Genomic DNA, 72089 nt, shown 5'->3' on the forward strand with positions numbered 1-72089 from the left:
TTTAAAAACCATACAACAAAACACCAATAAATCATTACAACTTTCATTAAAATCTAAGTCTATTAGTTTGTTGTCAATTACAAGTATGACATTACTATTTTAGTTCATTGATTACACATAATTAATGGTCCGAATCCACGGTCCGCCTACTGGAGAGCTGTGTTTGTGGGGACGGTTTAGTATACGAGTAGTCAACAATAGGTTAGTGAACATCGTTGGTTACCGCCGATCATGGGCAGAAACACACCAACGAGGCAAGTAAATGAAAAAAAGTAGATAAAGGATGTGCCGGAATTTTTTCTAATTTGTAGCTAGGGTAGAATATGGAGACAAGGTTTGAGACTCATGAGGAAGATGGGTTAATTTATAAGGGTTATTTTTGTACCTATTGCTGGGATCATATTGAAAATTAATCATTGAAATATTAAACAACTGTTCTAAACCTTTAAATGAATTCGATACACTTTAATTGAATTCATATTTATGAATCATCTAGTATTATCAGAACTAATATAACGGAAAGTAAAACAAATAAGCTTTTGAAGGATTCATATAGAAAAACAACTTTGACAAATTGAATCAAAATATTACTATTAGATTGCTCCTATCACCCTTAGCTTATCATCTTCTCTTGAATTTTTAGGACACGGTACAATACACATAGAAGTGTGTGAAAAAGTGTTGACGAAAAAGAGACGTTTTTTTCATTATATACAAAGCGAAACTGCCGATGATCGAGGCTATGTCTGATAGCGATATCTAACAAAATTTATTACAAACAATTGATAAAATAAAAGCTACTAAAAATTGCTAAAAATAATGTTGAAACTTGCAAAGAATTGATGATCAAATACCAAACAACGGATGACCCAAACATCGGTTGTTTTTCATTATGAAGTTTTGACAAACTATTGCTCCAAACAGCTGACATAACAAAACTGTAGAAGTGAAAGAACTGAAGACACAACAACTGATTTATCAAATGAAGATCCATACAACTGAAGTCTAACAACTGATGGGTTAAACATCAGTTGTTTAGCAAATATAAGTAGTTAACATAAGATTATCTTTTAGTCAGTTGTTTGTAATTTATTCATCAATAGTTGTAACCGTTTTTTATTTCAAATCAATTCCAAAGAGGACAAATTGATAAAACTTTGTTTCTCAAAAGGGACAAATTGGTGACGTCATATTTGGATCCTCAAATCCAAAGTTATGTGATGATTTTATAAAACTCAAGAAATCTGAATTTGAAATGAGTAATATGGATGAATTATAATACTTTTTGGGCTTGCAAATCAAACAAACTAAAATAAGAATTTTTCTACATCAATCAAAATATGTTAAAAATCTCATTGAAATGTTTAAAATGACTAATTGCAAAGCAAGTTCCACCCCCATGAGTAAAATTAATCCATTATCACAAGATGAAACTGGTGAGTATATTGATCAAACCTTGTATAGATGCATGATTGGGTCTTTAATGTATCTAACTGCATCTAGGCCATAAATAATGCATGCAACATTTGTGTATGCAAGATATCAAGCTTCATCAAGGTAATATCACTTAAGTGTTGTCAAAAGGATATTTAAATATCTCAAAGGTGCTTCTACATTGGGAATCTGGTATCCATCCAACATAAAAACCCACCTTGTTTGTTTCGTAGATAGTGATTATAGGTTGTCAAATGACAAAAAAATCAACATCTAGAGGACGTTAGTTCTTTGGTGATGCATTGGTGTCTTGTCAGAGCAAGAAGCAAATTACTGTTTCAAATTCAACTAATGAAGCTGATATGACACCCGACTAATTTGAGCCTAATTAGTGCTAATGCAATATATGCTTATGTAAATAAAATATTATAAGAAATAAAATAATGCTATTTTAGGTCCAAAAACTCCAAAATATATATACTTTACTTTATTGAGTTTGAAAAAGTTCAAGTTTCTCGCATAGCGAACACTACGCGAAATAAACAACGGTAACGACTTAAATTCGGATAAATGTCCAAACTTGCTAGGAATAACTCGAAAAAAATTATATAATTATAATAACAACATTAGTAATAAGTGATAAAATTATTTTTAGAAGTTTCGTTTCGAAAAATTAAGAAAGTTTACGGTTCAAGAGTCGGTGTCCGACACCGGACGAGCCCAAACTCAAGTATCACCAAATTTTAGTTTCTTTAGTCCATACTGTCAGGAATTTAATCGGATAAAACCTGATAAAAATTATTAGAAGCGGAGTTCGTTTGGTTAATTAAAATTCGAAAAACGTAAACCGAAAAAGTTAGAACTTTGTTAAAACCCACTAAAATTAACCAACCTTTCTCATCCCCACTATTCAAACCGTCTCCCACCATCCTCCATACCAACCCATTGTTTTGCATGTATCCTAATCATAAGTCTAGTTAATGATGTGTGTACTTGCATCTTTAAACAAATCAAGCTACAACTTCATAAAGCTTCCACCTCTCAAACCTATTAACCAACTCATCACACTATCATACTTCTGTCTTTTTCTTAAAAACTGATTTGCCACCACCCTCCTCTCATCATCTTCATCACCCAAAAACTCCATTAAATAATCTCAAGATGCAAGAAACTCAAGAACATCAAAACCCTACACCATAAACCCACCGTATAAAGAAAAACACCACCAATCCCTCACCACCCCCAAACCGTCAGCCACCACCATCTCATCCACCATCATCACATTTTATCTCACCACAATTAGACAAGGAATTCAAGAAAGAGCAAAGATCTAGAGTTTAATAGGAGCAAAGGTAGGAGTTGAAGCACCCACTTAGGAGCATTATCATCTTCTTCATCTCAAAACCCAAAACCCAAGGTAACCATTTTATGGGTTTTTTTCCATCTTAGATGCTTAAAGATTGTTCTTGCAAGCTTGAGATCATTCACACAAAACAAACAAATCTTAAGAAAATGGAACTTGGGGTTGAATGTGGGTGTGTGCATATATGCCGTAGAAATGTGTGTATGTCTAGGCATACCATACACATATACATAAATACGTACATATGCATGTATATTATAACTCCATTGTTGCTAGTATATTAGAAATACCTTGAATGATTGTTTCCTTTGATTTAATCTTAAACTTTAAGCTTGATTGATGAAAGAGATGAAGTGGATTTTGTAAATCTAGGGAGATGTATGCATGTGCATTGATGTTTAAAATTCTGGCTTCCATAGCAGTAATTTTGAATATCTTGTTGATAATCTATGGTTGATTAGTTGGAATTAGTATAGCTTTTGATGATTTTTTTTATGATATTGGAAATTGGTTTTCAAATTTTAGAGAAAGAGAGAGAGAGAGCCGTAAGAGAGAGAGAGAGAGAGAGAGAGAGAGAATTTATGGGTTTTATGTTTTATTAAATGCTTAATTGTTAGTCTTGATTTTGTTGACCATTAATTTCTATGATTGATGTTGTTACCATGAAACTTGCTGTAAAATGAGTTTACAGAAGTTAAAAGAAAAAGTAGAGAGAGAGGGAGAGAGAAAGAAACCGTGAGGTCGAGGGAGAGAATGGAGTAATGGGCATTTAATAAGTTGGTTAGTTACGCGTGCATACTTGAAAGTTGGATTTTTAAGCTTTGCTACATATATTATTTAGTAATGAATGTCTATTCTTGTTGATAAATGATCATGAAATATTTTGTCTATAATTGAAGATACACTACTTGTTTAATATAAAATTATTTGATGTTGATTAAGACTTAGAGATTGTTAATGAAGTTATGTTAGTTGATTAACACCAAGATAGATGATAAAACTTCTATAAGTTAGGTTAAGTATACATGAAAACCAGCATGAGCATATGAAAAATGTACAACTTGTATTGCATAAAGCACTTATTGTTATGCTATTAAAAGATGCATAAATTTCTTGTTAGAGATCTTGGTTAAGAACTAAGTGTTTGAGACTTGTTATAGGGACATGGAATCTGATTTTAAGTGTTATAAAAGTCACATAATAACTACCAAACACTTTGTCAAATCGTTGTTTACTACATGAAACTTGAACATGATGAACACGCTTAATTACTTTTAGTTAATTGAAAACATGATTATATTATACACTGTCAAATTCTGAAATATTTGGTGTTTTGTAAGGATGAGGTGATCATATTAAGTGCATAATGTGTTCAACATGTTTAGTTTGACTTAGTTTGCTTGTCGGTAGCTTAAACTGTCGAAAAGTTCGACTTTCATACGCAAACCGACACAGTTTTTGAGATTGTTTGAGAACATCTCCTAAAAGCTAAAATAAATATACATTACTCAAAATAAAGTATATTACGAAGACAAGTTGGTAAAATCTTGGTCCTCAACGATTCGTATCGTGAAAACCGACACGAGAACGTTAAAATTATATAATCCGGGTTAAACTACAAGTCGCCAACGAGTCATTTGAACATGAACTAATAGAAATAAACATTTTAAGAAAACTAAAACATCTGTGTGAAATATTTTAAGTTGCACGAACAACTTAAAATTTATAGATTATTAAAAACGTATACTATATTAATAGGACACGATGTGTTTGGACATATCTGACGTTGTACGTACCGAATGTGAGTTTCTCTAAACACCCGTCGTTTTTAATGAACATCTGTTTTATAAATGTTTTTGGGGGGAAAGCATATTCTTGTTATTTATTTTATAAAAGTTTTAAATGCATTTTATTTTACAAACTGTGTTAATGTGAGATGAGTCGATTTGATTAAATAATTGTTAACCGAATTAATAAGGGCATAGGAACCTTTGAACAAACAGTTTTGCAAAATCAAAACAGTTGCTTACAACTGAGTTTTGATAATAAAATGTTTCAAAACTACTGCTTATACTTCACTTGATGTATAATGCAATGGAAACTGTTGTTTTCAAAAGTACTGATCGATTTTTATTCAAACTATTGATCAATGTTGTTAAAAATACTGTTTTGCTAAACTACTATTGTGAAAAATAATGACAACAACTATTCAAAACATTTGTTTTTCAAACTACCGATGGCAATTTGAATTTTCAAAAATACTAATCAATTTTATTCAAAACAACTTATCAAAGACAAGCAATAGTTGTTTCATTTTTCAACAGTTGTTTGGATTTACTAGCCATTTTTGCAATAGAAACAATGATCTCAACAGAAATTTTAACCATCCACTTGCTTAAACCGTCTAAACCTTCGCTAATCACAATTTACCTTCCATAATCATCTTTCTTAATTCTAAAGAAATCTTTTGCCTATATTACATCATCTCTTCTCCTTGCCAACTCACACAACTTGCTTTCTACATTCATCATATCATCTCTTCATAAACTGTAATCATGGCACAAAACCTTAGAAACCTGTAATTCAAGTATTCTCATAACTTGCTGTCATATCTCATCACAAGCCCTACATATCTGGAGTATGATAACATCATCGGGACACTCACTAGAAGAAGATTTTTCAATCTACTAATGATTGATCCTGATGTGTATCCCCAAACCCTCAATGACTTTTGGAAGAATGCTTCTATCCAATATGCAGAGGACGATAAAATGCCATTGTTTATCAAAACAAAGGTAGGCAAAACAGATTTATTTGTATCATCTTCACTCCTTTCACAACATTTGGAGTTGAATGATGATGATTTTCCTACTAAAATTGTTGCATAGACACTGAAGTTTGAACTCATTGAGAAAGCTCATTTGGGTTCCACCCAAAAGGCTGCACTTTTTTAAAATCCTTTTCCCTCTTCGATGAAGTTCCTTTTTTCATACTCTACTTCAGTGTATGTCATGCAAAACCACCGGTTGGAATGAATTGCCATTAAATGTTCAATATTTGACATATTCTATTTTAATATGTGAGAATTACTATTTTTCACAATCACTTTTTAATGATTTGGTATCAAATGTGAAAGCAATGACTTCAACAAAAGGAAAACTCTTTTTAATGTTTCCAATGTTTTTAATGACATATCTCATGAAGATATCGTGTAAATCAAATTTTATTCAAGGAACTCCTATTTAAAGTCAAAGTCTCAGCAATGAGATCTTTGCGAGAATGAAGGATTCCAAATCATCGGCTCTGGTTGATCAGGAGGAACCTGAAATGAAAAAACTACTGATGCTTCGACACCATCAGTTACAGATGAGCCCACTGCTCGAGGTGATCAAGGTAATCAACCTAGTACTTGAAACCCACACATACCACCAAAAAGAAAACTTCCAAGAAATCCACAAAACCCAAATCATAAAGAAAACCAAAAAAGTAGTTTAGGATGATGAGGTGCCTGAATCTCACATGTGGCAACACCAAAGCCACAAAGACAATTAATTGTTGTGACTTCCTCACAGCATGTCACACCTTCACCCAAACCAACTCCTCAGCTTCCTCACAAAAGGAAGTTGTTCTAAGCACATGAGACCCATATCAATGAGTTGAAGGGCTTATCAGCACTCCAACCCCAACCCCCTCTCCAAGGGCTATTTCTCATTCACCTCCATTGGAACATCATATCATCACCACAGAATAAGTTGCTCAAGTAATTACCAAAGTATCCAACATCACTGAAAGCAGTCTTTTCTTTACCTCATCAATTAAATATGAAACCATTTCTCAAACTGCTGATGTTGTGATAGATATTACTAACCTAGAGCAAGAGGAGACTAATATCCTTTTCACTTCCGATGACTTAGATATGGCATTAGGAGCATCTACTACAACTGCAGAAACAATTGTTTATGGACGTTTATGGAATTTAAGGGACGAGTTTGTAAGGGACGTTTATGAAATTTAAGAAAAATGGGGGACAATTTAAGAAACCTCTCTCCTCAAAGAAGACATAGGAATTTTCTCTAATAATAAACCCATATAGATAATATTGTTGGGATTTTTATGCCCTTTTCGAATTAGTTACCTGGGTAAAGAATCAATTATAAATTAACCGCCGTTAATATATAAGGGGTTAACGGCGGTGGTCGGCAAAATCTAGTTTTAGTTTTAGTTGATAATTCAAACTATTTTAATAAAAAAAAAAATAGGCTAATGTTTTTTTTTTCAAATCAAATAAATAAGGGTTGTTAGACTTATTTACCTGGCTAAAAAATCGCGACGGCAGAAGCAAAGCGAAGACTAAGATCCTCCGGTGGATTTATGGGGTTTTAGTTGAGTTCGATCGGGCTTTGTACTTCGTAGGTTTAAGTATAGAATATGGAAACATATCTCATGGGATCTAGGATTAATAAACTTAAGTATTAAGTAATTTATTTAACACTATGTTTTATCCCCAGTAGTACGGGTTGTTTCCAATTTTATGTTTATTATATTTATATATTTTAGGTTTGCCGAAGTCAAATGACTACACATACGTCGAAGCAAATGGTGGCTTGAATTAGCAAGGACGTCGGTAAATAAGCACTATTTACGTTAATTTACTTTCTAACTTAAATTTGTAACACATATTAGCTTTGTATCTCTAGATATGCAATGCAGTTGCTCTGTGACCAGCTATCTTAACGCGAAATTATTCATTCCCAATTTTCATTTTCATTGCATATGTAGAGATCCTAGGTATGCAAGCATGAGATCTTCAACTATACCATAAATAATTTATTATTTTTATTTTGTAAAATTTTGAATTAGTTGCTTTGTTATTGCAGCAAATTTAAAGATATCTGATGAAGAATTCTTAATTTGTTAAAACCTTGGAAAATGATATGCATGTGGTTGACTCAGTACCTGGATACCTAATGGAAAGGTTTGACTACAATTTGACCCATGTATTCAAATTTAGAATAAAGGCTTTGCAAACTCTCACACTACACTCCAACTAACATAAGCAATAAAAATAGATAAAGCAATTCCTAGCAGATTATAGATCCCAAAGCATAAACGATTTTTAAAGTGTAGACATGCATTATTACAAACCACCAGAGTTAAAAATGACTTTTTGAATAACAAAACAACATTTAACAAAGTGCACTAGCCTGTATGACTCTTTTTAATTTTTATTCTAACTTACAATACTCTTCACAATTTTACTTCACTTGGCTTAATTTCTATATCTAGTAAAAATCTATTAGTATGTATTTACGTGTATCGCTCATCGTCTAACAATGAAACATCGCTATTATATGCTTGTAAGAGGATCAAATCTACACCAACTTACATTAAAAATCGCATAAATCAAGAGGCTTTTAACTGGGTTGTAATAGGGCTATGGTATATAAAATGGCTAAGGTGGCAACAACCCAGCATAGCCAGGCTAAAACGATGTACTAATATTAAAACTGTAAACTTCTATTAATTAATATTTGCTTACTCATTTGAAACTTAATAAACTCATTGGTGTATATTGCAATATAGCCCCAGTTCTCTTATGAGAGGTCTAATGCGCCGCGTATTCTTATCTTAGAACCAACCATATTCAATCCATGTATGAGGGCCACAAGGATGACTAGTCCCGTGTAAATTGACACCGAAACTTTCTTGGATAATTTTGTTATCAAATGTGTGATACCTGCATGTCTCGAGAGAATAGAACACCTGCGACTCGCGTAATAAACTTGGAAAGTAGATCTTGTTCCTCATTTGTGGTAATTTGGCTTCGAGGCAGATGCATGATGATTCAGAAATACAAATCATGTGTGTTCCTAAATTATCTATTTTCTCCCATTCTTTTGTAGAGTCGTTTAGTTTGAACACCTCAACGGATTCTCCAAATTCACTCACAATAACAAGTAAAAGATGTTGATCACATTTTGATAGATATAACTTTGACCGAGGTTTGCAACTGATAGGAGCTTTGTCTTGAACAACCTCCCAAGAGTAATCTTCTTTACCAATGTCTCTAAAAATAGCAATCCTTCACAATGCATAAATATCCCGGCCACTGAATGTAGGAAGGTGAAAAGAATATGGATCGTTAGTGCCAAAATCCAAACGATACGCATGCCATGATGGCAGTTCTCGAGACACAAAGTGAATGTAGACATGAAAGGGCCCGGGCCCGTGTGTTGCGAATCCAACAACCATGCAATCGGGGGAAGTAGGTGGTGCTGAAAAACAGATGCTTCTAAAATCGAAGATGCTTCTACAAGAACTACGCATCTTCGGAAGCTTACGGATTTTACCTATAAATGGGTTAAAGAACACTAGCTCCCATCCATGAAATATAGATATCAACAGCCAACCATACATGGAACATAATATCTCGCACTGGCAACCACTCTGGAGTTCTAGAGGCACGTTTTTAACACACTCCTTACCGCAGATTGGATCTATGAAAGTGAGAGTGCCTCGATAATCGTTTAACACCAAAAACCATGGTGAATACATCCGTGGTCTCCATAATGGTGTTGCAAAATAACAACATTTGCATGTAGCACGGAAACTCTGGATCTCGGCGCGAGAACAACGCTTCGAAATCATTTGCAAAATATGAAATGGAACATTGAGCAGGTGTGACTCACTTGTTGTGTTATCAAATTCAGTCTCATCAGTGTCCTCCTGTTTAGCTTCATGACAGTTAGCTTCTAACAACCTACGCAAAACATGAGGATAAGTAAACACATTCTAGCTACAATTTGTTTAAGAAATGTACCTAAAATAATAAAAGCAATATATACCTGCATTCAAGCATAGCCCATAATAACACCTGGCTTTCTCGTGCCATATAGGGCGTTGGAGATCGAGACATGGCTCTATCTTTGACATGGAAAGAGATTATTTTGTTCTCCCAACCAAGAACATGAACGCAATCTCCGATCCGTGAGCCAACTGCAGACTTGTAGAATGCCGAGTATGAAGATAATTCCAGGAAAAACGAAGCATCTTTGAGGTCTTCCAATTCCTCCCACATCATACCAGTCATATCTAGTTTAAACAAACGCGCCTCAACAATCGTCGTTTCATCTTTAAAACTTATTTCAATGTAGAACATTTCTGCACCATATCCTTTCAAAAAAGAATACATGGTGTGAAAACTAAAATCGGGAGCGTCGGGAACTCTCACAACCGATTTTAGTCTTATCAAAACTTCTCTATCTTTAACCACAATGTCAACCAATATAACAAACCTATAATTAGGCCCCAAGGTCATGGCATATACTTTGCCATTGCAACAAGTTGGGCATTTTAGGATACCCTTTTTATATGTTTAGCATATGACATCTTAGTCCATTTTAGCCCCCTTTTTATACGGTCTAGCCGACAGAAAACAATGTGAGGAGTTGCTTCTGAGAACAACAGAAAAACCGATCCTGGCCGATCACCAGGAGGAGATGACAAACAGCAAGCATGATCAGAAGTACCAAACCAAGGTGGGAGAGCAATCAACTTAGAGGTGAGGGGGTTCCAGAGAAACCACAGGACATTGTCTGGATGGTCGGAGAGAATAACCCAGCCATGGAAACATGCTCGGATTCGTGTTCCCTGAAGCTCATTGATTCCACACTTATAATAAGATTTCAGCATGTCACCTATAAACAACTTGTAACAACTTGCAGACCGATCATTACTAGAAATCTGCTTTAGCTCCATCTACCATAACAATTATCAAACTATGTTAATCAACAACAAAAAAAAAATGGGCTTATTTAATCAAGAAAAAAAAAACCCTACCAGTTTCTGAATCGGACTCGTGTTTTTTTTTTTTTTCAAATCAAATAATAGTACGAAATAATATATGGGTGATTCGAATTAGTTACCTGGGTAAAGAATCAATTATAAATTAACCGCCGTTAATATATAAGGGGTTAACGGCGGTGGTCGGCAAAATCTAGTTTTAGTTTTAGTTGATAATTCAAACTATTTTAATAAAAAAAAATAGGCTAATGTTTTTTTTTTCAAATCAAATAAATAAGGGTTGTTAGACTTATTTACCTGGGTAAAAAATCGCGACGGCAGAAGCAAAGCGAAGACTAAGATCCTCCGGTGGATTTATGGGGTTTTAGTTGAGTTTGATCGGGCTTTGTACTTCGTAGGTTTAAGTATAGAATATGGAAACATATTTCATGGGATCTAGGATTAATAAACTTAAGTATTAAGTAATTTATTTAACACTATGTTTTATCCCCACAGGTTGTTTCCAATTTTATGTTTATTATATTTATATATTTTTTTGAAGTAATTTTATATGTTGCAAGTATGTTAATAGTACAATTAGGGTTAACGATAAAAGAGTTTTATAAATAAATGAGATCGCATAGCTCATTTAAAAGTTATCTAGGTTTGGTGAGATGTACACATACTTATTTTATATACCATCAAGTTGTTTCTTAAATAATATCCTTAAAAACACAAATATTAATTTTTAGTATATTCTTAATTTAAAAAAATTTCATATTAAATATTTGGTGAGATTAATTTTTAATATAATAAGATGTTATAACTCGTTTAAGGGTTTTCTAGGTTTGGTGAGACTCATACATGTGAATTCGGGTCAAATGCATAATAAGTCTCTATTTACAAATAAAGCAATCTAGTGACTTGAGAGGATGTTGGAAGCAACCAGAGAGGTTTCAAAGGTTCGTTTATATATATATATATTTAAAGATCTGGAAAATCAGTTTTTATTGGTCCAAATTATCGTCTTTTGGTCACTGCCAGTCCCAAATCACGAATTGGTTGCTGACGGTCCCAACTTTTAACATATATGTTCATAACGGTCCGCGACTAATAAAATTTTAACGTCGTTAGTTTCAGGTCGCCGGAAAAACGTTTTTGGCCGGGAAAATCAGTTTTTTTGCCGGAAAACACCACATGAACACCGCTACCACCACCAATTGACTCACCACCAACCAACCACCATCACTTAAGCACCATAAACCGATTCCGATGATGGTTATAGGGTTCCGGCGACCTCAATTATGGGGCTTTTACTAGAAAAAAGTTCATAAAGGCACGATACAAAGTTACCATGATGTTTGGGACAAAATTGTTGAGTTTTCGGAAAAAAAATGTGTGTTTTTCGGCCAAAAACGTTTTCCTGGGGACCTGAAACTAACGACGTTAGAATTCTGTTAGTTGCGGACCGTTATGAACATATATTAGAAATTTGAGCAAATAAATTAGCCAAGAATGAATATGAGATTGATATATCATTCTCATTATTTTCTTTAATTAAAATAAGTAAATTTTAATATTTTATTTGCCCAAAATATCTTAGATTTGCTTTCCTATTTTATACATTAATTTAACTGGGTTAGTGTTCCGTGTAACACGATGTAAAATATAAAAAAACGTTAAATATACATATATGAATTAATTGTAAAGTATTACATGATAAATCTTAATGAATGAGTAATTACATATTTTCTAAAATACATAGATTAGTAAAAACAATTTGTATTTATATTAAAAAAATAATAAAATGTTGTAAATCTATACATATTAAGGAAAAGAGAATGTTAGCGTGAAATCATATTAGTTGAGTTAGTAAGTCACAAACATTTTAAAAGCAAAATAGATAATGAAGTTGAATTTTTTAAATTGAAACTTATACATTTGGCATCACCATTGAATGTCATGTAGACAATGTCTTCTTTTAATAGTATAGTTAGATATATTTTTCCGTGTGATCACACTTCAGATGAAAATTTTCAACAGTGTCTGAAGAAAAAACATACAATTTTAAATGGGTTCTGTTAAATATACCAAAAAATATACCAAAGTCAAAGACCAAAAGTTGTCAGCATTAAACCAAAAGTTGTCAGCATTTAGTTGTCAGCATTTAATGATACACATTTATTATTAGGTGTATCATTTATTCTTTTTTATTAACTTATATATACACATTTTTTATTAACTTTTTATTATTAAGTGTATTATCTATTCTTTTTATTAACTTTTTATTAATTTTTAGGTGTTCGGGTCCCATGAAGAATTGATGAATTGGGTACAAAACTTGGCACGCTCTCTTGGTGTTGTCGTCGTCACTAAAAGATCGAACAAATATCCTAATGGGTTCGTGTATAAAGTTGTAATCATGTGTGATCGTGGCGGAAAATATAAAGTTAAGGATTCAAGTAAAGTTTCTGGCACAAAAAAAACTGACTGCCCATTCGAATTAGAAGGGAAATATTCAATAGAATATAATTCCTGGACGTTAACGATGATATGTGATGAACATAACCATCAGCCTGTACAGCATATGGAAGGCACGTTAATGAATGCATGCAAAGAAGTTTTCCCGAATGCTACTCAATTACTTTGTAGATGGCACATTAGTCGCAACATATTCAAGAACTGTAGGCAATCTATCAGGTCAGCACGTGATTGGGACAACTTTCTAAAATATTTATAAAGATATGTTTGTCAGGGATGTAAATTCATTGTATCATGACTTGTGTTTTTTTGGGTCACCTTGTTCAGAAGAACACTGGATGAAAATGCCTGAGGCAGGTGTTCTGATTGCCAATAGGTTTGGTGTTATCATCCATTCTTTAAGCATGTCAGGCAGTACCACTATTTTCCCATTTTGAAGTGGTCCAGAAGAAAGTCAACATCACAGAGCTCTTACAATTGCTTTAGTATTTGGTGAGACCCATTATGTCATGGTAGAGTTACAAGGAGAATCCCCAATGCCTGTTATCACGCCTTATTGGAATCTTAACAATATTAGCCGGTCTGCAGTTAGGTGGGAAACAATGTATAAGTCGCGTCTAGAACTGTACAGCCAACTTTATCGTCCTGAAAGTGGGTTTGTGGATTTAAATGATTAATTATTTTAGTGTTTTTACATTCATAATGAACTTGTATTTTCGTATTTATATATTTGAGTACTTTTTAGAAGACTAGTAATATTCATAATTGTATAATAAAATATTTAATATACTATTATTCATACTAGTATTGCAAAAAACTAATTACAATAGCCTTTAAAAAAACCTAATTAAAAAATAGATATTAGTAGTTTAAATAATTATTATGTAATGATTAGTAGTTATATTTAAATAAAATAGAATAAAAATGATTAGTAGTAGATTAATAGGGTTGACTTGGTATACCAAATAAAAACTTTTGGTATATTTAAAGCCCCCCTTTTAAATTAGTTTTGCATTAAATTAGTTACGTTACATTCATAGGACTCGAAATGACAAATAAATTTTCAAATAAATATGTTGGAAACAACAAACATTAATACTTTTTTTAGTAATTTTGATCATTCAACACCCCTAAATGGTAAAAACAAACTTCCCGATAAGAAAAAGTTTCAAACTTGCAAAATCCAAAAGAAAATATCAATCGCATGGGTTTGAGAAAGTATGAATTATCTAGTTTACAAGAAACAACGTGTTTCTCTTTCCCATGTTTATTGCCATCATGGTTACAGGTTACTTGACGTCACTTATTTCGGGTTCTACACGATACACATGCTCTTGTTACATTAGTTACATTACATTCATAGGACTCAAATGCACAAAGATATGTTCAGATTAACATGCTTGAAACAGATAGAGGTTAAAACTTTTTAAGCAATTTTGATCATTTATGTTGAACGTAATTTCGGACTCCAAGTCACAAGTCGATAAACTTGAGGGACCAAGAATGATAAATCGGTCATAGTTGGTTATGCTTCCTAATTACAATATGTTTTCTAATTATTTTGTAATTATAATTGGTATCATGAGTAGCAAGTTAGGTTATTATATATAAACCGAGTTATGGTTAGATATTAGACATACACGTGATGTAACAATATGGTTTATAAAAACATGAGATGTAACCGAGTTAGGGTTCATCAAGAGTCAAACCAATTTAGGGTTTGAGAGAATTGTAATCAGTATTTTGAGTTGTATGTTCTGATTAATATAAACGAATGTTAGTCGTTTACGTCGCGTTTGATTATCGATCGGGACTTAAATTGGTATCAAAGGGTGCTCATCATCTTGGTCTTGACCTTCCGTAACTCCTCTTGATCCATGACTATGCTCTTTCGGCAACTTGACTTCCATCGTGACCATGTTCCCCGACCATTCATTCGGCCGTATGAACTTGCATATCCACTCCTCTGGTTGTGATCCTTGTCAAGTGTTTGGGAGTTAGTCAAATGTGTGTTCGTTTTGGTGAGTTATATCAATTGGGACTTGAATTCATGGGTGGAAGAGAGCATAAATTAATAAAAATTTAAAACATATATGCAAAACATGGCACACCCCCTCTTTCAATAAACACCAAATTTTGGTGGCGGAGAAAGAATTGAGCACACGCGGGGAATCCATTGCAAACAATGAAGCTATGCATAAACGTCCAGTAATAAGTTATATCGCACTGTACTAAAATAAAATAAATAAATAACAATTTAGAAATTTAATGGAAAATATCTGAATATACATTTCTCATATGTGTCTGTTTTATTAATTTATGGCCATGCAAAAGGAACACATCCAAAAAGGTTTTAGTGAATATGCATCTATCCTCATGTCAAATCAGTTATTATAGTGTATATATATGTGTATATTCCTTGGTGATTCCTTGTATATGAACTTATACTTAAAGCAAATATCAATCTATTAGAATATTGATTGAGCGAAAATATAATGGGAAATATGGTTATGTGACGAGAATATTGAGAGAGTAACATCAGAGTAAAAAACAAATGTTCGTACTATATTGATAGCGGTCCCTAGAGGGGACCATTTTGCATCGCTATCTAGATGATCCTCATGGTATAATTTTGGGGGTTCACACGATAATGGTCGTTATATGTTCCTTTTTGGAACCACATTTTGTCTTTACTTTGGTAGATGTGATTCATCTTGTTATTGGACTGTTATCTCGAGGTTTTACCCTTACACTTTGTGTAGGGATTCCTTGTATATGTACGCATAGCCATTAAAATCAATCAAATTAATAGGGAGTTTACAATGTCATTAGGTTTCTTTAGTATGTTCTTTGATTTTAAAAAAGTTTTGAAGATGCGATCTCTTAGGTTTTTCTCAATGTAGTATTATGCATCTAGTGAAATTGTTCAATCTCTATTCACTAATCAAGTCATGTGGAAATGATTCAAACTTTTGTAATACATTGTTTAATGTCTTACATGATAGTAATGAAGTTTAGCTAGATTTGTGTATATTAATGATGCCATGATTCAACATGGGCTTTTGATTTATGTGTTTACAACTTAACATGGCCTATTATGTAAAAAAAATATTAATAATAAATAAAAATCCACAAACATGGGAAGGTCAAGTGAAAAGTATTGAATGAGGATGAGACGAGAAAAAAAAGCCAGTTGTTGGGGGTTACTGTAACCCAGGAATGGACGTCGCCTGTCGACGAAGAGATGAAAGGGACTAACACGAAAAGGATTTGGGGGGGGGGGTGTCGGATAAGGTAAACGAGTATAATGGTTATTTTACATTGAGGTAACATATTTTCAACATCAATCAACGAAGATAATGTAGCATGTTTAAATTTATGAATAATTAGAAGTATATACGTAATTTTTAAAAAAGAAAAGAGAGCTTTCACTACATACATAGTTGGTGATTTCCATCTATCTTGACTTACTATAATAAAATATATTCGATACCTTTTCTTGAATGATGTTTAAGTATTTACATTTTAGTGTAAGGAAAACGCCATCTTTAGTACGTTATTAAGTTATCAAGCAAGTACAGAAGTACTCATATTAATATACACGCGAACAGAGAATGCGATAACTTATAACACAGTAGATACTGCGACTTAACACGACCATGCTACTTTCAACACGTACAACAACTAATCCAAAACTTGTGACGTAAAGTTTATAAACTTACTTGAAACACTAGAACAGGAGGAAATAATAGTTTTTCTCTTTATCATTTGAGTTAAGCTCATCAATCAACTTCTGGTCAAGAAGTATGTTTTCAGTCACTGCATTTTTGTGATTTTTGTTCATGCGTGGAATCCAAACACGAAGAATCTGCATAAGCAAAACATAACCAAGTAACCAACAACCTAAGATGAATGTGCAAAGATAATGAATAAGCATATGGCAAAATGGTGGTATGAGCAAGAGCACCAGTAATGGGGCTTCACCCATGCCTATTTTGTGTCAAAAAAGAAAATGCCCCCACACCGCTGCGTTTTCGTCCTAAAATCAACCCCCCACCCACCCACCCCAAGTGTTTTTTAGTGATGGTCTTTCGTGGTTTATTTTAATAAAAATATTGATCGTTGGATCAATTGAAAAATAAGTAATTATTATAAGGGCTTTCATAATACTACGTGCTACGTCTAATATTGAAAAAACCCTCAATGTATGGCAGCGATGTGGCATGAAAATAGGTGTTCTTAACCCCACCATTACGGATGCCTTTATAGTCGAAACAAGTTGGGTTGGATTGGCCTAAAAGTGTAAAACACTTGAATCGATAATAGTCGAGTGTTGGGGGTTTTATGCATTAATGTTTTTGCGTGAACTTCAACCACATGGCAACTTCTATATATGCCTAGTTGATACAAAACACAACCTGGATCGACAACCATAATACCATATCATCTAAGGTATAGTCTGGCCGGATAGAGCAAACCATCTTCTATAATTCTCGCTCAAAGTATATCACAAAAAAAGGTATAACATTTGAATCTGCTACCTGCCCATTTTTAGATGTGTTGGCATGGTCAATAAAAAGATCACTTTAACTTTACAATTAAAAAACAATGCGTTTGCCGGGAGTCGAACCCGGGTCTATTGCTTGGAAGGCAATTATCCTAACCGTTGGACTACAAACGCAACTGTGTCTCTTTATGGAAATATCTAATCTCTAAAGAATATATATGTTCGAGAATTTATTTGTTTCATAGATCAGGATTTTATATTTTAATACTTATAAAAAAAACAAGAAGGTTGACCATAAAGGTTTCTGCTAAATTGTGTTTTATTTTTACAAACTAGTGAACTCGTTAAAAACCATGCAACTTTAGCAAGACTGTTAGTTTGTTTAATTATCAAGTGATCACTCATTCAGTACTACAAGTATGCAGTTCTTTCTATATACTTATTCAAGAAAAGTAAGTTTATTTTAATCCTCTTATAATTATAAATATTGGTTTCTTTTCTAAATAATTTGTATTCTTTGTTATTCAGATCATAAGGACTTCTCCATTTGCAATCCGGTAATCGTTTGATGCACCCATTGAAGTCCAACGGCTTCGTTTGTGTTCACAAAAATAAAACCGAACAATTCCTACTCTATTCCTAAATTATTACCATCTCAAAGATCTCCACCCATAACCTTTACCTTAGCAATTCTAAATAATAGTGTGAACAAGTAATCTAATTTTCACCAAGATCATTGGCACCTTTACAATTCACATAATTTATGAAGTTGAACAGTCACTCTTTATATATAACACCATCCATGTGTGTTTGTGTGTATATATATAAATCATCTCTCTTCACATATCATTCCCATAAGTAATTCAGTATCATATATATTAGCATTTTTAATATGGGGAATAAAAAGAGTCCCAATATAGCTCTTGTTGTCCTATCTTTCTTATGTCTCATTACTTACTCAGGTAACATTATAATAAATTTCTTTAGCCTTTATAATTTTCTTAAACACATTCCTAATCCTACTTCTCTTTTATTTTATGTGATTTTAGGGGCTGCGGTGTCGAATATGATCGGTATAAACTACGGACGGCTAGGAAACAACCTTCCATCTCCAGCCCGATCAATCGAACTCCTGCAAGCCATGAAAGTGGGTCGAGTCAAACTTTACGACGCTGACCACGAAATACTTAACCTTCTATCAGGAAAAAATATAGAAGTTGCAATCACAATTGCAAATGATGAAATATCAGGAATAGCTGCAAACCAACACCTTGCAGACCAATGGGTGTATGAACATATATTAGCTCACTATCCCAACACTAGAATCCGGTTCGTGCTCGTCGGTCATGAAGTTTTCAGCTCCATTGACACAGATCAAGATATGCAAATAGCACGTGATCTTGTACCCGCCATTAGAAGGATTAAAAACACTATAAAAGCGCAAGGCATTCGCAGTATTAAAGTCGGAACGCCTCTAGCTATGGACATGATGGAAATGACATTCCCACCTTCAAATGGAAGCTTTAAGCCCGAAATACGCGAATTCCTGACACCGTTGCTTAAATACATAAACGGGACAAAATCGTATTTCTTCCTAGATGTTTATCCTTACTTAGCATGGTCCAGTAGTCAAGTCACGAACCAAACGGGACTCAGCCTTGACTCTGCTTTACTAAGAAGCGTAAATGAGACATACACTGACCCGCAAACAGGGCTCGTGTATACGAATCTCCTGGACCAGATGCTTGACTCGGTCGTATATGCAATGTCTAAACTGGGATATGATAATGTGATGCTTGCTATATCGGAAACAGGCTGGCCACACGAAGGCGAGACAGGTGCAACCCGTGAAAATGCGGCTGAGTATAATAACAATCTCGTAAGGAAAATGTCTGCGGTCCCAAGTATTGGTACTCCGGCCCGGCCCGGGGAGCTTATACCAACTTTTATATTTTCATTGTATGATGAGGACCAAAAATATGGACCAGCTACTGAAAGGCATTGGGGCTTGTTACATCCTGATGGGAGTCCTGTTTATGATGTCAACATAACTAGGACTGGCACACCATCTTATTATTAGATATCAAGTTCTAACATACTAGGAATCAACAATCATTCATTGTTGAAATAATTCATAGTAATAATTTGGTGTTATGTTCGAAATTTGATCAAGTGATTGTTAATGAATACATATATTTCTTATTAAGTTCTAGAAAGCATGTATATCAAACAAAATTGATTTTTAAATTAACAATAATACCATGTACGACTGATATATCTATATCGGTGTTAAAGATATTAACCATAACTTGGGTACATTTAAAATTGTGTAAATTGTAATAAAGTTGTAAACTAGTTGTGGGTTGTAATAAATGGGTTAAGCGGGTTGGTGAGTCGACATATTTAAATTTAATTGAACAAGTTGAAACAGTCACGTCAAACACTGCCAAGTGCCATTTGATTGGAAGCATCAACCGAACATGACCAGATATTAAAAGTGTTAAACTCAAAACCTACCCAAAACCAATATGTTTAAAACTAAAAGTCTAAAACAATTACTTTGACCAACTAGACAGAAACAAGCATAACTAGAAAAGACCAAAATGGGAAAAAGAGCATGATTTGGGCTACGAGTGGAGTTACGAGATCCACTGACAATGAATAGAAAGGTTTTGATGATTTAAGTCATGTGACAAACAATCATAGATAGTTGACTCGAATACACATTGGAGCATTTAGGGCTTCAGTTTATCACCGAAGTCTTTTCCTAAAGTTAAGTGTTTTCAATTATTTTCCTTTTAATCTAAAACATGTAAGTCGCTTATTGTCTTAATTTACGTGTTCACATACTCAAATTGAAGTAATCCAAGTTTTATCTTTGTATTATTGGCAAATATGGTTTCTTGACTTTCTTAAAGTCATACTAACTCGTCTATTGTCTTGAACAGCTGTCACAAATGCCTGTTTATACGTACAAACTTACTTGTACATCTTATTCGGGGTATTACACCAACCCATTACTATTACTAACAGTACTACACATAAGAGTATCACTGACATAGTCCAATAAAACTAAGAAAATAGAAAAGTAAAATTAAAAACCGGTTGTAATATGTTGTTAATTATGACAAATTCCTGACGGATAACTTGGGAACACCGATGAACACCTTACACAACTTAGTCTGGCTTGGATTGTACCTTGTGAGAATTTATTGCTGACATAAGGCCCATCAGTGATCTATTTATAATTTGAGGATAATATATCCGAATATGCTTTCAGTCGTTTATTGACTAGGGACCAATTATAGATGAAAGATCATTAACAATACGTTGCTAATTTGTCAAGATATTTTTCCCAAGACTTCAATAATTTGTTTGGGGTTGGGTTGTGATGGGTTAGGTTAGATTAATCACTCTACACAATAGTAAATGCCCATAAATGGCAGCCTAATGCCCTATAAATGGCAACCTATAAATAACAGCCTAACATTTAACATTTCAGACCAATAAATGGTGACAAAAATGGGTCGTTAATTTTCACTCGATACCTAGAATCTACAATTTGTTTTCTTCATCCCCTATCTAGCCTACCTGTCTTCAAAGATGTTACCACAGTTTTCTTTTCTCTTTTATTTAATTTGGTGTAACTAACATGTTAGGATTTTTTATTTTTTTTTGAAAGACGGTATTTTATAAATAAAAAACAATCCTAGTAAGTAGTAAAATCGGAAAAAAAAACATACTATTATACCACAAGAACAAGAAATGTAAAATTTCATGAAATAGCGTTTCTTTGTTATGGTTAGCCTTCTCAAATACCAAGTCATTTTTTAGTCTTCAAATAATCCACCAAGTGATAAAAATAATCATCCCGGACAAATCTTTCTTATGAGTTTAAACTCTCAATGTGTCCCATCAAGACATCAGCTCAACTGGAACTAAAGAGGAAGACAACGTAAGGCCAAGCCAAAAGAAGCAGTAAGGCTCCAAATCCAATTAGCCACCGAGCACATACCAAAAACATGGTCAATAGACTCCTCACGATCATTACAAACAGGACATAAACAGTTCGCGATATCTATACCCTTACTCACCAAATTGACTGTCGTAGGTAGTCTATTAGTGGTCTCAGAATTAAAATTCGTAAAGTTGGTACGTCTTTGTTTGTGGTGAGGCCATGTGTGGTTAAATTAACGCAAACACCTTTCCTAAGCTTCACGCATGGGTTCTCAAGCCTTAAAAAACTTTTAAAAATACACTTTTATAATAACAGGATGTATACACTAGTATCATTTGAAACACATTCTCATCAATGTGATGCTATACTTCACGTGATGGTTGAAGCAAGCATAGGTCGTCACACATCAATAACCAGCATCATCTCCTCGTCATATCATCGTCATCTCCTCACCACCACCTCTAGTGCTATTTCAATTTTGCCCTTAATCCTCGGTTTTGGGTCTGCCCGCCAGGTGTTCGATAAAATGTCTCAATGAGTTAATTGGTTTTTTTGGGTTTACGGAGGAGAGAGCAACTGACGGTTGCTCTCCTTTCTCCTCTTAGTTCGGGTTTTTACTCCCAAAACTCAGCTCGAGTTTGTTTGTTGGCCTTTTTGTCGTGAGGGGTTATGACAAGGGCTCGGATTGTCAAAGGAGCCCCATCGGGGGAGGTGGGCACGGGAGGTGGACATGGTTGTCGGTTCGACATCATTTCTCGTGGTGGATTAATTGATGAGGGTGCTATGTCTAAGACCCTAGAAAATAGTGTGGGTTCGGTGGGTGTTTGGTCATGTCCTTTTAGGGGGTTCCATTGTTGCCCGGATGGACGGGCGGGGTCAAGGGGGATCTCTCGATTAATGGCGCATATCAAACGACTTCATTTGTCGTCGGATGAGCGGAAAGGGACCCTACGGGATGCCATTTCCATGGATTGTGATTTATTTATTTCGGTTGGGGAGGCTTTTAAGGCCTCAGACCAGTGGCTATGTGGGGTGTGTATGCGTTCAACTGCTCTTAAACGGACGTGTCATCATGCTGATGGAGTCACCAAGTACAACGAGGGTGTAGGAGCTGTGGAGGAGTTTATTGTGGGGATTGATAAACCACATGTTATGAGGGATGTTGCTCCCTTGGGAGGGATAGTGGTGGATGAGGTTCTTCTTGACCGTGTCTTCTCTCTTCCTATCACAACTGTTAAGAGCATCCCTCATAGTTGTCGTATGGCATTTGCTCAAGCGTTAACTGCGGCTCTGGGTAAGGTGGTTGCTATGCCAGACTCTGTTGAGGTATGGGTGAAACTTTTCTTGTTACCGCGGTGCACGCTGTGTGTTTTCAGACCTTCTAAACGTCAGGAGCGCAGGTCCGGTAATAGAAAGTCTTTGCAATGTCAGAGTATTCAACAAGCACTAGCAAGTTGGGGTGCTAAGGATGGTTTTGATGCGCTTATTTTATCCCTTTTTGCCACACCTATAGGGGTGAACTCGAGTCATGGGGAGCCTCTCGCTAAGCACGATGATGTTGCGGTATGTGCCAATGTGAAACAATGTTTACGAAAAGTGGCGGACGGGCATTTTACTGCCGCCATTAAAGTATTATGCTCTTCAGGGGTTGCACCTTTCGGCAATGACACTTTGAAAACGTTAGTGGCTAAGCATCCCAATTTGCCCCAGCCGGTTATGCCTGCTTCATTGCTTTCTGAGCCTCCTCTTGTTGTTGATGAGGATTGTGTGCTTGGATGCATTAAATCCTTCCCTAAAGGGACGTCATGCGGACGAGATGGATTGAGGGCACAACATATTTTGGATGCATTTTGTGGAGAGGGGTCGCCGATCTCTGTTGGGTTACTAAAGGCTACTACTGCGATGGTTAATTTATGTTTGGGGGGGAGATGCCCAAGGGTTTTGGCAGAGTTCATTGCGTCGGCTCCTCTCACACCGTTGCTCAAACCGGACAATGGGATTAGACCCATTGTCGTAGGTGCCATTTGGAGAAGATTAATCTCTAAGGTGGCTATGAGGGGTGTTGGGAAAGACATTACTAAATATATGTGCGACTTTCAGTTTGGGGTGGGAGTCCCTAGTGGTGCAGAGGCCGTTCTTCATAGCGCGAACAGGTTTTTAAGTAAGTTCCATACTGATGGGTCATTGGCTATGCTTACTATTGATTTTTGTAATGCCTTCAACTTGGTGGATAGGACTGCCCTTCTGAATGAGGTTCGGGCCCGATGTCTATCTATTTCCTTATGGGTGAACTTTTTATATGGGCAACCGGCCAGGCTATATGTGGGGGTGACCACATTTGGTCCACCACTGGGGTTCAGCAGGGGGACCCTTTGGGACCTCTTCTTTTCGCCTTAGTTCTGCATCTAGTCCAGAGTTCCTGTAAGCTTCTCTTTCATGCTTGGTACCTAGATGATGGTACAATTATTGGGGACTCTAAAGAGATTGCCAAAGCTTTAGATATTATCAGGTCGGAGGGTCCCCGCCTGGGCCTTGAACTTAATATTAAGAAAACCGAAGTATTTTGGCCGTCGTGCAATGGGGTTAAGGTGCAGGAGGGGGTGTTTCCCTGTGAGATTGGAAGACCGGTGCTAGGTGTGAAACTCCTCGGGGGAGCAGTTAGCCGGGATGTCGGGTTCATCAGTGAACTTACTATGAAAAGGGCTTCGCGAGCTGTGGAGTTGATGAGCTATCTCCCGCATTTGCGGGACCCTCAATGCGAGCTCCTTTTGCTCCGCTCATGTATGGGAGTTAGAAAGTTGTTGTTTGGTCTCAGAACATGCCAACCTGTATATGTAAGGGAAGCAGTTTCTTTGTTTGACAATGGCCTTCGGGGGGCGATTGAGGACATCGTGGTTTGTGGTGGTCCCTTCTTTGGAGATTTTTAATGGAGGTTGGCATCACTTCCGACTCGTTTTGGAGGTTTGGGTTTATGTTCAGCTTCAGACATTTCTACTTATGTGTTTGTGGCCTCGAGGGCGCAATCTTGGGAATTACAAGACCACATTCTTCGAGGTTGTGGTATTGATGGGTTTGACTCCGATTATGGGAGTGCGATAGATCGGTTGCACATTTCACTTCCCGATTTTGACATTAGAGGTTTCTCTAATAAAGACACCCCCCCCCCCTAAAGCCCAACATGCTTTGGCGAATGCCCTTTATAATGGAATCATCAAGAGTTTGGAAATGAAGTTTGATTTATCCCCTCGTCAGAAAGCGGTGTTTGAGTGTCTTCGGGCTCCTCGGGCTCAAGATTTCTTAAGTGTTCTCCCTATTGAAGGATTGGGCCAACATATGTCGGCTTTGGAGTACCAGGCCATCCTGAAGTATCGGTTAATGATCCCTTTGTTTCCGGTAGATGAGCCGTGCCCGGTTTGCCGTAAGGTTTGTTTGGATTCTTTTGGCGAGCATGCGGTTCACTGCAAAGAGTTGCCTGGGTTTAAGTACATGCATGATTTGGTGAGGGATGTTCTATGCAATGTTCTTAAACGAGCCGGAATTTCGGCTAAAAAAGAAGCCCCCGTAAACTTTCTTACGGATCCTCAAGAAGGAAGATCTACATTACGCCCGGCCGATATACTTGTTTTTGGGTGGGGTAGGGGGGAAACACGCTTGTGTCGACCTCACAGGAGTGTCCCCTCTTGTTGGGATTAGGGACACTGGATTTGTAGCAGGCCAGGCAGCATTGAAGGCGGCATCGAGCAAGGTTGCTAAACACGAGAGAGCTTGTTTGGAGAATCAACACGTGTTTATCCCCTTCGCCTTTGACACTTTTGGTTTCTTAGCTCCGGATGCCGTGGACCTTTTGAATAGGGTTCAGAAAGTTGTGTATAGTAACGTATCAGCCCATAAGAATCAAAACTTTGTTTTTAGTCGGATTGGGTTTGCTATCCAAAAGGGGATTGCAGCGCAGCTTGTTGCCCGCTTACCTGCCACTTCATTGTAAATCGTTTGGATGTTTCTATGAAATATAAAATGAGCCAATAAGAAAAAAAATTAGAAGAAATTGATAAAATTCCGATACCTCACGTTTTATTTTACATAAAATAAATTATAATTACCAGTTAAAATCGTGTAATGGATGTACTTTAGGCGATGGACCTCACGTTTTATATAATTATGTAAAATGTTACATAATCACGTAACATACAATTTGTAATTTGTGTATCACATATATGTAATGGCATACCGGTCATGTACCAGGTTATGTAATTAATTACATAATAGGTTGCACTACCTCGTCTAATTGACGGACAATTTGACCATTACAATATGTGCAATTAATACTACCAAGCATCCTGAAAAAACCGTGTAATTTTTTCATGTACTTGGTATATTTGTTGAACGTCATTCGTTGCTTTCGTCAACAACCAATCTCGGTTGACGCTTCCATCATAAAACAAATAAATAAGAAAAAATATCATATCTAACTTTTCTATTTTATCACATCTACTTTCATACAACACAAGTAAAACCAAAACATTCCTACCACATATAAAATAAATGAACACAACCAAACTTTAACCTTTACCTTGCTTACATTCATTCAACATTTCTATACCTAAATTATTACCATCTCAAATGTCTCCTTCACTTATAACCTTTACTTTATCAATTATAAATTATATTGTGAATTAAAAATCCAATCATCACAAAGTTCATTGACACTTACACAAAACTTATGAAGTTGAACAATCACTATTTATAACATAATAATCATCATTTGTACATTAACCAGCATCATATATTAGCATTTTTAGCATCTTTTTCATATGGAGAATAAAAGTTTCCACAAGATAGCTCTTCTTTCCCTCTCTTTCTTGTATCTCTTTGTGATTTCACGGGCGGTGGTATCGAATGGGATCGGTATAAGCTATGGTCGGCTAGGAAACAACCTTCCGTCTCCAGCCCGATCCATCGAACTCCTACAAAACATGAATGTAGGTCGAGTCAAACTTTATGACGCTGACCACGAAATACTCCATCTTCTATCCGGAAAGAATATTAGTGTCGCGGTCACAATTGCAAATGACGAAATCTCAGGCATCGCTGCAAATCAACACCTTGCGGAGCAATGGGTGTATGAACATATCCTAGCTCACTATCCCAATACTAAAATTCAGTTTGTGCTTGTTGGCCATGAAGTTTTCAGCTCCATTAGTACAGATCAAGATATCCAAATAGCACGAGATCTTGTACCCGCCATTAGACGGATTAAAAGCACGATCAAAGCGCAAGGGATTCACAATATTAAAGTATCAACACCTCTTGCAATGGACATGATGGGAATAACATTTCCACCTTCAAATGGAAGCTTTAAGCCCGAGATACACGAACTCATTGTCCCGTTGCTGAAATACATAAACGGGACAAAATCATATTTCTTCGTAGATGTCTACCCTTACTTCGCATGGTTCGAAAGTCAAGTCATGAATCAAACAAGCATAAACCTTGATTTTGCATTACTAAGAAGCGTAAATGAGACCTACACCGATCCATATACCGGGCTGGTGTACATGAATCTGCTAGACCAGATGCTTGACTCAGTGGCTTATGCAATGGCTAAACTTGGATATGATGACATAATGCTTGCTATTTCGGAAACAGGCTGGCCACACGCAGGCGAGTCAGGTGCAACTCCAGAAAATGCAGCTGAGTACAACAACAATCTCATAAGGAAAATGTCTGCGGTCCCAAGTGTTGGAACTCCGGCCCGGCCCGGGGAGGTTATGCCAACTTTTATATTCTCATTGTATGATGAGAATCAGAAATATGGTCCAGCTACTGAAAGACATTGGGGCTTGCTAAATCCTGATGGGAGCCCTGTTTATCTGGTGAACATAACTGGGAAGAGTACATCTGATTAGATATACGAGTGATTCGGTTATCGTTCATCGTCGAATAATTCAAACTAATCGATGCAATATAGTCACTAGACGTAGTTCATTCACTTTCATATCATACATTGATGTAACAGTTTTATAACATTGTTGTATTGGTTTACCATTTTATAAATTTGATACATTTATTATGCATTATTTTTTACAGTTGTATATAAGTTTTGATAACCATCTCTTAAAACTAAAAAATAAACTTATTTTGTTTTAATTAAATAGAGAACACAGGCAATCTTTACTTTACACCTACTTTTCTCTTAAAATTAAACTCACCACACTTGCATTTAATAGAATTAATTAAGCCCACAACCACTTGTCACCACCATACCACCTGGATTAGTGGATTTCCCCTTGAAACTACAAAAACACATGAACAAACTAGTTTGATGTTATTATTTATGTAGATAATAACATATAAATTTGTAACAGTAAGTCACAAAATTTTATATATGAGCCTAATAGACTTATATATATATATATATAGTATAGATTGTATGATATTATGAGGGTGATTGTCCAGAATATTATCTCTTATTATAGAGATCTCCTTGTATTGTATATATAATCGTTTAATGAGAATGGGAAGGCAAGGATTCACAAATATCATCTCTATCATGGTATCACTGGCCTAACCCTAAGCCGCCTCCAATCTTCCTCGGCTTTTCTAGAAACGATCCCACCTTCTGCTGTTCAACTTCTCATCAGTTTCTTTCTTCATGGATACCAAACTACAACCCGCCGTCACCAACATTAAAAACTTCATTACCATTACCCTTGAATCCGAATCCGAATCCGGCCCCTATACCACATGGTCGGAATTGTTTAAAATTCACTGCAAAGCCTTTATGGTCTACGATCATCTCATCTCTTCAACACCGCCAACACAATCTTCTTCGAACCAACCGAAAGATGCCGACCCGAAAGCTCCAGCACCACTACCGCCACCAGCCCTCGATTCTTGGGAACGGATCGATGCCATAGTCCTCCAATGGATCTATGGCACCATCTCGAATGATCTGGTCCAAACCATTCTCAAGAAAGATACGACTGCTTTCCATGCATGGACGGCTCTCGCTGACCTCTTCAATGACAGCAAAGCTACAAGGGCTGTCTATCTTAAAACCAAGTTCGCCAACACCCGACTTGACAATTTCCCAAATATGCATGCCTATTGTCAAGAACTCAAGATCTTGGCAGATCAATTAGCCAATGTTGATAGCCCGGTTGACGACAAAGATTTGGTTATTCAATTGGTTACCGGTCTCAATGAACAATACGAAGGCATAGGCGCAATAATTCAAAACACGGAACCGCTTCCGTCGTTTCATGCAGCTCGCTCGAAGGTAACCATGGAAGAACAGAAGAAAGCTCATCAAGCCGCGTTAGCCATCTCTTCTGCGGGAACCGCCCTACACGCCACAACCACGAAACCCGATAACTCAGCCTCTTTCGAATACCGATCTGAACCAGGGGACAGGGGACGCGGTCGCGGTCGCGGTCGCTCTCGTGGTCGTGGTCGTGGACGCAATAATTGGGGGTGAGGTCGAGGATCTGGATACAACAACCATAACCCCATCAGCTATGGTCAAAATCATTACTACCCTCCTTACTCACCACAAAATAATTATCCAAATAATTATTCTTCAAACACTCCGTGGATGCCACATCCCAACTCATCCAATCAGTCCACTCAAACTTCTTGGACCAATCCCCCCTGCCCCTATCCGACACAAGCTCGGCCAAATCATAACACAGGTATACTTGGTCCACGGCCCAACCAGAGTAATGCTTTCACGGCTGCTTATGCGCCTACCAACATTGAGCAAGCCTTATACACTATGTCTCTCAATCCACCCGATCAATGGCATATGGACACCGGGGCTACATCTCACATGACAAATAATCCGGGTAATTTTCAATCTCTTTTCAATAATGGCGTTTTACATAATATCATTGTCGGGGATGGCACCACCATTCCGGTAAATGGACAAGGAGACCAACACTTACCACCCCCTTACCCACCACAAATTGAATAATGTCTTATATGCCCCAAAATTAATTAAAAACCTTATCTCTGTCCGTCGTCTTACAATTGACAATTGGATTTCTATCGAATTTGATCCTTTTGGTTTTCTTGTTAAGAATTTCAAGACCCGGATCCCTATCCTCCGGTGCAACAGCAACGGTGATTTATACCCATTACTTCCGCCGGAGTCTACTCAATACACTTCCCCATCTACCTTTGCAGCTATTTCAAACCGATTATGGCATCAACGTTTGGGTCATCCCGGACCAACTTTATTGAAATTTTTGAGACATTCCAATGTTATTTCATTTAATAAGTTAAGTAAGATTGTTTGTGAATCTTGTGTTATGGGGAAGAGTATTAAATCACCTTTTATGCCTTCATCTACTTGTACATATTTACCATTTGATATCATTCATAGCGACCTCTGGACATCTCCAGTTGTAAGCACCAGCGGACATCGCTATTACATTCTATTCTTAGACAATCACACAAATTTTTTATGGACATATCCATTGGCCAAAAGGTCCCAAGTTTATAACATTTTTTGCACTTTTTCTAAACAAATCGAAACCCAATTTGAACGAAAAATTAAAAATTTTCAATGCGACAATGGCACCGAATATGTCAACTCATCGTTTAAACAATATTGTGACCTCAACGGTATGATATTGCGTCTATCTTGCCCTCACACATCCTCTCAAAATGGGAAAGCGGAACGCAAAATCCGCTCCATTAATAATATCATCCGCACTCTTCTTGCTCATGCTTCTCTTCCCTCTACCTTTTGGCATCATGCTCTAGACATGGCCACATACATACTCAACATCCTTCCAAGTAAAAATCACACCTTCAAAACCCCCACCGAACTTTTATATAACCGACACCCATCATGTGATCATCTTCGCGTTTTTGGTTCCTTATGTTATCCTCTACATCCGTCTACCCTCACCCACAAACTTGCCAATCGCTCACACCCATACGTTTTCCTCGGCTATCCCCAAAATCATCGAGGATATAAATGCCTTGATTTGAAGACACATCAAATAACTATCTCCCGACATGTGGTTTTTGATGAGACAATTTTCCCTTTCGCCACTAACCTGGCTCAGCCTTTATTTCATTAAATGAAACCCATGAATTCCTTAACACTCCACCGCATCCACATTTGTGGTCTCAACAAACTACACCACCACCACCTCCAAACCCAACCCAATATTCACAGACCCAAGACACCAACAACCCTCTCTTCACACCACCCACCCCACCTCCTAATGATCCAATCTCACCCACTGCCCAACCCATAATTACAGCCAACTCCTCTACCACACCTCAATCTCCAACAGTTCCCTCACCTCATTCCCCACCGCCACCCCCTTCGAATCGTACCATGCGCACACGTGGTATGGACGGTATAACTAAACCTAAGAAATTTCTTAACCTTTCCACCACCACCATTGTTCCTATTCCTAAAAACCCATCCCATGCCGTGTCCACACCGGAATGGTATAGTGCCATGAATGATGAGTATAGCGCACTTGTTAAAAATGAGACATGGGAACTTGTCCCTCGTCATCCACAAATGAATGTAATACGGAGTATGTGGTTGTTTAAACATAAGTTCCATTCTAATGGGACTCTTGAGCGGTATAAAGCACGATTAGTTTGTGATGGAAGGTCACAACAGGTTGGTATAGATTGTGGGGAGACTTTTAGTCCAGTGGTAAAACCAGCAACAATTCGAACAGTTTTGTCTATCGCTTTGTCACGCTTTTGGCAAGTGCATCAATTAGATGTCACAAATGCATTTTCACATGGCACACTTAATGAAACAGTCTACATGTATCAGCCTATGGGGTTTCGTAGCAAGACTCATCCAGATCATGTGTGTTGACTTAAAAAATCTCTTTATGGACTTAAGCAGGCACCACGGGCATGGTATCAACGGTTTACTGATTATGTCTTACACTTGGGGTTCCGACAAAGTCAATGTGATAACAGTTTGTTCATTTTGCACTCCGGGAATCATACGACGTATTTGCTACTTTATGTTGATGATATTCTTCTTACTTCTTCCTCCGAGGTTCTTCGGCAACAACTAATGTCTAGTTTGGCAAATGAATTTGCCATGAAAGATCTCGGCCAACTAAGTTTTTTCTCGGAATAACGGTCACTCGGACAGGGGATAGCATGTTCTTATCACAAACTTCTTATGCCCATGACATTATTAAACGTGCTGGAATGCAAACATGCAAACCAGCGCCTACCCCTGTCGACACAAATGGTAAACTTGGTGCTGATTCTGGTGTTCCATTTGAGGATCCAACCCTATATCGTAGCATGGCGGGTGCTTTACAGTACCTCACATTCACTCGACCTGATATTAGTTATGCGGTTCAGCAGGTTTGCATGCACATGCATGCTCCACGGTCCACCCATTGGCAAGCTCTCAAACGCATCTTACATTACATTCAGGGAACGGTTACCTTTGGTCTTACTCTCGGAAATTCCGATTATCCCTCTTTGCTTGCTTATACGGATGCGGACTGGGCAGGTTGTCCGGACACTCGTCGATCTACATCAGGTTATTGTGTTTATTACGGGTCTAATCTTATCTCTTGGTCGTCTAAACGACAGCCGACTGTATCACGATCAAGTGTTGAAGTAGAATACAGAGGGGTTGCCAACGTGGTGGCTGAAATTTGTTGGCGTCGCAACTTACTTTTGGAACTTCATCGTCCCCTAACGCGTGCCACACTGGTGTATTGTGATAATGTGAGTGCCATATACCTCTCCGGGAACCTGTCAATCATCAACGGACAAAACACATTGAGCTTGACATCCATTTTGTCCGTGAACAGGTTCAACGTGGTCAAGTGTGTATTCATCATGTTCCTTCTCCTTATCAAATAGCAGATATCTTCACCAAGGGTTTACCTCGCGCTTTGTTTGAAGATTTCCGATCCAGTCTCAACATCCGGTCACCTACCGCTTCGACTGCGGGGGTGTAATAGACTTATATATATATAGTATAGATTGTATGATATTATGAGGGTGATTGTACAGAATATTATCTCTTATTATAGAGATCTCCTTGTATTGTATATATAATCGTTTAATGAGAATGGGAAGGCAAGGATTCACAAATATCATCTCTATCAGAGCCATAGATAAACTGATAAAATATTTGTTTTAAGAAATTGGGTTTTTTTTTCACGACAATTTAGTGTTATGTAATGAATCTAACCACATATATCTTTTTAATCGTTTACCAACACATGTGTATGAAATATAAGTTACATATGTGTAGATTATATAAATAAACATAACTTATTAATTTTATTTTAAAATCTGTTAAAACTGGAAAAAAAAATACGAATGATTTATACATAACATGGTGCGAGTGTTTTCGAATCCATAGAACATGAGTTGGGTTATCAAGGTGTAGTGTGGATTGAGGAGCACATATACACTATACTAGAATTGAACGATAAATCGACATCGAACAGGTCTGAAACCGAAGTTAATAGCCTTTTTGGAATTTGTTTATAGATTTGAGGTAGAAACGTACGGGTTTGGAATCAATGGTTCACGAACTGATAGCCATGAAGCAGTTTACGAACCGATTTAAAACCAATGTTCATGAATCGATGTATTTTTATGTATGTATGCAAACTTTTTTTTAATGCACCACCGGTTCCAACTCAAACTAGTTTTTAACCGAACCATAGTTAATTTCTCAAGTTTGGGTTTTCAATCTCACAGCACAAGTTCCAAAACCCATCATTATCATGCGGATCTGGACATAAATCTCAAGGGTAAAATTTTTTTTTATCGTATTTCATATAATGTAAACGAAACAAAACTAGAAACACGATATATGGGGTGCAAATTTCTCCTATTCGGTTTTGAAAGCTTGAAATCAAGCCCTTACACCATGTTCCTTTACTTTTGAACATTTCTCTTTCGACAACACAAACTAAAACATTGTTTAATTACTCATCACCTATTCGCTTACGCAAACCTGTATTGATAAGTTTCATATTAGAAAACATATTTCAACGGTCGCGGTTGCAATCAGTAAACCAACACTAGCTTCAAATTTTGATAAACAAAAGAAAAGGTGACGTGCTTTCCGGTTTCTACCATTACACGAGCAATGTCACATATTCACCTAATTTTGTAAATTTATCATCTTCCTTTAAAGTGTGATAAAAGGTCGTACGATCACCCGAAATACACCATATTTCTTCATTTCTGCAATCATTTGTATACATTTCCGAAAACGTCACTATCTTAGATATGTCAAACTTGGAAAACGAATCTCAAGAATTAAACCAGAAGTGTGTTCTAACAAACTAGTTAAGACCTCACTAAATCTATTTCCAAGTTATTGAATTTGCATATTCAAAACCATATTAAAACTTTCAACCTCAGAATGATGATTATGTTGAGCATGTTTCTGTTTTGATGTTTTTCGTTCAAACAAAAGAAAAAAGAGGTTAATGGTTTCCATATGTTTTGCGGTATAAACTTTGTTTTGACTTTATTTGATTTGGACTTTTAAAAAATGATAATTCTATTGAGTCTATTTCTGTTTAATGTTTCTCGTTCAAACAAAAGAAAAATAAATAGTTATTTTTACTTGCTTTGTTTCGGTTTTATCTAATTTGAACTTTTAAATTGGTTGGCCTTTTAAACAAGTAGGGGTTAGCGTAATATTTTTTCATGTGTAGAGATATATGAAAACGACCCATAAAAAAATTACACTGTCAACCAAAAGTTGAGAGATAACGGATACTACCCCTGGTTATACAAAACATTCACCCCTGATTTTAGTTTTGGTCAACAAGTCATCTACACAAGATTTCCACTACTAGAAAACTAGATCTACAAGAAAAAAAATAAAAAATGAAAATAAAATGTCATAATAATAATAATAATAATCATAAATATCATCAATAGCAGAGTCATAGTAGTAGATATATTTACTTCTATCTGTATAACAGAGAAACTATTTCCAGTGAGACCCCTGATTCGATAGTAGTTTTGTACATAAGATACGTAACACTTAACCAATCAACCATTAAGACATTGGCTGAATGATACATATATACACTCTCATCTTTTGACTATCAATACCACCGTATATTACATGGTTAACCTTAAGACATTTTTAACGTTATTTCACCAAATGTTGCATGAAAATAAAAGGTAGATCATAGGAAAAATAAAATTGTTGATTGAAACCAATAATTGTCTTGATAAAAACTAATAAAAAAATTAAAAAAATAATAATAAATTTGTCTTGACTTATCGGGAAATGTATATATATAATATTAAAATAAATCTTAACTGAATTTCTTCACATCTACAAATACAATGCCGATGGTCTGAACGCGTAAACCCCTGCCGGATGCTACAATGTTATCACTTTCTTCTTCGTAATATTCAAAGCTTCTTCACACACAGACTAAAACCATACACACATCATGATACTACTACACAGAGGTCTCTTCAATCCTTTATTATTAGTTCAACCTCCTAATTCCATGTCGGTTACTTCACTAAACGCCATCGTTTCACCGTCGCATCATCATGTCAACTCCGGAAGTTTATTATTCCGTGCTCGTGATCGTATCCGTCGGTGTCATATTATTCGAGTTTATTCCGAATCTAAGGTATCCGAATTAATATTATTACTCTTTTTTTTATATGATATGATTAATTCATTAATTAGTTTGTGTGATTATATTTATACCTGTTTTGTTTCCTCCATTATTATAATCTCTAGGTTACTTTTGAGTTTATAGGCTATGAATGAATTATTGCTAATTCATGAAGTTTCTGTTATTGGTATAAAAACTGACCTGTCTCTACTATGTCTAAAGGTGAGTTAGGTCATTCGAATTTTGATCTGACGGTTTGATCGCGACTCATGCTAGTGATTTGAAACTGTTTCTGTTTAGATTGACGTGTTAGATCTGGTAATTTCACAACTGCTCGGCTCGTTTTGACTTACGAGTGCTCGAGCTTGAGCTTGACTCGGCTCGTTTCGAGCTTTAGAAAGCTCAAGCTCGGATCGTGAGTTGTTTTTTCAAGCTTGAGCTCGGCTTGTTTATTATTTATTAATTAATATACATTTTAAATTATTCTTATGTCTAGGAACCTTTTTATATTATTGGCTAAGAATTTTATAGTACAATGTACATAAGGAGGATTAGTTGATTCAGAAACTTTCTGTTATTAGTAAAATTTACCTATCTATACTATGACAAAAGGAGATTTGGGTAATTTTTGTTCACATTTTGATGTTAGTGACTTGAAACTCACCTGTTAGATCTGGTAATTTGACAACTGGTGTCCAAACACAAGTTGTGTTTTGTGTAGGGGTGTTAAAAAGCCGAGCCCAAGTTCGGCTCATTTTGACTTAAGAGAGTTCGGGCCCGAGTTTTTCGGCTCGTGACTCTTGAGTCATTTTTTCACGTTCGACTTGGCTCGTTTATTATCTATTAATTTATATACATTTTAAATTATTTTTATATATGTTGAGGAAAGAAAAGTCAAACAAGCCTAAGCTCGGTGTTAACTCGTGTGCGGTAACTTAAACGAGCAAAAGCTCGGCTCGAGCTCGGTTGTGTGTTGTGATTTGACTAATGGTGATCATGGTCTAAACACAATTTCTGTTTTGTGCTCAAATAGCAAATTAGCCATGTTATGTCATAAGTGTCTTGAACTATTGATTGAATTTGTATAATATTAGAGGAAGAGTAGCCACATGTGTTTAAAAATGCAGCAGGTTTTACCTCTTTTTTCCATTCCAGTTCTCTTTTTTGTTTCTTGACTGTTTCTTAGAAGTTTATAAGGAATATTTTATTCATGAAGATAATGATATCTTTAATTTCATTCTGACTTTAGGCAGAAGAAAAGCAAGTGAGAAAGTATTCACCTCTTCTTGAAAGTCCTTATCAGTCAGAAAACAATGTATCAACTGCAGAATTGAAGGTAATTCCTGACATTTGGAGGTATGCAGCAGAAAAGTTTGGTGATCGGGTTGCATTGGTCGACCCACATCATGATCCGCCTACAAATATAACTTACAAGCAGGTCTTCGTCTCATTTACCCTTTTTTTTACATATCTAATTTCTTTTCTTTTAAATGTTTCAATCTTGCCTGTTGACGAGGTTCATTTGGTTTCTCTCCTTTAATTTTAAACAGACAATTTTCCTTGTTCGTGCAACTACATGACTATTTAACCTGAACCTTCACTTTTTGATTATACAATTTGTAGGTGGAGCAGGACATTTTAGATTTCTCTGAAGGTTTAAGAGTGATTGGAATCAAACCATGTGAAAAGATAGCACTTTTTGCTGACAATTCTTGCTGATGGCTTATTGCTGATCAAGGTGGGCTGGATTCTGCTTATAGTTGATCCTTGTGGTAAACTTAATAGCTGCAGTGCTTTCTGATTATAATTGATCCATGTTCAATGCATGATTTTTTTATTACTTATATCATTACCTTGAAAATACAAACTACATATATGTTTATAATTATGTGGTGCTAACAAGTCAAGTTGAGAAATTGAATGTCTAGTAATTAACAAGTTTGGGTGTAGGTATAATGGCCACAGGAGCAGTAAATGTTGTGAGGGGATCTAGGTCATCCGTGGAAGAGTTGTTACACATTTACAATCATCCTGAAAGGTTAGCATAGTCATTCCCATTTTAACTTTTTGATAATCAACTGGTTTATTTCAAATTTCAAACCTGATTTAATTTCGATTGATTTAAAGTGTATAGCAAGTATAAACTGTATAAGAACTACTGTAAGTAGATAAAGAAGTTGTGTTATCTTGCAAAAAGATCATGTTAAATAATTAGCTAAGATAGCAACCTGCAGTCAGTTATGCTTCAGAATAGCATGAGGTTATTCTTTTGTATTCTTTTCATAACAGTGTTGCACTTGCTGTGGACAATCCTGAATTATATCACCGGATGGCAGATGCCTTTAATTCTAAGGCATCTGTTAGATTTGTTATTCTACTTTGGGGGGAAAAATCATCCATATCTAACCATGTGAAGGAGGGAATTCCTGCCTATACATTACAAGGAGATTATAGATATGGGTCATGAAAAGCGCGCGGGTTTTGTTGATTCACATGATGCCCGTAAGTCAATTTATAATATCTACTAGCTTCGAGTTATTGTTAGAAAAGGGTTGTGAATTTTGAGTGAGAAACGCCTATTCTAGAGCTAGTTCTGAATAGTAGGAGCTAACATTTGAAGTCAGAAAGCATATTCATTAAGACTTTTTGGAAAGTGAATTAACTGATAGTTGAAAATGCAAGTTTTTGTGCATGTGTGTGTTGAGAGAGAGAGAGAGAGAGAGGTAGAGCGAGTTATGCTTTATGTAATTTACTGGAACGACACATTTTACTGACTTGTGAATCTTTAGATGAAAAGTATGTTTATGAGCCCATCAAGTCTGATGATGTTGCTGCTCTTATATACACAAGTGGGACCACGGGCAACCCAAAAGGAGTAATGCTTACACATAATAATCTTCTGCACCAGGTATAAATGTGTATCTTTTGTGAGGAAGTTCTGTCAAAATTAGAGATGGAAATTTGACCCAAGCATATTTGTACTTCTACCTTTAGTCAAAACAGTTCAGTTTTATGTGCATCTATTATTATTGTACCCCTTGAATGATCATATTGTCATGTTAGGATATTCTGCTTTTATACTTCTCCAGGTTAATAATTTGTTCGACGTCGTCCCTGCTGTGCCTGGGGATAGATTTCTAAGCTTGCTTCCACCGTGGCATGCATATGAACGTGCATGCGAGTATTTTATATTTTCTTTGGGAATTGAGCAAGTATACACCAGTATTACACACTTGAAGGTATTTTCAGATTTTAGTTGGAATTCCTTATATACCAATAATGGAAAATATGTTACCATGCTATTGTCCTGTGATCCTGAAAATATGTTGTATTTCCTTAAAATAAGTAATTATTCTTCCACATTTGCTTATTATACACCCACTCTGTTCACATGCCTTATAATGCACAGTTGTTTTTGTAGGATGATTTGCGGGAATATCAGCCACAGTATATGATTTCTGTCCCTTTAGTATTTCAAACTCTGTACAGGTAAAAGCAATGCAATATATTTTATTTGCTGACTTTGGTTAAGGATTTAATCAAATGGGGTATTAGGACTAAAAAAAACAAATCTTCATATATTATGCTTTTCTTGTTCAGTTATTGTAATATGGTTCCTAATCTGCAGTGGGATCCAGAAACAGCTATCCACCAGCTCAGCTATCCGTAAGTTAATTGCACTATCATTAATAAGGATCAGTATGGCATACATGGAGTTCAAAAACATCTATGAGGTTCAACCTTCAGCATCTTATTGACTTTTGACCTCTATTGTTTTTAGCGTTCATGTAGAGGTGGCAAGATGGTGGGTTGGGTAATAAATCGGTTCAGGTTGAAACTGATTATTTTTGGACATTTAGTGCAGTTTGAAGCAGATCACCTTTTTATTATATTTAAATTTTTTTCTTCATACCTAACGGGTTAATTATTTACCAAAACAATATAATTACAATAATAATTCAATCATCGAGAACACGATTTAAAAGGTTGTATGCATTTTTAAAAAGGACTTTGGACGACTTTTAAGCAATACGAATGTGAATGTCACCATTTGCAGAAACTTGTTGAGTGTAATTTTTTTTTACATTTGAGAAGTTACCTTTACTTATTCGATAATCTTATATTCTAGCCTCTTTTCATATTCACTTGTAGGGTAAGTGTTTGTCAAGAAATCAGAACCGACCTTCTTACATTGCAGCAATACTGGATTGGCTATATGCACGGGCTATTGCTGCAATTTTGTTACCGTTGCATTTATTGGCAAAGAAAATTGTATACAGTAAAGTCCACGTATCTATTGGGATTTCAAAGGTTTTATATACTACTCTTCTCATGCCCCTTCACTTTTTTGGAGTGTTTTGAGTGAAAACACATTTTATTTATATGCTTCAAGATCTGAAAACTTTTGTATAACTATTTACTATTGTTGAGAATATTACTGATCAGGATATCTGTTACATTGTACAGGCTGGAATATGCGGAGGTGGTAGCTTGCCTGTACATGTTGACAAATTCTTTGAGGTTAAAACTTTTATTTTTTATATATTATCAGTTTTGATGGAAAATTTGACCCCTTTACTTATGAATGAGTCAATTTGGGTTGTGTTTTATCATAATTGGGTCAATAGAAAGTTTAGCTAAAAGGCTAACATGTCAAACGAGTCTATTTCAATTCATACAACATCACAAATCCTTCCATTCAATGATTCCGATTATTATCATAGTAACAGTTTTTTTTTTGTTTTTTTGTAATTATAACTGATCTGTTACTTGTATACTAAAAATTTTGCGTCATGAAAACGTCAAGCACTTGAGCTAGTAGTGTACATTTTTGTTTTTTTTTCAAACTGGTTCAGGTTGGAATCAATTTAAAAAGGTAAAAAGGATCGGGGTTTGTCTAGATCAGGTTTGACCGGATGTTGATGTCTTTACAGGCAATTGGCACAAAAATCCAAGTTGGGTATGGATTAACAGAGTCGTCTCCTGTTGTAGCCGCTCGACGCCCACATTGCAACGTAAATACACCAATCTAACTGACATTTTTTAATTACTCTTTATGTAAGCTGGAACTATATGACATCATAAATGTGACATTTGCAGGTTCTTGGGTCAGTCGGGCCTCCAATTCGACACACAGAAATAAAAGTTGTAAACGAGGAAACGGGTGAAGACCTTCCTCCGGGTTCAAAGGGAATTGTCAAAGCTAGGGGCCCACAGATAATGCAGGGTTATTACAAGGTACCTAAAAAAGTTATATAATGAATTTTTTTTTAACTTATAGTGATTAAATATCTTCATTTTTTTTAAAATAGAATCCAATTGCAACAAGCCAAGCTATAGATGAAAATGGTTGGTTAAACACTGGAGATATTGGTTGGATTTCCCCTGTTCATTCAGTAGGACGAAGTCGTAATTCTGGTGGCTTTGTTGTTCTTGAAGGACGTGCCAAGGATACAATTGTCCTTTCAACAGGTAATTGTGACATAATTGATATTTTCTTTTTGTTGCATTTTCTTATTGGGTTGAATATTTTTAATAGGTGAAAACGTTGAACCGGAGCAGCTAGAAGAAGCTGCCATGAGAAGTAGGTTGATTCAACAAATAGTTGTCATTGGCCAGGTAACACCTGGTAATAGGCCTTGACGACTTTTTTTCATTTATTTTATAAGTAACTAATGAGTTTGTTGGCATTTACATACGGATAATACTTATTTACATGTGTGATATCGCAAATGAAAACCAGGATCGACGTCATCTTGGAGCTATCATTGTTCCAAATAAAGAAGAAATTATGTCGGTATCAAAAAAGTTGTCAGGTTCAGATTCAGATGTGGTTGAACTTAGCAAGGGGAAAATAGCTGGCTTGTTATCAGAAGAGCTCCGAAAATGGTAATAAAAACTATTTGTTGTGTGATCAAACGTTTCAGGTTGGCGGATTGTTGAACCCGAACACAGACCATATATTTGTTCATGTCAAAGACATCAACCCTAACCTGAACACAGTTAAAATCTTGTAACCGAAACATGACCCATATACATTTATCTAAAAGAGTCAAACAACTCGCCGGGCTGTAATCAAACTGTAAAAGCATTAAGCGGGCTGTTGGGTTGTAATAAATAGGTTAAACACATCATAAACAGGTTGGTGGGTTGACATGTTTAATTAAACGGGTTGATGGGTTAACCCATTTAACTAAATGGGTTAAACAGATCACCCTGATATCGCAACCCATGACCTGCTATTTTTCGGGTTGTATAACTGGATTCATCTCTTGATACAGGACCTCAGATTGCTCTTTTCAGATCGGGCCTATTCTCGTCATTGATGAGCCTTTTACGGTAATATGCTGCCTGCATTAGTTATACTCTCTTCTTAACTTATGGGTTTATGTAATGGGTCAAACTACCTATTTGACTCGTTCCTTTTTTCATTTCTTGTGTCCGACTTGTTGCATCAATACACAAGTCAAGAAATTATCATTTTTATTTATTTTTTATTGTGTAAAACTTATAAACTCCTCACAATGTTTTGTCGACATTGATTTGATGGCAACCTGTCTACCCGTATGGAATTTCAGATCGATAGTGGGTTGATGACCGCGACCATGAAGATCAGGAGGAACCAAGTTATGGAACTATATAAAGAACGGATAGATGATTTATACAAGTAATCTTTAAATGGCAATTTGGTTAAAAGTAATGAAAAATAAGTGAACTGTAATTTGTAACTTTTTTTACTCCTTTTTTTTTCTTATTCGAATTATCATTATACTACATGTCTAAGAAAAGGTATAATAGTTCCTTTATGTTGTATTTTAATAAGTAAATAATAGTTCACATGTCATTTCCTGTGTTAAATACATATTTAACTTCTAGCTCGTACATGATTACTACATTCATTAGAATTTAAACATAAGGAAATGTTGAGAAAAAACAATGAAAATAAGTCATGTTAAATACATCTTTCTAGTTTTTTTTAAGATTTCATGTAACATGTTTGTCTTTGATACAATGTGATTCTGTCTATTTAATACAACATGATTATGTTAGTTAGAGTTTAATTTAAACACGTTTAGTTCGGGTTTATTACACAATATGTGTGTTGGCTCAACCCATGAGCATAACTCATTTAGCATATTTGGTTACATAATATAAACATATGACAGGGCGGACCCATATTGTGTGAGACGATGTCACGAGAACTCATTGTTTTTTTTGAAAAATAATAATAAAAACGATGAGTGTTTCTATGAGATACCGTAAGATTTTATTTTTTTTAATGGCATTTTTTGTTTTGTTGTCGCCCACCAGATTTAAACTTTTTCATTAAAAAGTCAAGCCTTATCTAATTCATTTATACTGTTAGGCTAAAGACCCTTTTGTAACCGATAAGATAATTGAAGTTAACACATAAAAACAAGTTCAAGTTTGTTTAGTGATAACTCCTAAACAATTAAACATACCCATTGTAAGTTAGAAACACAAACAAATTGACAGACTGAGGTGCCTTCATGGGCACGGAAATTATAACGTTTGGTTGTGTGAAATTCAACCACTGAAAAAATATAAATCCGGGTTCTGTCTCTTTTTGTAACTAAATGGTAGCAAGGGAAGTAAAACTTTATTGCATTTATTTATTACAATTATCTTAAAAAGTACTCCGTATATACATAAACTACAATTATTTTCTCAAAACATACTTATAATTACTTAATATTTTTATTAGTCAATGAGCCAGTGATAGAATGATAAAGATGACATTGTGTTTCATGTGACCCAAACTCGTTTCCTGCCATCAGCATTTACATTCAGCGGTATAGGATGAGAGACTAGGCGAGTAAGTGACGTAAACTAGTTGGATCTTTAAACCGTGCATTCGGGCGAGTGTTCACACCAGTCTGACATGAATGCATCACCATCTGCTGCAATCCCTCAGCCATTGCGCCACCACCAACAACCCACATTCCGGCAAGACCCTCCATGCCCACATCCTCAAGCTGGGTCTCAACCAATACGGAGCCTTACCCAACACCCTCATCTCCATGTACTCCAAATGCGGCCTTATCAAAGACGCCCACCAACTGTTTGACGAAATGCCTCAACGAGACCCGGTCTCATGGGCGTCGATTCTCACTGCTTTCAACCGAGCCAGCCTCCCCACCCGGTCCATTTCCATATTCCCCAACATGATTGTTCGTGATCACTTGCAACCCGACCACTTCGTTTTCGCTAGCTTGATTAACTCTTGTGCTGCTGTTAACGCGTTACATGTCGGTCGTCAAGTGCACGCCCAATTCGTGCGGTCCCGGTTCTCATCGGATGACGTTACCAAATCGTCTTTAGTTGACATGTATGCAAAATGTGGATTAACAGACACTGCTCGAATTATTTTCGATACTATTAGTTTAAAGAATGCGATTACTTGGACCGCCATGATTTCCGGGTATGCCCGGGTTGGACGAAAGTCGGAAGCTGTTGACCTTTTTAAGAACATGAAAGTTCAGAATCTTGTTTCATGGACTGCTTTGATTTCTGGATTGATTCAAAGTGGACATTTTGTTAGTGCATTTCATCTGTTTATTGAAATGAAACAAACTGGGATCAAAATAACCGACCCGTTTATTATATCTAGCATTCTTGGAGCTACTGCTAATCTTGCAGCGTTGGAACTCGGTCAACAAGTCCACAGTTTGGTCCCGAAGCTCGGTTTTGAATCGAGTTTATACGTCTGCAACGCGCTTATTGACATGTATGCAAAGTGCAGTGATATAATATCCGCCAAAACCGTGTTTAATCAGACGGTTAAAAAAGATATAATTTCATGGACTTCAATAATCGTTGGGGTCGCTCAGCACGGAAAAGCTAAAGAAGCGTTGTCACTGTATGATAACATGTTATCTACTGGGCTCAAACCGAACGAGGTGACATTTGTCGGGTTAATATACGCGTGTAGCCATGTCGGTTTAGTTAACACGGGCCGTTATCTGTTCAAATCTATGGTGGATGATTATGGATTAAGCCCGAATCTTCAACATTACACGTGTTTAGTGGATCTATACAGCCGATCAGGATACTTAGATGAGGCTGAAAAAGTACTTAACACCATGCCGTTTGAGGTTGATGAGGCGGTTTGGGCTTCTTTGTTGAGTGCGTGTAAGCGATTCGGGCGAACCCAGATGGGGATTCGGGTTGGGTGTTAAAGATCCATCGACGTATATACTTTTATGTAACACGTATGCGAGTGTGTTTATGTGGGAAAATGTGGCAAAAGTTAGGAAACTGATGGCTGCTGGTTATGTTAAGAAGGAACCGGGTTACAGTTGTGTTTATTTAGGGAAAGAAAGTGAGGTTTTTTATGCAGGTGAAACGGGTCATCGGATGAAGAATGAGATTCGGGTTTTTCTTGAAGATTTGGATGAGAAAATGAGGAAAATCGGGTATGTTCCTGATGTTAGTTATGTGTTGCATGATATGGGTAAAGAGGAGAAAGAAAAGCAGTTATTTTGGCACAGTGAGAGGCTTGCAGTGGCTTATGGGCTGTTAAATGGGGTCCCAGAGTCTGTGATTCGGGTCGTGAAGAATCTTCGGGTTTGTGGAGATTGTCATACGGTTTTGAAGTTTATAAGTAGTATTGTTCATCGGGAGATTGTTGTTCGAGATGCGAGTCGGTTTCATCATTTTAAAGATGGCAAGTGTTCTTGCTCTGATTTTTGGTGATCAGCAGTGTTGTGTTGATTTTTAAGTTACTGTATCATTGATTATTATATTTTGAAATAATATCTACAGCTTGAATGGAACAAAACCAAAATTTTGTTAAAACATTAAAAGTACCAACTACAATAGTCAAGCTTTCTCCAAAATACACCAATCAAATCTAACTGGCATTGAAACATAAATAAGTTTTTAGTCTACATCTTATTAAAGGCAAACATAAAATCCATATACATAGACTAATATATATATATATATATATAAGTCTATACAAAATGAGAATGACCTGAAGACTTCTATCTCAAAGAGTCAGATTCCTCATGTTCCTGGAGTTCCCATGGCCCGATCTTCTATCGTCTTGTTCATATGACACCATCGACCTTAAATTCGTGCCTGTTTCCTCGACATCCGACGAGCCTGGCCTTTCAGTTAAAAACTGCTCCCAAAACACATCATTAACCCGACCCTGAACACTTGCAGGAGGCGCCGCTGCATTATTATTGTTGTTATTAACATTATTTGTTGGATCATCACGTGACGAAGACACTGTCACATTTTGACCCGAAGGTTTTCCAACCCACTCAAATGATTCAGGAATTGCCACTGTATCTGAAAGTGATGATCCAACAAATAATGTTAATAACAATTTAACAATTTAATAAGCACGTAACTCAAATCGTAGCCCGGATGTATAAAAATCAATTAGTCATTAATTAACAAAATGATATATGCCGAAATCCATTATGTTGGCCCAAGTTCTTTTTTTTCGACCCGAAACTTTCAAGCTCAAATGGCAAAACCAAAAACACCTGAAAAAAACCGAAACTCTTAACAGATTTTAAAAATTTAAGAACCGAAGTTTTGGTTTTAGCCCAAGCCAACCAAAACCAAACCGTGCACACCCCTAAATTAAGCCTACATATTTAAAAGTACCAGCAAACTCAAGAATTTCCATGTCAATTTGTAGGGTAATCCACCATGGTTTCTTCATTATTGGACCACAGGCACACTAATATAGAATAATCATATCTAAACTTCCAATTCTTCAATCATAACACTAAACTTTCCTCAAAAACCACCTGATCTCACAAAATAATCCATCAATTCAAAAAAACACTAATTTCCCTTAGCCCTAGGGTTGTGCAAAAAGGTCAGACCCGCGAGACCCACTCCAGACATAGACCCAATTTAGTGGCATTATCAAGACCCGGGACCCAACCCTATCGTAAATAACCAGGTCTTATCTGTTCGGGTCTCGCGGGTCTTACCCACTTTATATAAAGACAGAAATGTTCAGACCCGCGAAGACCCGGACCCCCTTATTGGTATTCTCAAGACCCAAGACCGACCTTATTGTAAAAAACCATGTCAGATCCCGGTCAGGTCTTGCGGGTCTTACCCAGTTTACGTAAAAGAGAAAACGGACCCACAAGACCCAGACCCGTTTACTGACATTCTTAGCACCTAAAAGAACCAACCCTTTTGTAAATAACAGGGTCTGATTGGTTCGGGTCTTACCCGGGTTTATGTAAAGAGAAAATAGCCAGCCCCGCGAGACCCGACCCGGACCCGTTTATCTGATCCGGGTCGGGGCTTTTACCAGGTTTAAAATTAAAAACTTAAATCTGACGAACAAATGAAAGTCAAAGTTGGTCAAAATCGATCCAATCAAGTGATTGAAACCCAATAAAAAGTAAATTGGCAACCGCTTACGTAAGTATTGAGCTGTCTAATGAAGCTGGAGAAGTTATTATGCTTAAAATACGTCGGCAACAATCCGAGCAAACTCCGGCGGATTCCACACCACAAAACTGTTGCCTTTAGTACTCCACGACACTACTTCATCCGTCACGTTGTCGTCCACCATCTCATACGTCTTTATTAGAAACGGCGCCGGTCCGCCGCCACCAGAGCCCGCCTTATTTCCCTCCATATTATGAAGCTTCTGGAAACCCTAATTCAATTCAAGTTGGTAATAATAATAATATAATAATAATGAAGATGATGATGACGATGACAGTTGACTATTTACTCATAGTCGTGTTATTATTATTAATTATTATTATTATTATAACCGTGAAACGACGTCGTAACACGTGTAAACCGCCAACCCTAGTTTTGGTTGTGGACATTTTAGGCCCTTGTAAGTTTAAGGGGTTAAAGTGTTATAAGTTTGAGGTATTTGTTTTTAGTTAAAAATATACCATGCACACAATATGGTATAATACTGACATGTTGCTATCATACTAAAAAATAAAGAGTTGAAAAAGAATTTATTAAATGAGCATGCTTATCGTCACGTTATTTTTTAATTGATGTTAGGAAAAAAATAATGCACACGTTATTAGACACCAACAAAAGAGGAAATAGGTTTATTATCGGTCAACATGGTTCATATATTGTATGGTTGGCCCGAACAAGATTTGTTTGATGTATACTTATACTGAATCGAATATGACTCGTTTTGTACATGCTTTAGCTTAAAAACCGTTTCACGTTTGCCATTTCTTGACCAACAATGAAGATAGCGGATTATAGTTTGTTCTGTAAGACCAAGTAATTGTAGTCTTATATAGAAGTGTGTGATTCGATCGGTCTAGGTGGGGAAAACTAAGCCAAAATAAGATTTAGTGTATTAGACCTTCTCCATTGTGTTCTTTAGTTGAGTGTGGAAGCACCTCTTGAACTAAATATGATATGATATATATTCTCATTGAAGCTAGGATATTTGTTTCTGGATGCAATTCATTGTTTCATGATCTCAAATCTTACTTTGTTTCATATTTAAGAGTTCCTCAAAGCATGATTCATGATTTATGTGTTGTATGGTTGATAATGGAGTGAAACTTGGATGAAAACTAGCTTGTTAAAAGCATTGAAGTGCGTTTGATTCTTGTTGTGGATGATTAGCAGATTAGTTAAAGAGTTTGGCAAATATATATTCTTTTAACGTCTTTTATCACACTGGATATATTGTAACGCGCAAGATATATTTTCGTGGATAGTAGCGTGACTACATGTCTGTCAATGTCTTTGAACTTTTTCTTTCTTTGACTAGTACTTACAAATGTATCACCAAGTCTTTTTTTTATCAATAGATAAAGTTCGATCAATGGCCAAAGACCATTATGTTCGCTTTACATGATGTATTTCCTACAAGAACCATCTTGTGTGTGTCACTGCTTAACCCATGGGCCGTATGCAGTTTTTGAAGAACAGGTTCGGCCGAACCTGTATAAATACTTTTTTCAGTGTTATCTATTCATGTATTTTGACATTATATCCATATAATATTCGACATTGAACAAGTAGAAAACCCAAACTTAAGTGATAGACAATCGGCCGTCCGATCCTCGAAGTTTTCCAAACCCGTAAGAAAAAAATCCTGGCTACACCCGAACGTGAACTGGAAAAGCGTGCATGGACATGTACCCAACCAAAAATCCCGAAATCGGAGCTTTATATCTATTTTAATACCCAACCCTACCCGTAGTGTATAGAATTTGGCCGAAACCAGTTCTCACGATACCTGATTACATACCTGACGTGAGGTCGAAGTCTCATTAAAAAAATAAACCAAATACAACTAGATAGATAGTAGAAAGTGGGTGTCGAACACAGAGAGTTTGTGGAATGCGTGTTTACTAGTAGCTTTAACAGATAATTAAATTAAACTAAATTGCATAAAAAATAAATTCAGATTTCGATTGTTACCCGATGACCAATTAACTAATATTCAACCTCAATTCCTCCCATGATATCTCGATTACCAATGGCACCAAGAACATATGGTTTAGATTATGATTAGACACAAGCAGCAATTTACAAACAATTATTCAAACACCATAACAACTAAACAAACATTGCAAAGTTATTATTCTATAAATTCAAGCATAACATAGTGTACCAATTAAACTTTACATCCAAGATGATCACCATCACATCAATTGTATTGTTCATAGGAATCAAAGAGACAAACCAATAATTGCAATCACCCAATATTGTTTGGCACACCCAAAATCGCCCTAAACTCGTTCCAACTGCAAGGTATGTGAAAAGACACCCAAAAAAGATGTTTAAAAGCTGATAAAAATTGGCAGTTACGGGTCGGACCGTAGTCCACGGTCCAGCCACGGTGCCCCTATAAAGCCACAGTACGGTCTGTTCTGTCATTTGGTGTCAGGTTGACCGTGGCCTATGGTCCAAACCGTGGGCCAGGATGGTTTTCATTTTCAGCATCTTTTATTTGGGCATCTTTGGTCCCTTGACCTTTCTTGACCCGTCCAGTGGCTTCCAAAATTTCGTATTAGCTCTCAAAAGCTCCTTTTAACCTGCAAATAAGTCGTGTGGATATAGTTATCCATTTCTAACAATTTAACATTCAAAACATATATATTTAACTCGTTTAAGCTCAATTACGAGTCATACTCCGATGCACCCGTCAATGCCCGGTTATTCTCTATATCTGGTTTTCTACCCGACCCAAAACTGGTCATAAGCGGTTATTAACATTTGGGGACGATTTATAGTTATTTTTTAACGGATATAACACCATTTCTAGCTAGTTTTGTATTTACCATTTTAACTTCATTTTAAAGTAATTTATTTTAGTTATTTTTTTACAATATTAAAGCAAATTTAAATGTTGGAAGTTCAAAAACAAAATATTACAAAATCGGTTTCTAGTACTCGGTAATCGGTATCATGCCCTACCCTACATTACATGGTTACATATGGTTGAGTTTGTTTGTTCTATAACCATTTTTTAACCCTACCCGGTTTTTTACCATCCTGATCATACCAGGAACTGGTTATGCCCAATATCCAGTTTTGTACATTTCCTCTAGCTTAAACCAGTTTGGTCGAACCTGATCGATTCTACCAATTCGTCATCTTGTTTTAATTGCGTGGTTGAATCCCATAAGAAATTATACCAAAAAAATCACATTTATCTAAAACTTAATGATTACTTTATGATTCTTTTCCAATAACTTGAAAGAGTGACATACTTTATTGCGATCCAAATAGTACATGTTTCCAATTAACGGCATTCGCAAATTTCTACGTTCATACGATATGATGTTACATGACCTCATCATTATTATCTCCCACTAGTTGAAGAAATGAAGTGGCCTCCTTTGATTTACCATTACAAACATCATGCTTCATTTCAAAGAAATCATGCCAAACCCAATCATAACCTTATTAGATATTATTGTAGAAATATATTCTAAAAATAATTTAAAAGATAACAAGTATTTTTGATGTTTTAAACATCAATACCAGAACTGGTACAGAAAATACTCGGTATGATACTGGTACGGCTCGGTACCAGTACCCAAATCCTCAAAAGGTGAGTACCGAATTTAATTGCTCTACACTATCGAGATTGATTTTGAGCAACTCACATATCTCAAAGGCGTACACCGGGATAGTCCACACCAACTGCTAATAAATTGCTAAATTACCGACGCGATGTAGCAAGAGATTAATATATGGTTTCGCCGATTATCTTGCTCACATAATGGGCATCAACTGCTTTCGTTGACAATGTTTCTTTTAAAAGGGGCAACTAAAGCTGTAATTTTATTCATTTCCGTCTTTCATCCAAAAAGATTGACCTTTAGAGGAACCCACTTTTTCCATTTCGTAGCCGAGACATCCACCGTCAAGTTCCGAACTTGATGACAAAACTTATTTGTCGAGAATAGCCCATCTTTCTCTACTATTATTGTGTAATGGTCTCGTAATTTTTCATCGAAACATATAACTTTATTTTGTGAAGCTACCGTGGAAGACTAGGAATGTCTTCGTGGTGGTCAATAATTTTATTCAAATCAATTGAATAAAAAATCGAGCCTAAACCGTTTATAACCCGACTGAATTTCATATTCATTTTGTGGCTTAATTTTAAACTGAATTGAGTTTTCGATTCCAAATATATGGATTCTTTTTTAACAGACTAACAAATAATGGTTAGTTAATTTTTGTCATTTAACTCAATCTAACTGTTTTATTAGCACAATCTTACTTAGTCCCCGATACAATCTAAGAGTCTGTTTGGTATTGGGTAATGGAATGAACAAACCCATGAAATAGATCATTACCATTCCATTCAAATGTTTGGTTATCAAGTAGAACGGAATGAATCATTACTTTGAGTTGTTTAGTTGGGAGGAAAAGACGAAGAACAAAATTAAAAATGGCAGTGAGTGATGATAGCGATGGTGGGTAGTGAATTTGAAGTATTTTAAAAGGGAACATAATAACCATGTAGGTCATTTCATTTCATTAATTAATCACACTATTTATTTCACTCGATCCTTCATAATAATCCATTCTATTACATATTTCATTTCTGTATACCAAACACTACCTAACCATTTTTGGTTTTTGTCTACGTGGATAAAGATAAAAAAAAATATATTATTTATTTAGATCCACTTTAAAATATAACTTTGAAATTTTATACATATTAAGTAAAATATAAAGTTATAAACAACTTCCATTTTTTCACATTAAAACCATAATTCCAAAAATGTTATCTTCAAAATCATGAATCCAGCACTAGTAACAGAATATAAGATTTGTGTTTATATGGGATCCAGCCCTCTATTTGGTAGTAGGTGAGAGACCCTTAGAACCATCAATACCCTTCATTTAACCCTCCTAAAAGAACCCCCAAAATTGCATACAAAATCCTCTCAAAACCCCAAATGAAATCCATCTTTTTACCATTTTTCTTACTAATCCTACACACCCACTTGATAATTTCATCTGGGGTTTCAATCTTGAGCCCAGATTTGGTCAAAAAAAATGAACTTGATCCAATCTTGAAGAGGGTTTGCAGTGGGAAGATAGGTGAGTATTCAGAGGATGAAATGATGGAGTCTGAAAGCAGTAGGAGAGTGTTGATGATGGAGAAGAAGTATATAAGTTATGAGACATTGAAGAGGGATCTTGTGCCTTGTGGTACACCTGGTGCTTCATATTATAATTGTAATGGTAAAGGGGTTGCTGGTCCTTATAATAGAGGGTGTGAGGTTATTACTAGATGTGCTAGAGATGCTATGAACACATGATGTTTGTTGAATCTTGGTTGGATTTGAGGTGTCCATGGTTGTTGGATTCTTGATTTATGGTTGTTTTGATACTAATTTAGGTGATCATTTATGTTATGTTATGTTGTCATTTTGGTATGATCAAGTGTAGGTTAATTTGGTTTCTAAGGTGAATGTATAATGTGTTTGTGTTATGTTTGTGAATTGTGACCCTCAAAATAGGGGGATCCTAAAGCCTTTAGGATGACATATTTTTAAAAAACCGGTCCGGTTAATAACCGAACCGGTTTTTTTAAAAAAACCGATTTGTGCACCTCTACCTAAAGGTTGTTATATTGTGTAAGAGTTGAGATTTTGTGTCTCGTTGACTCGTTTAGTATGCTTCGTCATACGTATGACTTATATGGTAGTAATGTATGATACAAAGTGCGATGACATATTCATGCTGACAATATGTAATGTAACTTATAAAGTGAGATGAAGATCTTTAGATGGATAGTCTGTGTGTGTGTGTGTGTGTGTGCTATTTCAAGATGTTTACCTATGTGAAGATCTTTAGGTGGCCATTCTGTTTGTGCTATATCAAGATATTTTGGTGGACATTGTGTTTGTGCTAATCAAGATATTTTGGTGGACATTGTGTTTGTTCTATAATGCCTATTGTGGCTTCCAAGTATGGTATTGTTTCCTAAAGGAGGTTCTTAAAAGCCTTAAGAATGTATGATCATGGTGTAACTTGATGTTTTTGGGAGGCCAACCTTATTTGACATGTTTGTTGTAGACTGGTTACATCCGGATGGTACAAGAGTGTTGAGATTGTTTATTACTAAGTTTTGAAGTGTCTACATAAGCCCATGTATGACAATTCCTCACTCCACACAAAATTAACAGGTTAGGATTAAAATCTAAATAGGCTCGTGTGTAAACGAGTCAAATGACGATCCTACTAATTAAATGGGTGAATAGACATGTAAAACATGTTTTGAACTCGGTGGTAGGTGTTGTACATGTCGCATTTTGTCATAAATTCATGACTATTGATTGGCATATATCATAAGAATAAACATCATAAATTGCCAAAGTAGACTTAACAACTCAAATAATAGGTCCACAAAATCACCATTTTTTCTATCTCTTGATGAATTAAAAAAACGCAAAAGGCAGAGCAAGTAAAACTTCTAACCCAAACAACTACAACAATTTTCACACAACCTTCAAACACAACCCCTATTCAAACCGACAACAACAGTCATCTCATCAAGAAACAACCAATCGGTCTTTCCCACCAACACCCGCTCAAAATAAACCCTAACACATACTTGAGTCATCATATCATATAAAAAAAACAAACAGCTTCCACTCCAAAACCAAACCGCTCAGTACCTGTAGTGAGCCGGCTTGTATGGACCCTCAACCGGTACACTGATGTAGTCAGCCTGGTCCTTGGTCAACTTGGTCAACTTAGCTCCAAGCTTTCCAAGATGAAGTGCAGCCACCTTCTCGTCGAGATGCTTCGGCAACACATACACTTCCTTCTTGTACTTCCCGCTGTCCTTCTCTTTCCATAATTCAAGCTGAGCGATCACTTGGTTGGTAAACGAGCATGACATCACAAAGCTCGGGTGTCCAGTGGCACAACCCAAGTTCATGAGACGACCCTCGGCCAACACAATGATACCGGTCTTGGTTTCAGGGAACACCCACTTGTCGGTTTGGGGTTTGATGGTGATTCTTTGAACACCCGGGTAAGTTTCAAGTCCAAGCATGTCGATTTCATTGTCGAAGTGACCAATGTTGCACACGATCGCGTTGTTCTTCATCTTCTTCATGTCGGAAACCATGATGATGTCTTTGTTTCCGGTGGTGGTGACGAAGATGTCGGCTTCTGAAACCACATCGTCCAAGGTGAGGACTTGGAGACCTTCCATGGTGGCTTGAAGAGCACAGATGGGGTCGATTTCGGTCACGATGACACGTGCACCGGCTTGTTTCATGGCTGCAGCACAACCCTTTCCGACATCTCCGTACCCGCACACGACTGCGACCTTTCCTGCAATCATGACATCAGTGGCTCTCATCAAACCATCAGGGAGAGAGTGACGGCATCCGTACAAGTTGTCAAACTGTAACAAAATCAAACACAAATGTTATTATTGATCAGATCTAGGTCAAATAATCCAAAAATTAGCACAGTGTAATATAAATCAAACAACTAGCAACTAATTTGATCAGAACTAAATAAAAAACAAGACGATTCACATTGTGCACTCTAGATGTTTGACATTAATCCTCTTAACATTCATACCAACTCAGATCATACTACCAGTGAGCTTAGATTTAACTCAAGTTTGATAATTCACATTGTGCAGACCAACTGTATGATAATATTCCTCTTAAGAACAAATAAGTCAGCACCAATACTACTACTAGTGAGCTTAAGATCAATCCAAAACTAGCACAACTAAGTTCAAATCAAACAATTAACAACTAAACCGATCAGATCAAGGTCAAAACTAAAGTAATTTACAATATGCACACCACCTGTTTGATAATATTCCTCTAAATCAATCAGATCTAACTCATAAATGATCCATATCACAAGATCTACAACATAAAAGCAAAACCACATACCTTGCTCTTGGTAACCGAGTCGTTAACATTAATCGCCGGGAACAACAAAGTCCCATTAGCTTGCATCTGATACAACCTCTTAACACCAGTAGTCGTCTCCTCCGAAACACCAACCAATCTCTCCTTCATCTTGTGATACTTCTTCGGGTCACTCGCCAATCCCTCCTTAATAATCGACAACACAATCTGAAACTCCGCATTATCCGTACTCGTTGGATCCGGCAACTTCCCTGTCTTCGCATACTCCTCCTCTGCCTTCACACCCTCATGAATCAACAACGTCGCGTCACCGCCGTCGTCCACAATCAGATCGGGCCCACCTCCTGGCCCCCAGTCCAACGCTCGCTCCGTGCACCACCAGTACTCCTGGAGAGTTTCACCTGCAAGTAAACATAATTAATAATCAAATACAATCTCCTACAGTACCAATATAATAAACTAATAATCAAACTCTAATAATATATCCCGAGTTTCGTCTACAAGGAAACTGTTAGGTGTGAGCATAAACCAAAAAGACCCACGAGACCTGACCATTAATCGAGTTCGGGCATGTGTTGCCATTTTCTCTTTACATAAACCGGGTAAGACCCAAACCCAAACCGATCAAGTCCGATTATTTACAACAGGATTAGGTCCCGATCCTGAAAATACGACTAAGTGGGATCGGATCTGGATCTGACCTGATTGCAAGCATAAACCCCGGGTAAGACCCACAAGACCCGGCCGACAATTATTTACAATAGGTTCGGTTCCTAGGTCCTAATAATACAGGTGGGTCCATGGGTTTGACCCTTTTCACTTTACATAAACCGGGTAAGAACTATGAGACCCGCAAGACCAAACCGATCTGACCCGATTATTTACAATAGGGTCGGGTCAGTTCCCAAGAACACCATTAAGTGGGTCCGGATCAGCTCGGGTCTGACCCACTTGCACAATCGTAAATAAACATAATCAAATACAATCTCCTAGTTAGGTAATAGTGACAGTATAATAATCAACCTTTCCACGCGAACACGGCGGCCGAGTCACGCGCAATAGCGGCGGCAGCGTGGTCCTGGGTCGAGAAGATGTTGCAGGAGCACCATCTGACCTCTGCGCCTAGGGCGGTAAGGGTTTCAATCAACACTCCGGTTTGAATTGTCATGTGGAGTGAACCGGTGATTCGGGCGCCTTTAAACGGCTGGGAGGGGCCGAATTCGGTACGGCAGGACATAAGTCCCGGCATTTCGACTTCGGCCAGCTCGAGTTCGAGGCGGCCGAAGTCGGCCAAGGACATGTCCTTGACCTTGTACTCACGGCCCGTGGAGGTTTTTTCGACGGTGAGAGACATGGTTATTTTGAGGGTTTGTAAATGGTGGGTGGGTACAAGAAGGGTCGTGCGGATTTGGAGGAGTATATATAGAGGTTAAGGGTGGAGATGAACGGCTGAGATTGATGGTGGTAGGATTGGGGTATTGTTTAGGAAATTGGATCTCTTGGTATATTATTGATGGAGAGATATTTTTATTGGTAATTAATTACTCTAATTGTTTAAAATGTGTGTAGAATAAATAAAAATAAAAAATGAACTTTTTTATCCTTAATGAGTCAAGATTTGATTACATGGATAAGTTTTTAAATACATGATTATGATGATGTATGTTTTCAGTTAAAAAGGTTAAATTAAGGGTGGACGAAGTGGGTACGAGGTGATGGAAAGATTTCATCGATCTTTGGGAAACACCGTCCTTTTAGTGCGGGATGAAATTTCAGGATTGCCGAATTTGGATTGAGGGGAGTGGGAACATACCCCACCTTAGTTTAGGCCGAAGAAAGATGACCGGGATGGTGGAATCACTTTCACTACCCTGGTAAACAATGTTGCATATTACCAAAATAGCTTATATATTGTGCTAGTAATTGATTGCCGCTTTTAAAGTTTTTACAATGTATTTTATACAGGTTATTAACTTTAATGTCATAAAATTAAACGAATATGGTTTTTTCACGTGAAAATGATTTTTTTTAAGTTTAGTTTTTACTGTATCGAGAATATTAGTACATAATTTGTTATTGTAGTAAATTAGATTTTAATAATTTAAAATTTAACTTATTGGTCAATAATAATACATATTTATAGTTTAATTAGTGACACTTCTAACTTTCACTTCGTCAGCAAGCAAAATGCCAATGGTGTACTTTCGTAAATTTAAAGACGATTTACATTTGATTTATACCGACTTTGCTTGTATGTTTCTTCGTTTCATACATAATCATCATATTGATATAAATTAAGTATAAATCTACGATGATTATTCTATTGAGATTGCTTTTGGCAACGAAAATGAAAGTTATGAGTGTTATTGTTCAAATAAAACTATAAGTGAAGAGGTAGGTCCCAGCAGAGCCCAGTTGGTCCCGCAAGACTCACATTGAACAGGGACGTCTGCGCAAAGGCCATCTGCTCCCGCAGGACCCACCATACTCAAAGAACCTTACGCGCAGTATGCAAGCTGTACACGCAGGGAAAGCCTCCCAATGGTGAAGTACCCCGCCTGTTCCCGCAGTTGCGGATACAAGCCATCAGGGAAGGCTACCCGCAGAAAGCAAGGCTACACGCACAAGGCACTAGCCAATTCAGTTGTCACCTGAAGGAATGAGTAAAGCCGGGATCAATCCCGCACAGAGGCGGGAGGGGAAATACTCCCGCCCAAATAAGCCAGTCCGTATACTGAAGGATCTTTTACTGTACCTGACGGGGTATGGGCGAAAGATCTGATCAGAAATACGGCGGCTCATTGACACAGTATGGCGAGCAGCATGCTCCTGTACTATTACTATTAGCCGCTGCCTACTCACCAACCCTTACTGTGGGACGGGCGCAGCTTACAGTTGGTGGAATAGTGTTACTGTTGGCCGTAACCTATTCACCAACCAGCATGGCCTGCGTATAGTCCACAGTTGGTGGGACGTGCATAACCTACAGTTGGTGGAATAGTGCAGCCGACTTTGTTACTGTTGGCCGCAACCTATCCACCAACCAGTATGGCCTGTGCATAGTCCACTGTTGGTAGAACAGGAATACTATTCAGCCGGCTGTACCTTCTAGGAAACCTACCTTCGGCTATAAATACTCCAACATCTTGGAATGGTAAGACTATCTGATATCTGCTATCTAATTATCTAGCAATCTCTTAATATACACTTATATTCAGAGCAATCTAGTCTGATTCTCACGCCGGAGGGTGGTCACAAGGAGGAACCCCCCCCCCTTCTCAGTGACGAGCTTACGGTGTCAGTTTTGCAGGTTCCCTGAAGAACAACCTTCTCTGCTGGACCTCATCCTCGTGGGAAACATTACTTAACCCTAAGATTATCTATAATCTGGGTCGGGTCACTTAGTGTTTCTTCATTGGCGCCATCCGTGCATTAAAAAGCTAGAACTAATTCTTTTTCTAAAGAAATGGTTAACGTTACTCCGGTCCCGAAACCAGTAGGTAACCAAGAAACCCCGGAGACCACTACCCCAGTAACTGGGAACACCGGCGGTTACACAAATCTTACGAACACTACCCCGGCCACCCAAGCCGGGGCAAGTGGAGTGAATATTCCACTAGGGTTCACTGATACCCAGTTGGAAAAACGAACTCGAGCCCCTCGCCAAACACTAGATCAAGTGAAGGCGTGGGCCGAGGCACGTCAGAGAGAGTTCCAGGCTGAGTTGGACGAACGCTTGCGTTCAGTCCAACAAGCTGAAGAATTCGACAGCACTCGCCAACATCTCAATATGAGTAGTGAGTGCGAGTACTCAGATGACGAGAGGGAAGAATCTGATACCGACGCGAACCCTCGCCATAGGGCGAAAGGGAAGCGTAAGGAAACAGACTTCCAACCAAAAAGAAATTTTGGTGAAGCCTTTCAACCAAAAAGTGCGGAGAGAAACCCGCGTGACTTCTCCAAGACCTTTAGGCCAACTGCTACAAACGCAGGGAAGTCAAAGTTTGCAAGGGACATTGCGGAAGCAATCGCCCCAAGGAGTGCCAAACAAATGTCTAACATTGGCACTTATGATGGTCTATCCGACCCAGATGACCATTTGAACAGGTTCATTGCGGGGGCGACCGTCAGTAACTGGACGGAGCCCACGTGGTGCTACATGTTTCAGATGACTCTGATCGGAGCGGCCAGGGCATGGTTCGATCGTTTACCGGTCCACCACATCTATGACTGGGCGGACTTTCAGAACAAGTTCAGTCAACACTTTAGCCAACAGAGGAAGTACACTGAAGAGCAGTGGACGATCCTCAACTGCGTGAGGGAAGATGATGAATCTTTACTAGACTTCATCACCCGCTTCAACTCCAAAAAGCTAAGTCTGGGCAACATAAGCGAAGATCTTGTTCGCGCCGCTTTCATTCAGGGCGCCGAGTACCCAGAACTTATCCGCACGCTGACGGGTAAGGACGGCATGCCATCCACATGGGATGCCATCATGACGGCAGCCAAGCGGTTTGCCGAGACAGAAAAGCAGCTGGGAAGGGATCTCCCCCAGAATACACACCTCTACACGCAGAGGACAAGAGAGAACAACGTCAGGACCGCCCGGCAGAACAAAAAGAGGAGGCTAGGTATTTGGCAGTCAAGGGTAAACTTTGACACCTCATCCAGCTCTCGTCCTCTTGTTGGCGGAAGGGACAACACACACCCTTCAAGCCGGAAACACCGTTGGACGCCACTCACCAAGAGCGTCACGGAGATATTTGCCACGGAAAAATTGCCATGGCCAAAAGCCCCAGTGATCCGACAGAAACCTAATGCGGATCAAAGCAAATCCTGTGATTTCCACGGGACAAAGGGCCATAGTACTGAAGAGTGCACATCCTTGAGGGATATTGTCGAGACATTCGTCAAGGATGGAAGACTTGCACATCTCGTGGCATCTATCAAGAAGGGAGGAAGAAATGACAACCGGTACAGAGGTAACGGACGAAAGCCCGTCGACATCAGCATCAACATGGTCCATGGCAAGGTCAGAGGGAGAAAAAGGCGAATGACAGAACCATGCGCATGGAAGGAAGCTGAGGTGCGCTTCCCGCGAGTGCCAGGAGGCCCCAGCAAAGAAGGCCCCATCGTCATTAAAAGCCAGCTGGGGCACTACATCACCTCCCGCACTCTTGCTGACAACGGCGCTTCGTCGACAGTGATGTACAGGCAGTTCTTTGACAAACTGGATGATGAAGACAAAGAACGCTTGGAAACGGTCTACGCTTCAATGGAAGGGTTTGACGGCAGTACGAACACCCCCCTGGGTATCCTATCTTTCCCCGTTACTCTTACCGATGGGAATTATTCACGCACGGAAGACGTGGATTTTGTCGTGATGAAAAAGCCACACCACACGTACGACATCCTATTTGGAAGAGACGGGATGGCAAGATTCAACGCCGTGGTATCCTCAGTCCACGGCATGATGGGATGGCCGACAGCTGAGGGTGTAGCGATGATCACGGGCATTCCCCAGGTATGCATCGCATCTGTCTCATCTAAACCCAAACCGAAAATGGCTAAACCAACCATCACCGAACCTGAAAAATGGGCCTTCAATGGCAAATATCCCGACCAGGCCGTTACCATTGGACCAACAATCGTTGATCCCACCCGCACCTTACTCAAGCGCTTACTGCAGAAAAACGCTGACATCTTTGCGTGGGCACCAGCTGACATGACTGGTGTACCCCGAAGTAAGGCGGAGCATAAGCTCAAGTGCGATCCGGCTGTTCCGCCAGTCGTACAAAAGCGCAGAGTAATGGGGCCCGAACAAACTAACGCGTGTAGAACCCAAGTCAAGGAGCTCCTTGACGCAGGCATCGTACGCGTTAGTAGATATCAAACATGGGTTGCAAATCCCGTAATGGTACCGAAGAATGACAAACAATGGCGCATGTGCATAGATTTCAAAGATTTGAACAAAGCATGCCCCAAAGATTGTTATCCGTTACCAGAAATTGATCTTAAGGTGGATTCGTTGGCACCATTCCGCCTTAAATGCTTCTTGGATGCGTATAAGGGGTACCATCAAATCCACATGGCCATAGATGACCAGGACAAAACCGCTTTTCGGACGCCCGATGGTACATTTTGTTATAAAATGATGCCATTCGGACTTAAGAACGCGGGGTCCACGTACCAACGACTGATGGACAAAGAGTTTCATGCCCAAATTGGGAGAAACTTGGAAGTCTATATGGATGATTTGGTCATCAAAAGCCCCGAGCCAGGAGCGATGTTGAAAGACATTGAAGAAACTTTCAAGACGCTCAGAAAGATAAACATGAAGCTCAACCCGAGCAAGTGTTCATTTGGGGTGGAAGAAGGGAAGTTCTTGGGAGTCATTGTTACTAAAGATGGCTTCAGAGCGAACCCTGAAAAGGTCGAGGCCATTGTTAAAATGGAATCACCTACCACCATAAAACAGGCTCAGACACTGAATGGACGACTAGTCGCGCTTAATCGCTTTTTGGCAAACCATGCGGATAAGTCGTTCCCTTTCGTGTCAACATTAAGAAACTGTTTAAAGAAAACGCACTTCCGCTGGACACCAGAAGCGGAAGCAGCTTTTCAGGAGATTCGGTCACGCCTGATCGAACTCCCAACACTTACAGCACCACAAGCGGGAGAAGAGTTAATCCTATACCTTTCCGCAACTGATAGAGCAACCGGGGCAGTCCTGCTAGTAGAACGAAAAGGCATCCAGATGCCAATCTATTATGTTAGCCACGTACTCACAGACGTAGAAACCCGGTACTCTACCCTAGAAAAATTAGTCTTAGCACTTATACACGCTTCACGCAGGTTAAGACGATATTTCCAGGGCCACCCAATCACTATTCTCACCAACTTCAAACTCTCAAACGTTCTAGGCAAACCCGAATTATCGGGACGTCTAGCCAAATGGGCAATTGAATTGGGAGAATACGCAATTAAGTACAAGCCAAGACCAGCCATAAAAGGTCAGGTCCTGGCCGATTTTATTGCAGAAGTCCCCGCTTCGCGGGAGAAAGAGTGCCAGGAGGAGGCTCAACCCTCCCCAGCACAGGACATTAATGATGTCTGGCGACTCTACACTGATGGAGCAGCCAATAACGAGGGTTCAGGCGCAGGGTTAAAATTAACTAATCCAGCAGGCCAAGAATACACTTACGCTATTCGGTTGGACTTTCCAAGTACGAATAACGAAGCCGAGTATGAAGCATTCTTGTCCGGATTGAGAATTGCGCGTAAGATGGGAGTGAAAAACTTGGAAGCCCACGTGGATTCCATGCTAGTGGCCAACCAAATAAATGGGACGTACACGGCTGTGAACGACACAATGACCCTGTACCTCGCCCAGGCAAAAACCCTTATGCGTGATTTCAATGATTGTAAAGTCATACACGTCAAGCGTAGCGAAAACAAATCTGCGGATGCGTTAAGCAAGCTTGCATCACTAGCCTTTACCCACTTGGGAAAGGACATCCGCATTGAACTCCTCAAGACACCATCAGTCCCGCACAAGGAAATTTGTGTCATCCAAACCGGTACAGAAACGTGGATGACACCAATAATAAATTACCTTGCAGCGGGTATACTACCAGAGTCAAAAACACAGGCAAGAAAACTACGCTGTAAAGCACTGAATTATCAGCTCATCGATGACATCCTTTACAGACGTAACTTTCTTGGCCCACTTTTAAGATGCGTGGACAACCAAGATGCTGACTACCTCCTAAGGGAAGTACACGAAGGCATCTGTGGAGTACACGCAGGACGCCGCGCTGTTGTAGCCAAGCTAAACAACGCGGGATACTTTTGGCCGGGGATGCATATGGATGCACTGGCATACATCAGAAAATGTAGGTCTTGCCAGCTTTACGCACCCAACACGCACCGCCCGAGGAATGAACTTGTTCCTGTCACTTCTTCGTGGCCATTTCAGAAGTGGGCCATCGATGTGACAGGCCCATTTCCTACAGCAGCAGGAAACGTTCAGTTCCTAGTGGTAGCCATCGACTACTTCACCAAGTGGATAGAAGCAAAACCTTTAGCCCAAACAACAGCGAAATATATCAAAAAGTTTATTTGGGAATTTATTATTTGTCGTTTTGGACTTCCACAGAATTTGGTGAGCGATAACGGCACCAACTTTGCTGACAAGAAGCTACAGCTGTGGCTGAAAGAACTTCAAATCACCCACACCTTTACCTCAGTGGCACACCCGCAAGGTAACGGTCAGGTGGAAAGAGCAAACAAGAGCATCGTCGAAGGCATAAAGAAAAGACTCTTGGAACATAGATCCGGTTGGGTGGACGAGCTTCCGCACGTCCTTTGGGCAAACAGAACGCTGAAGAAGACCAGTACGGGGAAACCCCGTTCAGTCTCACTTATGGCACTGAAGCCATGATCCCGGTCGAAATCGGTTTACCCTCACCAAGGGTCTTGATCCAGGCAGAAGACAATGATGCGGAAAGACGGTTAGACCTTATGCTAACCGAGGAACGCAGAGACTTAGCCGCCGTGCGTGAAGAGAACTACAAGCGACAAATGATAAGTACTACAACACGCGGGTAAAACTCTGCAACTTCAATGAAGGAGACTACATACTGCGTAACAACGAGGCTTCGAACCAACAACGCCCAGGAAAGCTGGCCCCGGTCTGGGAAGGGCCATACGTTATCAAAGAAGTTCTGGGCAAGGGCGCATACCGGCTCGAAAGGCTCGATGGCACTCCCATCCCAAGAACATGGAATGGAGCTCAATTACGCAAATGTTATATGTAGATCAATTCCAAACTTGTAAAGGCCTAAGAGCCAATTCTAATGGAAATGATTCTCCTTTCAAAATGTGTTGATAGCCTTACCTTTAACTTATGAACTTCCCGCATCAATGAGGGAAGAAGTAAGTTGTTGCGTGTGGAAGGCGGCAAAACCCGCATAAACACACGCTAAAAATGTTAAAAAAGTTCTAAGTAAAACCTACACGCAGGTCAGATGTAAGTAAAGTTAGCCATCTTTGTAAGTGCAAGTGACGGTCTTACCCGCACAATCACGAACAAGGAGGCAAAACTTCAACCTACCATCTACCACGTTCAAAGGTTAACTTATTCTGAACACTTAGAAAATTTCAAAGGAAAAGATGAGGTAAACTTCCGCGCAGGATAAATGTAAGTTTAGCCATCCTACTAAGTGCAAGTGACGGTCCTATCCGCACAATCATGAAAGAGGAAGCGAAATAAACTTATAAGTTACCACGTCAAAAAGTTTAACTTATCTAAGTACTAATGAAATTGCTAAGTATGAACATGCGTAAAAAAAAACAAGGAAAAGGACAAACACATTATTTCATTAAAATTCAAATATTACAAGAATGGCCGGGTAACTACCCGCCTAAAAGAATAAATCTATACAAGTCTTAGCAATGGGAAGGGATCTTCAGGATCAAGCTTCAGGGCCGCTTCCACTTAGACCCGCTCCGTCAGAAGAGCGGGGTGGTGCGAGGAAAGCTTTGAGGACAGCTAACCCATCATCAGCAGCAGCTACTTCGTCCACCTTCTCCACCACTGGATGCGGGAAGGCGGCGTATTGGTTCACTGCTTGGTCATAAATGTCTTCGGTATTTACACCGAACAAAGGGAAGTTGGAAGGCGGGACGCCTTTCTCAGCAAACCCTAGACCAAGCAGGAAGCCGGCCCTTTCCCCATCCTCATGAGAAGCGTTGAGGGCTGCGCTCATAGCATCGTCGTAAGAGGTCTCTGAAAAGACCCGACGCACAACCTACAAAAAAAAATAATAATAATAATACAAGTATTAGAACCTTTTCTCTTCAAAGAAAAGCGTGAAGACAAAGTTAAACATACCTGAGGCAACGCTTCTCGAAGAAGCCATTGGAGGGTAGCTTGACCTTCTTTACAGGCGCGTTCGGCTTCGCTTTTGTTAAGATTGGCAAGTAGCACTTCCTTTGTGGCAGCCTCTGCGACGCCCTTAAGCTTACGCTCGGTTTGGTCAAGCACCCCCCTCTGGTCCAGAATTTCCTGGAGCTTTTTGGCGTCTTCCATTGCCAAGGCATCATGAGCGCGTTGGAGAGCCTCTAATTTGCCTTTCAGCTCCTCATTCTCCACACGCAAAGGCTCAGCAACGGCTTCAGCCTTGGCAGCCCTCTCGGTTGCGTTTCGCGCAGTCTCCTTGGCCAGCCGAAGCTGTTCATTCACAGCTTGGGCAGCCTTGGAGCGGGCCTAGAGTCGCGCCTGAACGTCAACCTCGAGGGCCTTGAAGGCCTTCTCTTTGTTGGCGGCAGCCGCGGCCAACAGTTGGTTCTCCTCCCGAAGAGCCCGCGCTTCAGATACTTCCTTAGCGCGAGCTGCTTTTAACTTGTCGTTTTCATGACAAAGCAGCTCGACGCGTGGCTGCATCCGGGCCAGGAGAACCCGAAGCTCGTTGGTTAGCCTACCCTCCTGGTAGCTAACCATGGCTTCCCCCAACGCACCATGAGGAGCAGCGTGGCGAGCCCAGTCCACGCACTCCACAGGTGTGCGAAGGGTTGTTCCTCGGCGAATGTTCCATCTTGGAACATACACTTCATTGGAATCCGACACTGCAAAAGAAACAAAGCAGTTAGGAAAAGATGAAAAAATATGTATAAGGGCCAAAAGAACCCTACGTACCTGTAGGGTCAATGACAGGCCGATAGCCGCCAAACCCATCACCTGAACCTAAAGGAAATCCATCCAACAGGTCAGGTAGACGGGAAGGTGGCAGAGATCGGCGGGGAGCCCTGCGCGTACCTGATGGTCCGGCCGTCGATGCCGGTGGCGCGGGTATGGTGGCAGCTGCCGTCGTCGCCGTTGTGGTCGCCGCCGCGGTCGCCGCCTCAGCAGCAGCAGTAACCGCCGGCTCCGTGAAAGATGCAGTAAAAATCGCACTCACGGCCGGCGGTGACGTCATCTCGGCCGGAACAGTCGGCTCAAAGGAATGAGCAACTGGACCGGCGGATGCAGGCGCAGGCGCCTGGGTCGACGCCTCAGGAAGGCTGACCAAGCCTACCGTCATTGGCGGAGAGATACTCGCTCCAGCTCCACCCTGGAATGCGTCAACATCCACGCCTTCACAAAGAAGAAAGTGTTAGATAAATTTATGAAACATGGTAAATCTACAAAAGACAAGAATTATACTTACGGGTTTTCTTGAGCTTGAACGTGTACGGACGGGCGGGGACGAGCCCGATGGAGCCGGTCTCTTGATGCCGGTCACCGTCGTCGTCGTTGGTTCTCCGGAGGTAACAGTCGTAGCCTCCGGAGCAGTGGTCTTCTCACCACCGGGGTTCCCCGCCACCTCTTCACTATCTGACTCGGAGTCAGATAGAACAACCGGATCGGCTGTGGAGGCCATCTTTTCCTTCCCCTTCCCGCCGGCGGCCTTCCTCTTCCGTACCAACGAAGGACCATCTGCGGATTCCTCAGAAGAAGACAGGATTAAAGGAATCCCAGCAGCGGGTACAGCATCGAGGGGTTGAGGATAGAATATCGCCTTACCTGGCCGCCTGGCGCTCAGGATCTCGTGTCCTAGCGGGTAGACCTCCACGAACCGATCCGCAGTTTGTTCGAGGATGGGCAACTCGTTCTCGTCCAGAGCACGAGTACCCATCCGTGCGGGACCGCCCTCCTCCCGCGGGTTCAGGAGCGACTGCAGGTCGTTCCCCTCTGAAATAAACAGGAAAGTTAGAAAAATTCAAAATCAACAAAAAGAAACGAAACATACCGTAGGGGACAGAGTTCGAACCGTATTCGAGGACGATCGGAACCTTCTGCGCATCCGCCGTCTTCCACACCCGGCTCATCCCCAACATCACCATCCCGGACTCCGGAAACCGGAAAACCGGAGATTGGACCCGGGATATCTTCGAGAACCATTCCGCCTCCTCGTAGTTGGAGGCGTGAAGGCTCGGAAGTGCTTGGCCATTCTTGAACTTCATGGCAATGGGGATGGCGCGAGCGGATATGAAGAAGAACTCTCTCCTCCACGAGCGAAGACTCCGCTCGGTGGTACAAATCTTTAAACCCTTAATTCGGGTTGTTAATGTATACCACCCCTGGATACAGCTCCAAGTATAGAAGGTCATCAGGCGGTCAACGTAGGGCTCAATGCCCAGTATCCGGCACACCCACTCAAAGTGCCGGACCTTGGCAATCGCCATGGGGTGCACCTCGGTCAGGTGCACACCGTGCCTCTCCAGGACACGATACACAAACTTTGTCAACGGGAACCTAAGATTCCCGTAGACAAAGAATGCAGCATAGACCCCGATCTTGCCACTGGGGGCATCGTACACAGTCTGGTGGGGTTCAGGAAACTCAGGCTCGAGGGACTCGAGCATGAACTTCCTGACAATGTACTGGTACAGATCGACGGGAAGAGCACACTGGCACTCGCCAGCAGTCCTCTTATCATCGGCTACAGCTTCAGAAGACATTGCAGAGGAAGAAGAAACGATTTCGGAGGAATGCTCAATTGAATAAGGGAGTATTCACCAGAAATCGCTTTAGCAAAGATGAGAAGAGTGAAAGTGTGATTTGCAAAGAACCCTCTCCCCCTTTATATACTAATCGCAATTAATGCGGTGAATTTAATGCGGAAGAGAGAGAAATCGAGGGTACAATGAAACTATGACGCGTGGCAAAAAGCAAGCTGGCAACAGCTGTCAAAAGGACGTGTGCCAGTATTTTCGCGGCCACGCGCCAGAAAAATCGCGCCCACGCGCCTGAAAAAGCGATCGGAATGACCATGTACTGTCACGTCACCATAACTTCCTGCACATCCTGACACAGTCAGAAGAAACCGTCGCACGACGTTTCAGAGGTTTGGACTGTTCTTATCTTTCCACCAACCCTTCGAATTTCAAAAAATTCAAAAAAAGATTCAAAAAAGTAAGCGGGAAAATACCCCTTACCTTGGCAAACAAGTAACCATAAGCCAGGTGCGGGTACAGTGTTAAGGTAAAACCCTTCACATGCCTAGCACCCGCAGGGAATTGAAGCCAAATTTAACTTGGCAAACAAGTAACCATAAGCCAGGTGCGGGTACAGTGTTAAGGTAAAACCCTTCACATACCTAGCACCCGCAGGGAATTGGAGCCAAGAATACCTTGGAAGTAAAGAAACCATAAGACGAGCGCGGGTAGTGTAAAGGCAAAACCCTTCACATACCTAGCGCCCCGCAGAGAATTGAAACCAAGAAGGATCTTCTGAGCAATGCTTGCGGATAGAGGAGTAACATCCCCGCGTAACGGGAACGTCGAGAATTTTATTGTTTAAAACTCCGTGATGGAATTGGTGGTCTTAGCATAATTGATCACTATGTTGAAAACCACCAGAACCCCATGGAGAATATATACAAATGAGACTCAACGCTCCTGGCTCGCGAGAAGGTTACATACCTACCCGCACCATACCCAAAGATCAAGCAAAAAAATCGGGAATTTTTGCAAGTGACATTAGGAAACCCGCGGGAAGAATCCCCACGGAGAACCTTAAAACTAAAAATCCCTTTTCAAAACCCCTTGCTTAAAGTCCAAAAGTTCACCTCACTTTATTAAACATTCATGAGAAGAACATTGGACTGGGGGGACTTGAAGAGGTAGGTCCCAGCAGAGCCCAGTTGGTCCCGCAAGACTCACCTTGAACAGGGACGTCTGCGCAAAGGCCATCTGCTCCCGCAGGACCCACCATACTCAAAGAACCTTACGCGCAGTATGCAAGCTGTACACGCAGGGAAAGCCTCCCAATGGTGAAGTACCCCGCCTGTTCCCGCAGTTGCGGATACAAGCCATCAGGGAAGGCTACCCGCAGAAAGCAAGGCTACACGCACAAGGCACTAGCCAATTCAGTTGTCACCTGAAGGAATGAGTAAAGCCGGGATCAATCCCGCACAGAGGCGGGAGGGGAAATACTCCCGCCTAAATAAGCCAGTCCGTATACTGAAGGATCTTTTACTGTACCTGACGGGGTATGGGCGAAAGATCTGATCAGAAATACGGCGGCTCATTGACACAGTATGGCGAGCAGCATGCTCCTGTACTATTACTATTAGCCGCTGCCTACTCACCAACCCTTACTGTGGGACGGGCGCAGCTTACAGTTGGTGGAATAGTGTTACTGTTGGCCGTAACCTATTCACCAACCAGCATGGCCTGCGTATAGTCCACAGTTGGTGGGACGTGCATAACCTACAGTTGGTGGAATAGTGCAGCCGACTTTGTTACTGTTGGCCGTAACCTATCCACCAACCAGTATGGCCTGTGCATAGTCCACTGTTGGTAGAACAGGAATACTATTCAGCCGGCTGTACCTTCTAGGAAACCTACCTTCGGCTATAAATACTCCAACATCTTGGAATGGTAAGACTATCTGATATCTGATATCTAATTATCTAGCAATCTCTTAATATACACTTATATTCAGAGCAATCTAGTCTGATTCTCACGCCGGAGGGTGGTCACAAGGAGGAACCCCCCCCCTTCTCAGTGACGAGCTTACGGTGTCAGTTTTGCAGGTTCCCTGAAGAACAACCTTCTCTGCTGGACCTCATCCTCGTGGGAAACATTACTTAACCCTAAGATTATCTATAATCTGGGTCGGGTCACTTAGTGTTTCTTCAATAAGTATGGATATAATTTGAATTATTAACATCCAATTTGTATTTAAAAAACTGTCATCTTTATTTCAGATTAACTTATAATCAACTAACTGTCTTAAATTAATTAAAACTAAAACTCGTATATATTTGTTAATTAATTATTATCGACTGAACTCTGAAGTAACCTTTAGACATTCAGTTGTAGGATCTTACGGCTCCGACCTTTGTTACTCTTGCGGCCTTTCTTTAATGATTTTAAGATGATCCTAGTCCATAAACAACTATCACCACCAATCACCATTGCTTCCATAAATATTGATTGTATGCCGAAAAACACACAAAACCTTTCAATCTTAAAGTTATGGGACCATGACAACCAGTTTCAAAATCCAGTTACAAGCTACAATCACCCTTTACATTTATTCTAAAATCAAGATGTAACATGTAAACATGTTAGCCGCATTTCTGTACCACATCCGGCAAAAATGAGATATTTTTTCAAAAATAATCCCCAAATGAAATCACCGACAGTCTGTGTTCTTATTTTTATACAATATTTCTATTACTTAAATCGAGATCTGTTTCTGGATCTATGTTCTCCACTTTATGGTTTGTTTTTTTAACTTTTTTGTTTGCCCTGTAATATGAGTTGTTTTTAATATTAACTATTTATAACTAAGATGACGATATTAAATGGTTTAGAACAGGCCCGGCTCCAAGAATTGAAAAAAAAAATTGGGCCGAAGGCTAAAAATATTTTGGGCCTTAAGTAAAAAAGATGATTTTGTTGGGTTTAAATAATTTAATTTTTAATTTGGCTTCCTTAGTTATGATTTATGATTTGGGTTGTATAAAAAACTATTGTATAAAAAAATTAGGCTTAAAAAATGCCTCAAATGAGACTTGAACCCACAACCTTTGGGTTGGAAGTCATACCCCTTTGCCACTAAACCAAGTTAATTGTTATCTAATTAAGTTTAAACATTAAATACACACATCGTTTTTCATAAAAATACATAATTTAAAAAAAAAAAAAAAACGGGCCTAGCGGGTAGTTGGGCCTATGGCCGTCGACCACCCTGCCATAGGCCATGGCCGGCCCTGTTTTAGAATACATGGCTTATTTGCGTCCAAACTTTTAAATCATCAAGTTTACTCGTATTGTCCAGCTGAACTAATATGGTTAAATGGATACTTCGATTACTTGTATCCCGTAAACCATTCTAAACGCACCAAACTATCTGATGATGAATCGGGTCAATCAAGTATTTTAGTTGTCGGTTAATTTCGACACCCTACAATCGACCATGTATTTTATATGGGGTGTCAATATGTGAATACATGTGTGTTTCGGTTGCATAGTTGTTGTACATAATAAAACATTATGTGGGTCACTTGATGCTATTGGGACTTTAGTGGGTTTGCTTTTGCTTTTGCTTTTGCTTCTGCTTCTACTTGTCAAAACTTGTTTGACTCTCACTGCGAATGTATAATAGCGAGTAGTAGCGAAGCTTGAATGAAAACGTGTGTGCGTGTTGTGTGGGTGGGGTGGGGTGGGGGGGATCATATAAAAACGTGTAAATTTGCACTAATGGGGAGAGAGAAATAATGAGGGAAGACCACTATACATGCTTCGTCAATGATAGAATAACCATGTTGACTTATTAGAATACATGGAGTGGGAGCTGCCACAACAAGGCAAGACCAATAGACTCATTATGCCGAGAAGGAACATTGTCCCACCCCTTGCGGTGACTTGCATGTTTAACATCACAAAAAAAGCATCCACATGATCTACAATCAATCCAACATAGTATACAACTTAAAAGGTTGACGATGAGAGGAATGTGAAAATGAGCATTTTATGAGTTAGGGGTGAGTGTGGATGATTAAGGATAAAAGTAAAAAAGAAAAACAGATGTGTAAGTTCCATTAACAAGACAATATTTTTAACCTCGATTTTAATTTTTTCATCGTGAGCTTTGATCTCTCACTATAGAAAAGAAGAAATCAATAAATCAATCACAATGAACATCATGGTTAATTTAATTAACATGCAATTATATTTATTGATATCGAATTTCCAGAAAATGATACAATTTTTAACAAATGTCAACACAATTTAGCATTTATTTTTAACGGACAATAACTAAATCATGTAGGAGTCATGTAAGATGCAACGTTATGTTTTAGAACCTTCTATAGTTTTTTATTTAATACTAATATAATTATTATTATATACAATGAAATCAAGATGCAACGTTATGTTTTAGAACCTTTTATAGTTTTTTATTTAATACTAATATAATTATTATTATATACAATGAAATCATTGGTGCATATCTTCTCCCCATGCCTAACTTGCACGTCTTTGGTTTATTTTAGATATTTAATTTGCATACCTAAACTTGTAAGCCTTTAAGGAGGTATAACTACATGGTACATACATGCAATTTAAAATACCAAGAGGAAGAGGAAGAGGAAGAGGAAGAGGAAGAGGAAGAGGAAGAGGAAGAGGAAGAATTTATGGTTTTGATTTATTCTCTTGAATTTATGGTTTTGATTTATTCTCTTGTTTGCATAAAATAAATAAAGTCTAAAAGCTTCTCTAGGGATGACAATGAAACCCGAACCCGATGGGAAAACCCGAAACCCGACATAAATGGGACTGGTAATACCCGACCCATTAGGATTTGGGACGGTTTTGGGATTAGTTTTAAAATTTTTCGCGGGTTTGGGATTTCTAATATACCCGATTACCCGACCCGATTACCCGATAATTTAAACCCATTTACCCGATTATATACTCGATGTACCCGATATAGTTATTATATTATATATATATGTGTGTGTGTGTGTATATACTATATTCCAAATATATTATC

General features: G+C 38.6%; 2 protein-coding genes, 1 non-coding gene and 6 pseudogenes across 4 annotated transcripts; 5 read left to right on the forward strand and 4 right to left on the reverse strand.

Moving 5' to 3' along the window:
• Positions 1-8425: 8425 nt before the first annotated feature.
• On the reverse strand, positions 8426-10555 carry LOC143551023 (F-box/kelch-repeat protein At1g57790-like; annotated as a pseudogene).
• Positions 10556-17669: 7114 nt separating this feature from the next.
• TRNAG-UCC (transfer RNA glycine (anticodon UCC)) lies at positions 17670-17741 on the reverse strand. Its single transcript has one exon. It is a non-coding gene; the product is annotated as a tRNA-Gly (tRNA).
• Positions 17742-18287: 546 nt separating this feature from the next.
• Positions 18288-19744, forward strand: LOC143551011 (putative glucan endo-1,3-beta-glucosidase A6 pseudogene; annotated as a pseudogene).
• Positions 19745-26042: 6298 nt separating this feature from the next.
• Positions 26043-27467, forward strand: LOC143551012 (putative glucan endo-1,3-beta-glucosidase A6 pseudogene; annotated as a pseudogene).
• An 839-nt stretch (positions 27468-28306) lies between these two features.
• On the forward strand, positions 28307-29002 carry LOC143551024 (uncharacterized). The gene has a single exon (XM_077041558.1). The coding sequence runs from the start codon at positions 28307-28309 to the stop codon at positions 29000-29002; it is 696 nt and encodes a 231-aa protein (XP_076897673.1).
• Positions 29003-34947: 5945 nt separating this feature from the next.
• LOC143551037 (putative acyl-activating enzyme 16, chloroplastic) lies at positions 34948-42019 on the forward strand (annotated as a pseudogene). The gene is made up of 18 exons (XR_013138432.1): positions 34948-35168; positions 36406-36594; positions 36780-36894; positions 37107-37194; positions 37446-37658; positions 37946-38064; positions 38246-38395; positions 38578-38645; positions 38785-38890; positions 39309-39467; positions 39624-39677; positions 40091-40171; positions 40257-40394; positions 40469-40628; positions 40696-40775; positions 40900-41045; positions 41438-41495; positions 41735-42019. The product of XR_013138432.1 is annotated as a putative acyl-activating enzyme 16, chloroplastic (transcript).
• Positions 42020-43063: 1044 nt separating this feature from the next.
• LOC143551038 (pentatricopeptide repeat-containing protein At4g14050, mitochondrial-like) lies at positions 43064-44965 on the forward strand (annotated as a pseudogene).
• A 16-nt stretch (positions 44966-44981) lies between these two features.
• Positions 44982-47049, reverse strand: LOC143551025 (heat stress transcription factor B-1-like; annotated as a pseudogene).
• Positions 47050-53075: 6026 nt separating this feature from the next.
• Positions 53076-55926, reverse strand: LOC143551039 (adenosylhomocysteinase-like). Its single transcript, XM_077041567.1, has 3 exons — positions 55562-55926; positions 54560-54939; positions 53076-54051 (listed from the first exon to the last, which is right to left on the reverse strand). The coding sequence occupies exons 1-3, from the start codon at positions 55890-55892 to the stop codon at positions 53305-53307; spliced, it is 1458 nt and encodes a 485-aa protein (XP_076897682.1). The 5' UTR covers positions 55893-55926; the 3' UTR covers positions 53076-53304.
• Positions 55927-72089: the final 16163 nt, after the last annotated feature.

Source organism: Bidens hawaiensis, unplaced genomic scaffold (genome assembly GCF_021521415.1).
Source record: "Bidens hawaiensis isolate Kalapana, Puna unplaced genomic scaffold, B.hawaiensis_p1.1 tig00016232_1, whole genome shotgun sequence".
In the NCBI taxonomy this organism is placed as follows: Eukaryota; Viridiplantae; Streptophyta; class Magnoliopsida; order Asterales; family Asteraceae; genus Bidens; species Bidens hawaiensis.

Bases quoted from the DNA above. Each gene is read 5' to 3' on its own strand.
- LOC143551039 (XM_077041567.1), bottom strand. From the start codon at position 55,892: ATGTCTCTCACCGTCGAAAAAACCTCCACGGGCCGTGAGTACAAGGTC. The intron at 54,940-55,561 runs GTTGATTATTAT...GTTTACTTGCAG, and splicing joins CGCCGTGTTCGCGTGGAAAG to GTGAAACTCTCCAGGAGTAC. The intron at 54,052-54,559 runs GTATGTGGTTTT...ATTTTGTTACAG, and splicing joins ACTCGGTTACCAAGAGCAAG to TTTGACAACTTGTACGGATG.
- LOC143551024 (XM_077041558.1), top strand. From the start codon at position 28,307: ATGGTCTACGATCATCTCATCTCTTCAACACCGCCAACACAATCTTCT.